The sequence below is a fragment of the Corythoichthys intestinalis genome, chromosome 15 (assembly GCF_030265065.1).
Source record: "Corythoichthys intestinalis isolate RoL2023-P3 chromosome 15, ASM3026506v1, whole genome shotgun sequence".
Classification (NCBI taxonomy): domain Eukaryota; kingdom Metazoa; phylum Chordata; class Actinopteri; order Syngnathiformes; family Syngnathidae; genus Corythoichthys; species Corythoichthys intestinalis.
In genome coordinates, this window is record NC_080409.1 from 30,680,999 (window position 1) to 30,753,087 (window position 72,089).

The 72,089-nt window shown below is 40.8% G+C and overlaps 1 protein-coding gene across 1 annotated transcript; it reads left to right on the forward strand.

Annotated features, from left to right (window-relative positions):
* The first annotated feature begins 46,501 nt into the window (after positions 1-46,501).
* Positions 46,502-54,872, forward strand: LOC130931338 (uncharacterized). The gene has a single exon (XM_057860058.1). The coding sequence runs from the start codon at positions 46,528-46,530 to the stop codon at positions 54,853-54,855; it is 8,328 nt and encodes a 2,775-aa protein (XP_057716041.1). The 5' UTR covers positions 46,502-46,527; the 3' UTR covers positions 54,856-54,872.
* Positions 54,873-72,089: the final 17,217 nt, after the last annotated feature.

Here is a 72,089-nt window from a genome sequence, read left to right on the forward strand (position 1 = left end):
AAAAACCGCGACTTATAGTCATTGACTGAATTGTATTGTCAAAAATAAGACACATTTGCTCCCCTGGCCAGGAAAGGGCCGTGAATGAAATGTCACCATTTTGATAACCTAACATCTCATATGTGTCATGAATAGTCTGACCAATTTTGAGGAGCATTCAACTTACTGCCTCGGCGTAATGGTGTCAAACGTGCATGCTGGTTTTAGACAAAAATGCCATGTTGTGCAAGATTCAATCCCTAATACCCGATTTCCTGTTGGGTTTGGAATATGGGTGCAAGAGACTTTTTGGAGCAGTTTTGCACAACGTATCCACTCCCCAAATTTCATCACTCTACGTCGAAAAAAACTAATAGGACAGGCCTTTTTTAAAAATTGAAGGGGGCGCCACTGAGCCATTTTATTACATCTTTTGGCAATGTTGCTAAATTCATGAAATTTACATGAAGCCGCATGTATGTGCAAATTTAGGTGAGTTTTCGAGCATGTTCAGACCTCGAAATTGGCCATTTTGTGACAAAATGCCGAGGGTCTTTTCACTTTCCTGTTTGGGTACTGCTACATCAACGAAAACTCAATATTTTTCATCATATACCTAAAGACATGTCTTAAGGCTCCCCTGATGCAGGTTTGAGGTCAATTGATGTTTTTCACCAGGAGGAGGAGCCTTTCTCGTAAAAATGGGTGTTTCCTCTTCCCACAAGGGGGCGCCAGGCCTAATGGAAAATATTTCAATGCAGTCGTGTTCAGGTTAAGACACCTTACACGCATGCCAAATATGAAAAAGATTGGACCTTGTATCAGGAAGTTATTAATCATTTACTGAAATTGGCGCGTTGCCAAAAAAACACCCGACTTTGGTACCCCGCCCAGGTTAGGCCCGTGGACGAAAACTCACCATTTTCACAACTTAATATCTCATATGTCTCATGAAGACGTACACCAATTTTGAGGAAGATCCAACGTACTGGCTCGGCGCAATGGTCTGAAACGTGCATGCTGGTTTTCGCCCAAAATGCTATGTTTTTCAACATTCAATCCAAAATATCCGATTTCCTGTTGGGTTTGGAATATGGGTGCTGCAGACTTTTTGAAGCGTCTCTGGACAACGTATCCACTCCCCAAATTTCATCGCTTTACGTTGAAAAACATCAAAGCAAAGGGCATTTTTAAAATTTCAAGGGGGCGCCACTGAGCCATTTTTTGATTTTTTTAAAAAACGTTGCTAAATTTTCGAAATTTTCGCGAAGCAGGATGTATATGCAAAATTTGGTGAGTTTTTGAGCATGTTCAGGCCTTCAAATTGGCCATTTTCATTTGCCATGAAAAAATAATAATAACTAGGCCTGCAAGCAGGACTGAACGGGCCCTCGCAATCTAGCGCAACTCGGACGTCACGCAACTCGGACTGTGTGCAGGTCAGGGTGGTGGCAGATCCTCCTCTCTAATCATCTCATTAGAACCTAACATGCTCGAAAGTCGCCTATTTACATTCCCACACCCAAGAGATAAAAACCCCTATTGGAAAGAGTACTACAAAAAAGGAGCCACTACTGAGCTGTGCAGCCAAGCCCTTATTCAAAACCAAAATTAATCTTCTAACTGGGCCAATTCGACCAAGTGTGCCAACTATTGTGGCTCTATAAGCTCCCTGAGTTTCTGAAAAAAAATATTTCCTTTAAATGGCGAACAAAGGGTCGTCACGGCAACAGACAGAGACACGTGGACATGGGCCGTAAAAAAGTATTTTAATAGGTCTTGAAACTACAATGACCAACATGAAAAGAACTGGACATGTTTTGGAAAAACGAGTGACTTTCTATCGCCACTAGTTGGCGCTGTAGGGTTGATGCAAATGACACCTACAAGGCCCTTCAGGGTATGACTCTCAACAAGCACGGGAAGTTTGGCGCAGATATCTTGTATATCTGCCGAGTTATGACTGTTCAAAGTTTTTGGAGAGAAAAATTGTTGACAGTCATTTTCACTTTCCTGTTTGGACCCCTCCGCTTCAACGAAACTTCAATATTTTTCATCAGGCACCTGAACACAGGTGTTAAGGTTTCCCTTATGCAGGTTTGAGGTAGATTGATTTTTTCCCTTTAGAGGAGGAGTGTGTCCCGTAAAAAAGGGCATTTCCTGTTCCCACTAGGAGGCGCCAGGCACAAATGGTAAATTTTCAATCCAGTCCTGCTCAGGCTGGTATACCTCACACACATGCCAGATTTAAAATAGATTGAACGTTGTATGAGGGAGTTATCAGTCATTTTCCGAATTCGGTGTTTTGGCGAAAAAATGGAAGAATTTGGCGCCCCGCCCAGGTCAGGCCCGTGAATGAAAACACACCATTTTTATAACTTAAGATTTCAAATGCCTCATGAACAGTCTCACCAATTTTGAGAATGATCAAACTAATTCCCTAGGTGCCAAGGTGTAAAATGTGCACACTGTAAATCGATAAAAAGTTCACATTCAATCCAAAATACCCGATTTCCTGTAGGATTTGGAATGTGTGTGCAAGAGACTTTTTGGAGCAGTTTTGCACAAAGTTTTGACTCTCCAAATTTCATCACTCTATGTTAGAAAAACCTAAATGGAGAGGCCTTTTTGAAAATTTCAAGGGGGCGCCAGTGAGCCATTTTGTTACATGTTTTCGTAACGTTGCAAGATTATTGAACGTTATGCAAAGCCGCATGTATGTCGAAATTTTTGTGAGTTTTCGTGCATGTTCAAGCCTCCAAATGTAAACTCCTACTGTGAACCGATAAAAATTTCACATTTGATCCAAAATACCCGATTTCCTGTTGGATTTGGAATACGGGTGCAAGAGACTTTTTGGAGCAGTTTTGCATAAGGTATCTACTCCCCAAATTTCCTCGCTCTATGTTGAAAAAACCCAATAGGAAAGGCCTTTTTTAAAACTTCTTTCTGTCGCCACTAGTTGGCACTGTAGAGTTGATGCAAATGACCCCTACAAGAACCTTCAGGGTATGACTCTCAACAAACACGGAAAGTTTGGCGCAGATATGTTGCATATCTGCCGAGTTATGACTGTTCAAAGTTTTTGGCGAGACAAATTGTTGACGGTCATTTTCACTTCCAGTTTGGACCTCTCCGCTTCAACGAAACCTCAATATTTTTCATCAGGCACCTGAACACATGTCTTGAGGCTCCCCTGAAACAGGTTTGAGGTCAATAGATTTTTTTCCCTTGGAGGAGGATCCTCTCTCGTAAAGAATGCCATTTCCTGTTCCCACGAGGGGGCGCCAGGCCTAATGAGTAATATTTCAATGCAGTCGTGTTCAGGCTGGGATATCTCATATACATGCTAGAAATGAAAAAGATTGAACGTTGTATCACGGAGTTTTTAATCATTTTCTGAATTTGGTATTTTGCCTAAAAATGGCCAACTTTGGGACTACGCCCAGGCCAGACCCTTGGATGAAAACTCACCATTTTGAAAACTTAAGATCTCATATGTCTCCTGAATAGTCTGACCAATTTTGAAGACGATCCAACTATTTTCTTCAGCGACAAGGTCTCAAATGTAAATCGATAAAATTTCGCATTTGATCCAAAATTTCCGACTTCCTGTTGGATTTGGAATATAGGTGCAAGAGACTTTTTGGAGCAGTTTTACACAATGTATCGACTCACCAAATTTCATCATTCTACGTTGAAAAAACCTAATAGGACAGGCCTTTTTGAAAATTTCAAGGGGGCGCCACTGAGCCTTTTTGTTAAATTTTTTTATAGATTATCAAAATTTACGTAAAGTTGAATGTATGTGCAAATTTTGGTGTGTTTTCATGCATGTTCAAGCCTCCAAACGTAAACTCCAACTGTGAACCGAAAAAAATTCACATTCGATCCAAAATACCCGATTTCCTGTTGGATTTGGAATATGGGTGCAAGAGGCTTTTTTGAACAGTTAGGCATAAGGTATCTACTCCCCAAATTTCATTGCTCTACGTTAAAAACCTGAGAGGAGAGGCCTTTTTGAAAATTTTAAGGGTCAAGGGGGCGCCACTGAGCCATTTTTTGACATTTTTTCAAAACGACGCAAGATTATCGAAATTTACGCGAATCTGCACGTACGTGCAAATTTTGGTGACTTTTCGTGCATGTTCAGGCCTCCAAATTGGCCATTTTCATTTGCCCTGAAAAAAGAATAATAATAATAATAATAATAATAATAATAATCCTTTGCATTACAATAGGGCCTTCGCACGCCTAGTGCTCGGGCCCTAACTAGCCCTGCAAGCAGGACTGAACGGGCCCTCGCGTATGGCGCAACTCGGACGTCAAACAAAGTCGAAGGGCAGGCAGGTCGGGGCAGTGGCAGTCGACAACAGACAGATATCCAGGCAGATATATTGCATGTCTGAATGTTCAGAATTAGTGGGGAGAGAAAATGGCGACGGTCATTATGACTTTCCTATGGGACCCCTCTGCTTTAACAAAACAAAATTGTTTATTAGGCACCTGAACACGGTCATTATGACTTTCCTTTTGGACCCCTCTGCTTTAACGAAACAAAATTGTTGATCAGGCACCTGAACACATGTCTTAAGGCTCCCCTGATTCAGGTTTGAGGTCAATTGATTTTTGTCCCTGAGAAGCAGGAGCCTTTCTCTTTAACTAAAAGTGTGTTTCCTGTTCCCACTAGGGGGCGCCAGGCGTAATGAGTAATATTTCAATAAAGTCATGTGCAGGCTGAAATACTTCACATTAATGCCAAATATGAAAAAGATTGCACCTTCAATCTGGAAGTTATTACCGTATTTTTCGGACTATAAGTCGCACCTGAGTATAAGTCGCACAAGCCAGAAAATGCCCAACAAAGAGAAAAAAAACATATATAAGTCTTACCGGAGTATAAGTCGCAATTTTGGGGGAAATTTACTTGATAAAATCCAACACATAGAACAGATATGTCATCTTGAAAGGCAGTTTAATATAAAAATACAATAGAGAACAACATGCTGAATAAATGTACAGTGTACAGTGCATAAACAACGAAATGCGAATATACTGTCCTCACCAGGACGCTACCGCTCGGTCCTGGCTATATACAGCGAACTCCAAAAAGACAATGCTGGATGTCCGCATAATTTGTTGAATCAATTTGGTCCTCGATAGCAAACAGGTTCACATCAACATAAATAAATGATAATTAGGTACTATTGCAGCAATAACGTAACAGATTAGCATGCGTTCGCTAGCATTAGCACACCATTCAAACAACCACACAACTGGCTGTAAGTGTCCGCTCGCGGGTGGAAAACACACAACAACAACAGAAAAGATGATACACGCAGGCGTTGCCTCTGTAGAGATATTTTCAAAGCATAAACAATGAACATAGGTTCGCAGCCGTCTTTCCCTCTCGCTAACTCGCCCACTCACTCACTCACTCACTCACTCACTCACTCACTCACTCACTCACTCACTCACTCACTCACTCACTCACTCACTCACTCACTCACTCACTCACTCACTCACTCACTCACTCAGAGCTACGTAGCTGTCTGTCTTCTTCTGGTGTGCGAGTGCGCTCCCAGGTGGGCATGAAAGCGCCACAAACTAAATGCATCCATTTCAATATAAAAAAGTCAATTATACAATTGAACATACATTGCCAAAGGCAGAATGCGAACGTGGCCATAGCTATTAAGAGTTATTCAGATAACTATAGCATGCTAACAAGTTTACAAAACCATTAGTCCAAAACACCAAAATAACATGGGAAATTTTATCATAATGTGTTAATAATTTCACACATAAGTCGCTGCTGAGTATAAGTCGCACCCCAAAGCAAAATATGAAAAAAACCGCGACTTATAGTCATTTACTGAATTGTATTGTCAAAAATAAGACACATTTGCTCCCCTGGCCAGGAAAGGGCCGTGAATGAAATGTCACCATTTTGATAACCTAACATCTCATATGTGTCATGAATCGTCTGACCAATTTTGAGGAGCATTCAACTTACTGCCTCGGCGTAATGGTGTCAAACGTGCATGCTGGTTTTAGACAAAAATGCCATGTTGTGCAAGATTCAATCCCTAATACCCGATTTCCTGTTGGGTTTGGAATATGGGTGCAAGAGACTTTTTGGAGCAGTTTTGCACAACGTATCCACTCCCCAAATTTCATCACTCTACGTCGAAAAAAACTAATAGGACAGGCCTTTTTTAAAAATTGAAGGGGGCGCCACTGAGCCATTTTATTACATCTTTTGGCAATGTTGCTAAATTCATGAAATTTACATGAAGCCGCATGTATGTGCAAATTTAGGTGAGTTTTCGAGCATGTTCAGACCTCAAAATTGGCCATTTTGTGACAAAATGCCGAGGGTCTTTTCACTTTCCTGTTTGGGTACTGCTACATCAACGAAAACTCAATATTTTTCATCAGATACCTAAAGACATGTCTTAAGGCTCCCCTGATGCAGGTTTGAGGTCAATTGATGTTTTTCACCAGGAGGAGGAGCCTTTCTCGTAAAAAAGGGTGTTTCCTCTTCCCACAAGGGGGCGCCAGGCCTAATGGAAAATATTTCAATGCAGTCGTGTTCAGGTTAAGACACCTTACACGCATGCCAAATATGAAAAAGATTGGACCTTGTATCAGGAAGTTATTAATCATTTACTGAAATTGGCGCGTTGCCAAAAAAGCACCCGACTTTGGTACCCCGCCCAGGTTAGGCCCGTGGACGAAAACTCACCATTTTCACAACTTAATATCTCATATGTCTCATGAAGACGTACACCAATTTTGAGGAAGATCCAACGTACTGGCTCGGCGCAATGGTCTGAAATGTGCATGCTGGTTTTCGCCCAAAATGCTATGTTTTTCAACATTCAATCCAAAATATCAGATTTCCTGTTGGGTTTGGAATATGGGTGCTGCAGACTTTTTGAAGCGTCTCTGGACAACGTATCCACTCCCCAAATTTCATCGCTCTACGTTGAAAAACATCAAAGCAAAGGGCATTTTTAAAATTTCAAGGGGGCGCCACTGAGCCATTTTTTGTTTTTTTTAAAAAACGTTGCTAAATTTTCGAAATTTTCGCGAAGCCGGATGTATGTGCAAATTTTGGTGAGTTTTTGAGCATGTTCAGGCCTTCAAATTGGCCATTTTCATTTGCCATGAAAAAATAATAATAATAATAATAATAACTAGGCCTGCAAGCAGGACTGAACGGGCCCTCGCAATCTAGCGCAACTCGGACGTCACGCAAGTCGGACTGTGTGCAGGTCAGGGTGGTGGCAGATCCTCCTCTCTAATCATCTCATTAGAACCTAACATGCTCGAAAGTCGCCTAATTACATTCCCACACCCAAGAGATAAAAACCCCTATTGGAGAGAGTACTACAAAAAAGGAGCCACTACTGAGCTGTGCAGCCAAGCCCTTATTCAAAACCAAAATTAATCTTCTAACTTGGCCAATTCGACCAAGTGTGCCAAATATTGTGGCTCTATAAGCTGCCTGAGTCTCTGAAAAAAAATATTTCCTTTAAATGGCGAACAAAGGGTCGTCACGGCAACAGACAGAGACACGTGGACATGGGCCGTAAAAAAGTATTTTAATAGGTCTTGAAACTACAATGACCAACATGAAAAGAACTGGACATGTTTTGGAAAAACGAGTGACTTCCTATCGCCACTAGTTGGCGCTGTAGGGTTGATGCAAATGACCCCTACAAGTTCCTTCAGGGTATGACTCTCAACAAGCACGGGAAGTTTGGCGCAGATATGTTCTATATCTGCCGAGTTATGATTGTTCAAAGTTTTTGGAGAGAAAAATTGTTGACAGTCATTTTCACTTTCCTGTTTGGACCCCTCCGCTTCAACGAAACTTCAATATTTTTCATCAGGCACCTGAAGACAGGTCTTAAGGCTTCCCTTATGCAGGTTTGAGGTAGATTGGTTTTTTCCCTTTAGAGGAGGAGTGTGTCCCGTAAAAAAGGGCATTTCCTGTTTCCACTAGGAGGCGCCAGGCACAAATGGTAAATTTTCAATCCAGTCCTGCTCAGGCTGGTATACCTCACACACATGCCAGATTTAAAATAGATTTAACATTGTATGAGGGTGTTATCAGTCATTTTCCGAATTTGGTGTTTTGGCGAAAAAATGGAAGAATTTGGCGCCCCGCCCAGGTCAGGCCCGTGAATGAAAACACACCATTTTTATAACTTAAGATTTCATATGCCTCATGAACAGTCTCGCCAATTTTGAGAATGATCAAACTAATTCCCTAGGTGCCAAGGTGTAAAATGTGCACACTGTAAATCGATAAAAAGTTCACATTCAATCCAAAATACCCGATTTCCTGTAGGATTTGGAATGTGTGTGCAAGAGACTTTTTGGAGCAGTTTTGCACAAAGTTTTGACTCTCCAAATTTCATCACTCTATGTTAGAAAAACCTAAATGGAGAGGCCTTTTTGAAAATTTCAAGGGGGCGCCACTGAGCCATTTTCTTAAATTGTTTCGTAACGTTGCAAGATTATCGAACGTTATCCAAAGCCGCATGTATGTGCAAATTTTGGTGAGTTTTTATGCATATTCAAGCCTCCAAATGTAAACTCTTACTGTGAACCCATGAAAATTTCACATTCGATCCAAAATACCCGATTTCCTGTCTGATCTGGAATATGGGTGCAAGAGACTTTTTGGAGCAGTTTTGCATAAGGTATCTACTCCCCAAATTTCCTTGCTCTATGTTGAAAAAACCCAATAGGAAAGGCCTTTTTTAAAACTTCTTTCTGTCGCCACTAGTTGGCACTGTAGAGTTGATGCAAATGACCCCTACAAGAACCTTCAGGGTATGACTCTCAACAAACACGGAAAGTTTGGCGCAGATATGTTGCATATCTGCCGAGTTATGACTGTTCAAAATTTTTGGCGAGACAAATTGTTGACGGTCATTTTCACTTCCAGTTTGGACCTCTCCGCTTCAACGAAACCTCAATATTTTTCATCAGGGACCTGAACACATGTCTTGAGGCTCCCCTGAAACAGGTTTGAGGTCAATAGATTTTTTTCCCTTGGAGGAGGAGCCTGTCTCGTAAAGAAGGCCATTTCCTGTTCCCACTAGGGGGCGCCAGGCCTAATGGGTAATATTTCAATGCAGTCGTGTTCAGGCTGGGATATCTCATATACATGCTAGAAATGAAAAAGATTGAACGTTGTATCACGGAGTTTTTAATCATTTTCTGAATTTGGTATTTTGCCCAAAAATGGCCGACTTTGGGACCACGCCCAGGTCAGACCCTTGAGTGAAAACTCACCATTTTGAAAACTTAAGATCTCATATGTCTCCTGAATAGTCTGACCAATTTTGAAGACTATCCAACTATTTTCTTCAGCGACAAGGTCTCAAATGTAAATCGATAAAATTTCACATTTGATCCAAAATTTCCGGCTTCCTGTTGGGTTTGGAATATGGGTGCAAGAGACTTTTTGGAGCAGTTTTGCACAATGTATCGACTTGCCAAATTTCATCGTTCTACGTTGAAAAAACCTAATAGGAAAGGCCTTTTTGAAAATTTCAAGGGGGCGCCACTGAGCCATTTTGTTAAATTTTTTTGTAGATTATCAAAATTTACGCAAATTTGCATGTATGTGCAAATTTTGGTGAGTTTTCGTGCATGTTCAGGCCTCCAAATGTAAACTCAAACTGTGAACCGATAAAAATTTCACATTTGATCCAAAATATCCGATTTCCTGTTGGATTTGGAATATGGGTGCAAGAGGCTTTTTTGAACAGTTAGGCATAAGGTATCTACTCCCCAAATTTCATTGCTCTACGTTGAAAACCTGAGAGGAGAGGCCTTTTTGAAAATTTTAAGGGTCAAGGGGGCGCCACTGAGCCATTTTTTGACATTTTTTCAAAACAACACAAGATTATCGAAATTTACGCAAAGCCGCACGTTTGTGCAAATTTTGGTGACTTTTCGTGCATGTTCAGGCCTCCAAATTGGCCATTTTCATTTGCCCTGAAAAAAGAAGAATAATAATAATAACTAGGCCTGCAAGCAGGACTGAACGGGCCCTCGCAATCTAGCGCAACTCGGACGTCACGCAACTCGGACTGTGTGCAGGTCAGGGTGGTGGCAGATCCTCCTCTCTAATCATCTCATTAGAACCTAACATGCTCGAAAGTCGCCTATTTACATTCCCACACCCAAGAGATAAAAACCCCTATTGGAGAGAGTACTACAAAAAAGGAGCCACTACTGAGCTGTGCAGCCAAGCCCTTATTCAAAACCAAAATTAATCTTCTAACTTGGCCATTTCGACCAAGTGTGCCAACTATTGTGGCTCTATAAGCTCCCTGAGTCTCTGAAAAAAAATATTTCCTTTAAATGGCGAACAAAGGGTCGTCACGGCAACAGACAGAGACACGTGGACATGGGCCGTAAAAAAGTATTTTAATAGGTCTTGAAACTACAATGACCAACATGAAAAGAACTGGACATGTTTTGGAAAAACGAGTGACTTTCTATCGCCACTAGTTGGCGCTGTAGGGTTGATGCAAATGACCGCTACAAGGCCCTTCAGGGTATGACTCTCAACAAGCACGGGAAGTTTGGCGCAGATATCTTGTATATCTGCCGAGTTATGACTGTTCAAAGTTTTTGGAGAGAAAAATTGTTGACAGTCATTTTCACTTTCCTGTTTGGACCCCTCCGCTTCAACGAAACTTCAATATTTTTCATCAGGCACCTGAAGACAGGTCTTAAGGTTTCCCTTATGCAAGTTTGAGGTAGATTGATTTTTTCCCTTTAGAGGAGGAGTGTGTCCCGTAAAAAAGGGCATTTCCTGTTCCCACTAGGAGGCGCCAGGCACAAATGGTAAATTTTCAATCCAGTCCTGCTCAGGCTGGTATACCTCACACACATGCCAGATTTAAAATAGATTGAACGTTGTATGAGGGAGTTATCAGTCATTTTCCGAATTCGGTGTTTTGGCGAAAAAATGGAAGAATTTGGCGCCCCGCCCAGGTCAGGCCCGTGAATGAAAACACACCATTTTTATAACTTAAGATTTCATATGCCTCATGAACAGTCTCACCAATTTTGAGAATGATCAAACTAATTCCCTAGGTGCCAAGGTGTAAAATGTGCACACTGTAAATCGATAAAAAGTTCACATTCAATCCAAAATACCTGATTTCCTGTAGGATTTGGAATGTGTGTGCAAGAGACTTTTTGGAGCAGTTTTGCACAAAGTTTTGACTCTCCAAATTTCATCACTCTATGTTAGAAAAACCTAAATGGAGAGGCCTTTTTGAAAATTTCAAGGGGGCGCCACTGAGCCATTTTGTTAAATTGTTTCGTAACGTTGCAAGATTATCGAACGTTATCCAAAGCCGCATGTATGTGCAAATTTTGGTGAGTTTTTATGCATATTCAAGCCTCCAAATGTAAACTCCTACTGTGAACCCATGAAAATTTCACATTCGATCCAAAATACCCGATTTCCTGTTGGATTTGGAATATGGGTGCAAGAGACTTTTTGGAGCAGTTTTGCATAAGGTATCTACTCCCCAAATTTCCTTGCTCTATGTTGAAAAAACCCAATAGGAAAGGCCTTTTTTAAAACTTCTTTCTGTCGCCACTAGTTGGCACTGTAGAGTTGATGCAAATGACCCCTACAAGAACCTTCAGGGTATGACTCTCAACAAACACGGAAAGTTTGGCGCACATATGTTGCATATCTGCCGAGTTATGACTGTTCAAAATTTTTGGCGAGACAAATTGTTGACGGTCATTTTCACTTCCAGTTTGGACCTCTCCGCTTCAACGAAACCTCAATATTTTTCATCAGGGACCTGAACACATGTCTTGAGGCTCCCCTGAAACAGGTTTGAGGTCAATAGATTTTTTTCCCTTGGAGGAGGAGCCTGTCTCGTAAAGAAGGCCATTTCCTGTTCCCACTAGGGGGCGCCAAGCCTAATGGGTAATATTTCAATGCAGTCGTGTTCAGGCTGGGATATCTCATATACTTGCTAGAAATGAAAAAGATTGAACGTTGTATCACGGATTTTTTAATCATTTTCTGAATTTGGTGTTTTGCCCAAAAATGGCCGACTTTGGGACCACGCCCAGGTCAGACCCTTGGATAAAAACTCACCATTTTGAAAACTTAAGATCTCATATGTCTCCTGAATAGTCTGACCAATTTTGAAGACGATCCAACTATTTTCTTCAGCGACAAGGTCTCAAATGTAAATCGATAAAATTTCACATTTGATCCAAAATTTCCGGCTTCCTGTTGGGTTTGGAATATGGGTGCAAGAGACTTTTTGGAGCAGTTTTGCACAATGTATCGACTCACCAAATTTCATTGTTCTACGTTGAAAAAACCTAATAGGAAAGGCCTTTTTGAAAATTTCAAGGGGGCGCCACTGAGCCATTTTGTTAAATTTTTTTGTAGATTATCAAAATTTACGCAAAGTTGCATGTATGTGCAAATTTTGGTGAGTTTTCGTGCATGTTCAGGCCTCCAAATGTAAACTCCAACTGTGAACCGATAAAAATTTCACATTTGATCCAAAATATCCGATTTCCTGTTGGATTTGGAATATGGGTGCAAGAGGCTTTTTTGAACAGTTAGGCATAAGGTATCTACTCCCCAAATTTCATTGCTCTACGTTGAAAACCTGAGAGGAGAGGCCTTTTTGAAAATTTTAAGGGTCAAGGGGGCGCCACTGAGCCATTTTTTGACATTTTTTCAAAACGACACAAGATTATCGAATTTTACGCAAAGCCGCACGTATGTGCAAATTTTGGTGACTTTTCGTGCATGTTCAGGCCTCCAAATTGGCCATTTTCATTTGCCCTGAAAAAAGAATAATAATAATAATAATAATAATAATAATAATAATAATAATAATAATAATAATAATCCTTTGCAAAACAATAGGGCCTTCGCACGCTCAGTGCTCGGGCCCTAATAATAATAATAATAATAATCCTTTGCAAAACAATAGGGCCTTCGCACGCTTAGTGCTCGGGCCCTAATAATAATCCTTCGAAGAACAATAGGGCCTCGCACGCTGAGAGTGCTCGGGCCCTAACTAGCCCTGCAAGCAGGACTGAACGGGCCCTCGCGTATGGCGCAACTCGGACGTCAAACAAAGTCGAAGGGCAGGCAGGTCGGGGCGGTGGCAGTCGACAACAGACAGATATCCAGGCAGATATATTGCATGTCTGAATGTTCAGAATTAGTGGGGAGAGAAAATGGCGACGGTCATTATGACTTTCCTATGGGACCCCTCTGCTTTAACAAAACAAAATTGTTTATTAGGCACCTGAACACGGTCATTATGACTTTCCTTTTGGACCCCTCTGCTTTAACGAAACAAAATTGTTGATCAGGCACCTGAACACATGTCTTAAGGCTCCGCTGATTCAGGTTTGAGGTCAATTGATTTTTGACCCTGAGAAGCAGGAGCCTTTCTATTTAATTAAAAGTGTGTTTCCTGTTCCCACTAGGGGGCGCCAGGCGTAATGAGTAATATTTCAATAAAGTCATGTGCAGGCTGAAATACTTCACATTCATGCCAAATATGAAAAAGATTGCACCTTCAATCAGGAAGTTATTACCGTATTTTTCGGACTACAAGTCGCACCTGAGTATAAGTCGCACAAGCCAGAAAATGCCCAACAAAGAGAAAAAAAACATATATAAGTCTTACCGGAGTATAAGTCGCAATTTTGGGGGAAATGTACTTGATAAAATCCAACACATAGAACAGATATGTCATCTTGAAAGGCAGTTTAATATAAAAATACAATAGAGAACAACATGCTGAATAAATCTACAGTGTACAGTGCATAAACAACGAAATGCGAATATACTGTCCTCACCAGGACGCTACCGCTCGGTCCTGGCTATATACAGCGAACTCCAAAAAGACAATGCTGGACGTCCGCATAATTTGTTGAATCAATTTGGTCCTCGATAGCAAACAGGTTCACATCAACGTAAATAAATGATAATTAGGTACTATTGCAGCAATAACATAACAGATTAGCATGCGTTCGCTAGCATTAGCACACCATTCAAACAACCACACAACTGGCTGTAAGTGTCCGCTCGCGGGTGGAAAACACACAACAACAACAGAAAAGATGATACACGCAGGCGTTGCCTCTGTAGAGATATTTTAAAAGCATAAACAATGAACGTAGCTTCGCAGCCGTCTTTCCCTCTCGCTAACTCGCCCACTCACTCACTCACTCACTCACTCACTCACTCACTCACTCACTCACTCACTCACTCACTCACTCACTCACTCACTCACTCACTCACTCACTCACTCACTCACTCACTCACTCACTCACTCACTCAGAGCTACGTAGCTGTCTGTCTTCTTCTGGTGTGCGAGCGCTCTTCTTCACGTAAACAAGTGCGAGTGCGCTCCCAGGTGGGCGTGAAAGCGCCACAAACTAAATGCATCCATTTCAATTTAAAAAAGTCAATTATACAATTGAACATACATTGCCAAAGGCAGAACGCGAACGTGGCCATAGCTATTAAGAGTTATTCAGATAACTATAGCATGCTAACAAGTTTACAAAACCATTAGTCCAAAACACCAAAATAACATGGGAAATTTTATCATAATGTGTTAATAATTTCACACATAAGTCGCTGCTGAGTATAAGTCGCACCCCAAAGCAAAATATGAAAAAAACCGCGACTTATAGTCATTTACTGAATTGTATTGTCAAAAATAAGACACATTTGCTCCCCTGGCCAGGAAAGGGCCGTGAATGAAATGTCACCATTTTGATAACCTAACATCTCATATGTGTCAATAATAGTCTGACCAATTTTGAGGAGCATTCAACTTACTGCCTCGGCGTAATGGTGTCAAACGTGCATGCTGGTTTTAGACAAAAATGCCATGTTGTGCAAGATTCAATCCCTAATACCCGATTTCCTGTTGGGTTTGGAATATGGGTGCAAGAGACTTTTTGGAGCAGTTTTGCACAACGTATCCACTCCCCAAATTTCATCACTCTACGTCGAAAAAAACTAATAGGACAGGCCTTTTTTAAAAATTGAAGGGGGCGCCACTGAGCCATTTTATGACATCTTTTGGCAATGTTGCTAAATTCATGAAATTTACATGAAGCCGCATGTATGTGCAAATTTAGGTGAGTTTTCGAGCATGTTCAGACCTGGAAATTGGCCATTTTGTGACAAAATGCCGAGGGTCTTTTCACTTTCCTGTTTGGGTACTGCTACATCAACGAAAACTCAATATTTTTCATCATATACCTAAAGACATGTCTTAAGGCTCCCCTGATGCAGGTTTGAGGTCAATTGATGTTTTTCACCAGGAGGAGGAGCCTTTCTCGTAAAAATGGGTGTTTCCTCTTCCCACAAGGGGGCGCCAGGCCTAATGGAAAATATTTCAATGCAGTCGTGTTCAGGTTAAGACACCTTACACGCATGCCAAATATGAAAAAGATTGGACCTTGTATCAGGAAGTTATTAATCATTTACTGAAATTGGCGCGTTGCCAAAAAAACACCCGACTTTGGTACCCCGCCCAGGTTAGGCCCGTGGACGAAAACTCACCATTTTCACAACTTAATATCTCATATGTCTCATGAAGACGTACACCGATTTTGAGGAAGATCCAACGTACTGGCTCGGCGCAATGGTCTGAAACGTGCATGCTGGTTTTCGCCCAAAATGCTATGTTTTTCAACATTCAATGCAAAATATCCGATTTCCTGTTGGGTTTGGAATATGGGTGCTGCAGACTTTTTGAAGCGTCTCTGGACAACGTATCCACTCCCCAAATTTCATCGCTCTACGTTGAAAAACATCAAAGCAAAGGGCATTTTTAAAATTTCAAGGGGGCGCCACTGAGCCATTTTTTGATTTTTTTAAAAAACGTTGCTAAATTTTCGAAATTTTCGCGAAGCCGGATGTATATGCAAAATTTGGTGAGTTTTTGAGCATGTTCAGGCCTTCAAATTGGCCATTTTCATTTGCCATGAAAAAATAATAATAATAATAATAATAACTAGCCCTGCAAGCAGGACTGAACGGGCCCTCGCGTATGGCGCAACTCGGACGTCAAACAAAGTCGAAGGGCAGGCAGGTCGGGGCGGTGGCAGTCGACAACAGACAGATATCCAGGCAGATATATTGCATGTCTGAATGTTCAGAATTAGTGGGGAGAGAAAATGGCGACGGTCATTATGACTTTCCTATGGGACCCCTCTGCTTTAACAAAACAAAATTGTTTATTAGGCACCTGAACACGGTCATTATGACTTTCCTTTTGGACCCCTCTGCTTTAACGAAACAAAATTGTTGATCAGGCACCTGAACACATGTCTTAAGGCTCCGCTGATTCAGGTTTGAGGTCAATTGATTTTTGACCCTGAGAAGCAGGAGCCTTTCTATTTAATTAAAAGTGTGTTTCCTGTTCCCACTAGGGGGCGCCAGGCGTAATGAGTAATATTTCAATAAAGTCATGTGCAGGCTGAAATACTTCACATTCATGCCAAATATGAAAAAGATTGCACCTTCAATCAGGAAGTTATTACCGTATTTTTCGGACTACAAGTCGCACCTGAGTATAAGTCGCACAAGCCAGAAAATGCCCAACAAAGAGAAAAAAAACATATATAAGTCTTACCGGAGTATAAGTCGCAATTTTGGGGGAAATTTACTTGATAAAATCCAACACATAGAACAGATATGTCATCTTGAAAGGCAGTTTAATATAAAAATACAATAGAGAACAACATGCTGAATAAATCTACAGTGTACAGTGCATAAACAACGAAATGCGAATATACTGTCCTCACCAGGACGCTACCGCTCGGTCCTGGCTATATACAGCGAACTCCAAAAAGACAATGCTGGACGTCCGCATAATTTGTTGAATCAATTTGGTCCTCGATAGCAAACAGGTTCACATCAACGTAAATAAATGATAATTAGGTACTATTGCAGCAATAACATAACAGATTAGCATGCGTTCGCTAGCATTAGCACACCATTCAAACAACCACACAACTGGCTGTAAGTGTCCGCTCGCGGGTGGAAAACACACAACAACAACAGAATAGATGATACACGCAGGCGTTGCCTCTGTAGAGATATTTTAAAAGCATAAACAATGAACGTAGCTTCGCAGCCGTCTTTCCCTCTCGCTAACTCGCCCACTCACTCACTCACTCACTCACTCACTCACTCACTCACTCACTCACTCACTCAAAGCTACGTAGCTGTCTGTCTTCTTCTGGTGTGCGAGCGCTCTTCTTCACGTAAACAAGTGCGAGTGCGCTCCCAGGTGGGCGTGAAAGCGCCACAAACTAAATGCATCCATTTCAATTTAAAAAAGTCAATTATACAATTGAACATACATTGCCAAAGGCAGAACGCGAACGTGGCCATAGCTATTAAGAGTTATTCAGATAACTATAGCATGCTAACAAGTTGACAAAACCATTAGTCCAAAACACCAAAATAACATGGGAAATTTTATCATAATGTGTTAATAATTTCACACATAAGTCGCTGCTGAGTATAAGTCGCACCCCAAAGCAAAATATGAAAAAAAACGCGACTTATAGTCATTTACTGAATTGTATTGTCAAAAATAAGACACATTTGCTCCCCTGGCCAGGAAAGGGCCGTGAATGAAATGTCACCATTTTGATAACCTAACATCTCATATGTGTCAATAATAGTCTGACCAATTTTGAGGAGCATTCAACTTACTGCCTCGGCGTAATGGTGTCAAACGTGCATGCTGGTTTTAGACAAAAATGCCATGTTGTGCAAGATTCAATCCCTAATACCCGATTTCCTGTTGGGTTTGGAATATGGGTGCAAGAGACTTTTTGGAGCAGTTTTGCACAACGTATCCACTCCCCAAATTTCATCACTCTACGTCGAAAAAAACTAATAGGACAGGCCTTTTTTAAAAATTGAAGGGGGCGCCACTGAGCCATTTTATTACATCTTTTGGCAATGTTGCTAAATTCATGAAATTTACATGAAGCCGCATGTATGTGCAAATTTAGGTGAGTTTTCGAGCATGTTCAGACCTGGAAATTGGCCATTTTGTGACAAAATGCCGAGGGTCTTTTCACTTTCCTGTTTGGGTACTGCTACATCAACGAAAACTCAATATTTTTCATCATATACCTAAAGACATGTCTTAAGGCTCCCCTGATGCAGGTTTGAGGTCAATTGATGTTTTTCACCAGGAGGAGGAGCCTTTCTCGTAAAAATGGGTGTTTCCTCTTCCCACAAGGGGGCGCCAGGCCTAATGGAAAATATTTCAATGCAGTCGTGTTCAGGTTAAGACACCTTACACGCATGCCAAATATGAAAAAGATTGGACCTTGTATCAGGAAGTTATTAATCATTTACTGAAATTGGCGCGTTGCCAAAAAAACACCCGACTTTGGTACCCCGCCCAGGTTAGGCCCGTGGACGAAAACTCACCATTTTCACAACTTAATATCTCATATGTCTCATGAAGACGTACACCAATTTTGAGGAAGATCCAACGTACTGGCTCGGCGCAATGGTCTGAAACGTGCATGCTGGTTTTCGCCCAAAATGCTATGTTTTTCAACATTCAATCCAAAATATCCGATTTCCTGTTGGGTTTGGAATATGGGTGCTGCAGACTTTTTGAAGCGTCTCTGGACAACGTATCCACTCCCCAAATTTCATCGCTCTACGTTGAAAAACATCAAAGCAAAGGGCATTTTTAAAATTTCAAGGGGGCGCCACTGAGCCATTTTTTGATTTTTTTAAAAAACGTTGCTAAATTTTCGAAATTTTCGCGAAGCCGGATGTATATGCAAAATTTGGTGAGTTTTTGAGCATGTTCAGGCCTTCAAATTGGCCATTTTCATTTGCCATGAAAAAATAATAATAATAATAATAATAATAATAATAATAATAATCCTTCGAAGAACAATAGGGCCTCGCACGCTGAGAGTGCTCGGGCCCTAATAATAATAACTAGGCCTGCAAGCAGGACTGAACGGGCCCTCGCAATCTAACGCAACTCGGACGTCACGCAACTCGGACTGTGTGCAGGTCAGGGCGGTGGCAGATCCTCCTCTCTAATCATCTCATTAGAACCTAACATGCTCGAAAGTCGCCTATTTAAATTCCCACACCCAAGAGATAAAAACCCCTATTGGAGAGAGTACTACAAAAAAGGAGCCACTACTGAGCTGTGCAGCCAAGCCCTTATTCAATACTAAAATTAATCTTCTAACTGGGCCAATTCGACCAAGTGTGCCAACTATTGTGGCTCCATAAGTTCCCTGAGTCTCTGAAAAAAAAATTTTCCTTTAAATGGCGAACAAAGGGTCGTCACGGCAACAGACAGAGACACGTGGACATGGGCCGTAAAAAAGTATTTTAATAGGTCTTGAAACTACAGTGACCAACATGAAAAGAACTGGACATGTTTTGGAAAAACGAGTGACTTTCTATCGCCACTAGTTGGCGCTGTAGGGTTGATGCAAATGACCCCTACAAGGCCCTTCAGGGTATGACTCTCAACAAGCACGGGAAGTTTGGCGCAGATATGTTGTATATCTGCCGAGTTATGACTGTTCAAAGTTTTTGGAGAGAAAAATTGTTGACAGTCATTTTCACTTTCCTGTTTGGACCCCTCCGCTTCAACGAAACTTCAATATTTTTCATCAGGCACCTGAAGACAGGTCTTAAGGTTTCCCTTATGCAGGTTTGAGGTAGATTGATTTTTTCCCTTTAGAGGAGGAGTGTGTCCCGTAAAAAAGGGCATTTCCTGTTCCCACTAGGAGGCGCCAGGCACAAATGATAAATTTTCAATCCAGTCCTGCTCAGGCTGGTATACCTCACACACATGCCAGATTTCAAATAGATTGAACGTTGTATGAGGGAGTTATCAGTCATTTTCCGAATTCGGTGTTTTGGCGAAAAAATGGAAGAATTTGGCGCCCCGCCCAGGTGAGGCCCGTGAATGAAAACACGCCATTTTTATAACTTAAGATTTCATATGCCTCATGAACAGTCTCACCAATTTTGAGAATGATCAAACTAATTCCCTAGGTGCCAAGGTGTAAAATGTGCACACTGTAAATCGATAAAAAGTTCACATTCAATCTAAAATACCCGATTTCCTGTAGGATTTGGAATGTGTGTGCAAGAGACTTTTTGGAGCAGTTTTGCACAAAGTTTTGATTCTCCAAATTTCATCACTCTATGTTAGAAAAACCTAAATGGAGAGGCCTTTTTGAAAATTTCAAGGGGGCGCCACTGAGCCATTTTGTTAAATTGTTTCGTAACGTTGCAAGATTATCGAACGTTATCCAAAGCCGCATGTATGTGCAAATTTTGGTGAGTTTTTATGCATATTCAAGCCTCCAAATGTAAACTCTTACTGTGAACCCATGAAAATTTCACATTCGATCCAAAATACCCGATTTCCTGTTGGATTTGGAATATGGGTGCAAGAGACTTTTTGGAGCAGTTTTGCATAAGGTATCTACTCCCCAAATTTCCTTGCTCTATGTTGAAAAAACCCAATAGGAAAGGCCTTTTTTAAAACTTCTTTCTGTCGCCACTAGTGGGCACTGTAGAGTTGATGCAAATGACCCCTACAAGAACCTTCAGGGTATGACTCTCAACAAACACGGAAAGTTTGGCGCAGATATGTTGCATATCTGCCGAGTTATGACTGTTCAAAATTTTTGGCGAGACAAATTGTTGACGGTCATTTTCACTTCCAGTTTGGACCTCTCCGCTTCAACGAAACCTCAATATTTTTCATCAGGGACCTGAACACATGTCTTGAGGCTCCCCTGAAACAGGTTTGAGGTCAATAGATTTTTTTCCCTTGGAGGAGGAGCCTGTCTCGTAAAGAAGGCCATTTCCTGTTTCCACTAGGGGGCGCCAGGCCTAATGGGTAATATTTCAATGCAGTCGTGTTCAGGCTGGGATATCTCATATACATGCTAGAAATGAAAAAGATTGAACGTTGTATCACCGAGTTTTTAATCATATTCTGAATTTGGTATTTTGCCCAAAAATGGCTGACTTTGGGACCACGCCCAGGTCAGACCCTTGAGTGAAAACTCACCATTTTGAAAACTTAAGATCTCATATGTCTCCTGAATAGTCTGACCAATTTTGAAGATGATCCAACTATTTTCTTCAGCGACAAGGTCTCAAATGTAAATCGATAAAATTTCACATTTGATCCAAAATTTCAGGCTTCCTGTTGGGTTTGGAATATGGGTGCAAGAGACTTTTTGGAGCAGTTTTACACAATGTATCGACTCACCAAATTTCATCATTCTACGTTGAAAAAACCTAATAGGACAGGCCTTTTTGAAAATTTCAAGGGGGCGCCACTGAGCGATTTTGTTAAATTTTTTTGTAGATTATCAAAATTTACGCAAAGTTGCATGTATGTGCAAATTTTGGTGAGTTTTCGTGCATGTTCAGGCCTCCAAACGTAAACTCCAACTGTGAACCGAAAAAATTTCACATTTGATCCAAAATATCCGATTTCCTGTCGGATTTGGAATATGGGTGCAAGAGGCTTTTTTGAACAGTTAGGCATAAGGTATCTACTCCCCAAATTTCATCGCTCTACGTTGAAAACCTGAGAGGAGAGGCCTTTTTGAAAATTTTAAGGGTCAAGGGGGCGCCACTGAGCCATTTTTTGAAATTTTTTCAAAACGACGCTAGATTATCAAATTTTACGCGAATCTGCACGTATGTGCAAATTTTGGTGACTTTTCGTGCATGTTCAGGCCTCCAAATTGGCCATTTTCATTTGCCATGAAGAAAGAAGAATAATAATAATAATAATAACTAGGCCTGCAAGCAGGACTGAACGGGCCCTCGCAATCTAGCGCAACTCGGACGTCACGCAACTCGGACTGTGTGCAGGTCAGGGTGGTGGCAGATCCTCCTCTCTAATCATCTCATTAGAACCTAACATGCTCGAAAGTCGCCTATTTACATTCCCACACCCAAGAGATAAAAACCCCTATTGGAGAGAGTACTACAAAAAAGGAGCCACTACTGAGCTGTGCAGCCAAGCCCTTATTCAAAACCAAAATTAATCTTCTAACTGGGCCAATTCGACCAAGTGTGCCAACTATTGTGGCTCTATAAGCTCCCTGAGTCTCTGAAAAAAAATATTTCCTTTAAATGGCGAACAAAGGGTCGTCACGGCAACAGACAGAGACACGTGGACATGGGCCGTAAAAAAGTATTTTAATAGGTCTTGAAACTACAATGACCAACATGAAAAGAACTGGACATGTTTTGTAAAAACGAGTGACTTTATATCGCCACTAGTTGGCGCTGTAGGGTTGATGCAAATGACCCCTACAAGGCCCTTCAGGGTATGACTCTCAACAAGCACGGGAAGTTTGGCGCAGATATCTTGTATATCTGCCGAGTTATGACTGTTCAAAGTTTTTGGAGAGAAAAATTGTTGACAGTCATTTTCACTTTCCTGTTTGGACCCCTCCGCTTCAACGAAACTTCAATATTTTTCATCAGGCACCTGAAGACAGGTCTTAAGGTTTCCCTTATGCAGGTTTGAAGTAGATTGATTTTTTCCCTTTAGAGGAGGAGTGTGTCCCGTAAAAAAGGGCATTTCCTGTTCCCACTAGGAGGCGCCAGGCACAAATGGTAAATTTTCAATCCAGTCCTGCTCAGGCTGGTATACCTCACACACATGCCAGATTTAAAATAGATTGAACGTTGTATGAGGGAGTTATCAGTCATTTTCCGAATTCGGTGTTTTGGCGAAAAAATGGAAGAATTTGGCGCCCCGCCCAGGTCAGGCCCGTGAATGAAAACACACCATTTTTATAACTTAAGATTTCATATGCCTCATGAACAGTCTCACCAATTTTGAGAATGATCAAACTAATTCCCTAGGTGCCAAGGTGTAAAATGTGCACACTGTAAATCGATAAAACGTTCACATTCAATCCAAAATACCCGATTTCCTGTAGGATTTGGAATGTGTGTGCAAGAGACTTTTTGGAGCAGTTTTGTACAAAGTTTTGACTCTCCAAATTTCATCACTCTATGTTAGAAAAACCTAAATGGAGAGGCCTTTTTGAAAATTTCAAGGGGGCGCCACTGAGCCATTTTGTTAAATTGTTTCGTAACGTTGCAAGATTATCGAACGTTATCCAAAGCCGCATGTATGTGCAAATTTTGGTGAGTTTTTATGCATATTCAAGCCTCCAAATGTAAACTCTTACTGTGAACCCATGAAAATTTCACATTCGACCCAAAATACCCGATTTCCTGTTGGATTTGGAATATGGGTGCAAGAGACGTTTTGGAGCAGTTTTGCATAAGGTATCTACTCCCCAAATTTCCTTGCTCTATGTTGAAAAAACCCAATAGGAAAGGCCTTTTTTAAAACTTCTTTCTGTCGCCACTAGTTGGCACTGTAGAGTTGATGCAAATGACCCCTACAAGAACCTTCAGGGTATGACTCTCAACAAACACGGAAAGTTTGGCGCAGATATGTTGCATATCTGCCGAGTTATGACTGTTCAAAATTTTTGGCGAGACAAATTGTTGACGGTCATTTTCACTTCCAGTTTGGACCTCTCCGCTTCAACGAAACCTCAATATTTTTCATCAGGGACCTGAACACATGTCTTGAGGCTCCCCTGAAACAGGTTTGAGGTCAATAGATTTTTTTCCCTTGGAGGAGGAGCCTGTCTCGTAAAGAAGGCCATTTCCTGTTCCCACTAGGGGGCGCCAGGCCTAATGGGTAATATTTCAATGCAGTCGTGTTCAGGCTGGGATATCTCATATACATGCTAGAAATGAAAAAGATTGAACGTTGTATCACGGAGTTTTTAATCATTTTCTGAATTTGGTATTTTGCCCAAAAATGGCCGACTTTGGGACCACGCCCAGGTCAGACCCTTGAGTGAAAACTCACCATTTTGAAAACTTAAGATCTCATATGTCTCCTGAATAGTCTGACCAATTTTGAAGACGATCCAACTATTTTCTTCAGCGACAAGGTCTCAAATGTAAATCGATAAAATTTCACATTTGATCCAAAATTTCTGGCTTCCAGTTGGGTTTGGAATATGGGTGCAAGAGACTTTTTGGAGCAGTTTTGCACAATGTATCGACTCGCCAAATTTCATCGTTCTACGTTGAAAAAACCTAATAGGAAAGGCCTTTTTTAAAATTTCAAGGGGGCGCCACTGAGCCATTTTGTTAAATTTTTTTGTAGATTATCAAAATTTATGCAAAGTTGCATGTATGTGCAAATTTTGGTGAGTTTTCGTGCATGTTCAGGCCTCCAAATGTAAACTCAAACTGTGAACCGATAAAAATTTCACATTTGATCCAAAATATCCGATTTCCTGTTGGATTTGGAATATGGGTGCAAGAGGCTTTTTTGAACAGTTAGGCATAAGGTATCTACTCCCCAAATTTCATTGCTCTACGTTGAAAACCTGAGAGGAGAGGCCTTTTTGAAAATTTTAAGGGTCAAGGGGGCGCCACTGAGCCATTTTTTGACATTTTTTCAAAACGACACAAGATTATCGAAATTTACGCAAAGCCGCACGTTTGTGCAAATTTTGGTGACTTTTCGTGCATGTTCAGGCCTCCAAATTGGCCATTTTCATTTGCCCTGAAAAAAGAAGAATAATAATAATAATAATAACTAGGCCTGCAAGCAGGACTGAACGGGCCCTCGCAATCTAGCGCAACTCGGACGTCACGCAAGTCGGACTGTGTGCAGGTCAGGGTGGTGGCAGATCCTCCTCTCTAATCATCTCATTAGAACCTAACATGCTCGAAAGTCGCCTAATTACATTCCCACACCCAAGAGATAAAAACCCCTATTGGAGAGAGTACTACAAAAAAGGAGCCACTACTGAGCTGTGCAGCCAAGCCCTTATTCAAAACCAAAATTAATCTTCTAACTTGGCCAATTCGACCAAGTGTGCCAAATATTGTGGCTCTATAAGCTGCCTGAGTCTCTGAAAAAAAATATTTCCTTTAAATGGCGAACAAAGGGTCGTCACGGCAACAGACAGAGACACGTGGACATGGGCCGTAAAAAAGTATTTTAATAGGTCTTGAAACTACAATGACCAACATGAAAAGAACTGGACATGTTTTGGAAAAACGAGTGACTTCCTATCGCCACTAGTTGGCGCTGTAGGGTTGATGCAAATGACCCCTACAAGTTCCTTCAGGGTATGACTCTCAACAAGCACGGGAAGTTTGGCGCAGATATGTTCTATATCTGCCGAGTTATGATTGTTCAAAGTTTTTGGAGAGAAAAATTGTTGACAGTCATTTTCACTTTCCTGTTTGGACCCCTCCGCTTCAACGAAACTTCAATATTTTTCATCAGGCACCTGAAGACAGGTCTTAAGGCTTCCCTTATGCAGGTTTGAGGTAGATTGGTTTTTTCCCTTTAGAGGAGGAGTGTGTCCCGTAAAAAAGGGCATTTCCTGTTTCCACTAGGAGGCGCCAGGCACAAATGGTAAATTTTCAATCCAGTCCTGCTCAGGCTGGTATACCTCACACACATGCCAGATTTAAAATAGATTTAACATTGTATGAGGGTGTTATCAGTCATTTTCCGAATTTGGTGTTTTGGCGAAAAAATGGAAGAATTTGGCGCCCCGCCCAGGTCAGGCCCGTGAATGAAAACACACCATTTTTATAACTTAAGATTTCATATGCCTCATGAACAGTCTCGCCAATTTTGAGAATGATCAAACTAATTCCCTAGGTGTCAAGGTGTAAAATGTGCACACTGTAAATCGATAAAAAGTTCACATTCAATCCAAAATACCCGATTTCCTGTAGGATTTGGAATGTGTGTGCAAGAGACTTTTTGGAGCAGTTTTGCACAAAGTTTTGACTCTCCAAATTTCATCACTCTATGTTAGAAAAACCTAAATGGAGAGGCCTTTTTGAAAATTTCAAGGGGGCGCCACTGAGCCATTTTCTTAAATTGTTTCGTAACGTTGCAAGATTATCGAACGTTATCCAAAGCCGCATGTATGTGCAAATTTTGGTGAGTTTTTATGCATATTCAAGCCTCCAAATGTAAACTCTTACTGTGAACCCATGAAAATTTCACATTCGATCCAAAATACCCGATTTCCTGTTGGATCTGGAATATGGGTGCAAGAGACTTTTTGGAGCAGTTTTGCATAAGGTATCTACTCCCCAAATTTCCTTGCTCTATGTTGAAAAAACCCAATAGGAAAGGCCTTTTTTAAAACTTCTTTCTGTCGCCACTAGTTGGCACTGTAGAGTTGATGCAAATGACCCCTACAAGAACCTTCAGGGTATGACTCTCAACAAACACGGAAAGTTTGGCGCAGATATGTTGCATATCTGCCGAGTTATGACTGTTCAAAATTTTTGGCGAGACAAATTGTTGACGGTCATTTTCACTTCCAGTTTGGACCTCTCCGCTTCAACGAAACCTCAATATTTTTCATCAGGGACCTGAACACATGTCTTGAGGCTCCCCTGAAACATGTTTGAGGTCAATAGATTTTTTTCCCTTGGAGGAGGAGCCTGTCTCGTAAAGAAGGCCATTTCCTGTTCCCACTAGGGGGCGCCAGGCCTAATGGGTAATATTTCAATGCAGTCGTGTTCAGGCTGGGATATCTCATATACATGCTAGAAATGAAAAAGATTGAACGTTGTATCACGGAGTTTTTAATCATTTTCTGAATTTGGTATTTTGCCCAAAAATGGCCGACTTTGGGACCACGCCCAGGTCAGACCCTTGAGTGAAAACTCACCATTTTGAAAACTTAAGATCTCATATGTCTCCTGAATAGTCTGACCAATTTTGAAGACTATCCAACTATTTTCTTCAGCGACAAGGTCTCAAATGTAAATCGATAAAATTTCACATTTGATCCAAAATTTCCGGCTTCCTGTTGGGTTTGGAATATGGGTGCAAGAGACTTTTTGGAGCAGTTTTGCACAATGTATCGACTTGCCAAATTTCATCGTTCTACGTTGAAAAAACCTAATAGGAAAGGCCTTTTTGAAAATTTCAAGGGGGCGCCACTGAGCCATTTTGTTAAATTTTTTTGTAGATTATCAAAATTTACGCAAATTTGCATGTATGTGCAAATTTTGGTGAGTTTTCGTGCATGTTCAGGCCTCCAAATGTAAACTCAAACTGTGAACCGATAAAAATTTCACATTTGATCCAAAATATCCGATTTCCTGTTGGATTTGGAATATGGATGCAAGAGGCTTTTTTGAACAGTTAGGCATAAGGTATCTACTCCCCAAATTTCATTGCTCTACGTTGAAAACCTGAGAGGAGAGGCCTTTTTGAAAATTTTAAGGGTCAAGGGGGCGCCACTGAGCCATTTTTTGACATTTTTTCAAAACGACACAAGATTATCGAAATTTACGCAAAGCCGCACGTTTGTGCAAATTTTGGTGACTTTTCGTGCATGTTCAGGCCTCCAAATTGGCCATTTTCATTTGCCCTGAAAAAAGAATAATAATAATAATAATAATAATAATAATAATAATAATAATAATAATAATAATAATAATAATAATCCTTTGCAAAACAATAGGGCCTTCGCACGCTTAGTGCTCGGGCCCTAATAATAATAATAATAATAATAATAATAATAATAATAATAATAATCCTTTGCAAAACAATAGGGCCTTCGCACGCTTAGTGCTCGGGCCCTAATAATAATAATCCTTTGCATTACAATAGGGCCTTCGCACGCCTAGTGCTCGGGCCCTAATAATAATAATCCTTCGAAGAACAATAGGGCCTCGCACGCTGAGAGTGCTCGGGCCCTAATAACTAGCCCTGCAAGCAGGACTGAACGGGCCCTCGCGTATGGCGCAACTCGGACGTCAAACAAAGTCGGAGGGCAGGCAGGTCGGGGCGGTGGCAGTTGACAACAGAAAGATATCCAGGCAGATATATTGCATGTCTGAATGTTCAGAATTAGTGGGGAGAGAAAATGGCGATGGTCATTATGACTTTCCTATCGGACTCCTCTGCTTTAACAAAACAAAATTGTTTATTAGGCACCTGAACACGGTCATTATGACTTTCCTATTGGACCCCTCTGCTTTAACGAAACAAAATTGTTGATCAGGCACCTGAACACATGTCTTAAGGCTCCGCTGATTCAGGTTTGAGGTCAATTGATTTTTGTCCCTGAGAAGCAGGAGCCTTTCTATTTAATTAAAAGGGTGTTTCCTGTTCCCACTAGGGGGCGCCAGGCGTAATGGGTAATATTTCAATAAAGTCATGTGCAGGCTGAAATACTTCACATTCATGCCAAATATGAAAAAGAGCGCACCTTCAATCAGGAAGTTATTACCGTATTTTTGGGACTACAAGTCGCACCTGAGTATAAGTCGCACAAGCCATAAAATGCCCAACAAAGAGAAAAAAAACATATATAGGTCGCACCGGAGTATAAGTCGCATTTTTGGGGGAAATTTACTTGATAAAATCCAACACATAGAACAGATATGTCATCTTGAAAGGCAATTTAATATAAAAATACAATAGAGAACAACATGCTGAATAAATGTACAGTGTACAGTGCATAAACAACAAAATGCGAATGTACTGTCCTCACCAGGACGCTACCGCTCGGTCCTAGCTATATACAGCGAACTCCAAAAAGACAATGCTGGACGTCCGCATAATTTGTTGAATCGATTTGGTCCTCGATAGCAAACAGGTTGACATTAACGTAAATAAATGATAATTAGGTACTATTACAGCAATAACGTAACAGATTAGCATGCGTTCACTAGCATTAGCACACCATTCAAACAACCACACAACTGGCTGTAAGTGTCCGCTCGCGGGTGGAAAACACACAACAACAACAGAAAAGATGATACACGCAGGCGTTGCCTCTGTAGAGATATTTTGAAAGCATAAACAATGAACTTAGGTTCGCAGCCGTCTTTCCCTCTCGCTAACTCGCCCACTCACTCACTCACTCACTCACTCACTCACTCACTCACTCACTCACTCACTCACTCACTCACTCACTCACTCACTCACTCACTCACTCACTCAGAGCTACGTAGCTGTCTGTCTTCTTCTGGTGTGCAAGCGCTCTTCTTCACGTAAACAAGTGCGAGTGCGCTTCCAGGTGGCCGTGAAAGCTCCACAAACTAAATGCATCCATTTCAATATAAAAAAGTCAATTATACAATTGAACATACATTGCCAAAGGCAGAACGCGAACGTGGCCATAGCTATTAAGAGTTATTCAGATAACTATAGCATGCTAACAAGTTTACAAAACCATTAGTCCAAAACACCAAAATAACATGGGAAATTTTATCATAATGTGTTAATAATTTCACACATAAGTCGCTGCTGAGTATAAGTCGCACCCCAAACCAAAATATGAAAACAACCGCGACTTATAGTCCGAAAAATACAGTAGTCATTTACTGAATTGTATTGTCAAAAATAAGACACATTTGCTCCCCTGCCCAGGAAAGGGTCGTGAATGAAATGTCACCATTTTGATAACCTAACATCTCATATGTGTCATGAACAATCTGACTAATTTTGAGGAGCATTCAACTTACTGCTTCGGCGTAATGGTCTCAAACGTGCACGCAGGTTTTTGACAAAAAATGCCATGTTCTGCAAGATTCAATCCATAATACCTGATTTCCTGTTGGGTATGGAATATGGGTGCAAGAGACTTTTTGGAGCAGTTTTGCACAACGTATCCACTCCCCAAATTTCATCACTCTACGTCGAAAAAAACTAATAGGACAGGCCTTTTTTAAAAATTGAAGGGGGCGCCACTGAGCCATTTTATTACATCTTTTGGCAATGTTGCTAAATTCATGAAATTTACATGAAGCCGCATGTATGTGCACATTTTGGTGAGTTTTCGAGCATGTTCAGACCTTGAAATTGGCCATTTTGAGACAAAATGCCGAGGGTCTTTTCACTTTCCTGTTTGGGTACTGCTACATCAACGAAAACTCAATATTTTTTGTCAGATACCTAAAGACATGTCTTAATGCTCCCCTGATGCAGGTTTGAGGTCAATTGATGTTTTTCACCAGGAGGAGGAGCCTTTCTCATTAAAAAGGGTGTTTCCTCTTCCCACAAGGGGGCGCCAGGCCTAATGGAAAATATTTCAATGCAGTCGTGTTCAGGTTAAGACACCTTACACGCATGCCAAATATGAAAAAGATTGGACCTTGTATCAGGAAGTTATTAATCATTAATGAAATTGGCGCGTTGCCAAAAAAACACCCGACTTTGGTACCCCGCCCAGCTCAGGCCCGTGGACGAAAACTCACCATTTTCACAACTTAGTATCTCATATGTCTCATCAACACTTTCACCAATTTTGAGGAAGATCCAACGTACTGGCTCGGCGCAATGGTCTGAAACGTGCATGCTGGTTTTCGCCCAAAATGCTATGTTTTTCAACATTCAATCCAAAATATCCCATTTCCTGTTGGGTTTGGAATATGGGTGCTGCAGACTTTTTGAAGCGTCTCTGGACAATGTATCCACTCCCCAAATTTCATCGCTCTACGTTGAAAAACATCAAAGCAAAGAGCATTTTTAAAATTGAAAGGGGGCGCCACTGAGCCATTTGTTGCTTTTTTTTTAAAACGTTGCTAAATTTTCGAAATTTTCGCGAAGCCGGATGTATGTGCAAATTTTGGTGAGTTTTTGAGCATGTTCAGGCCTTCAAATTGCCCATTTTCATTTGCCATGAAAAAATAATAATAATAATAATAATAATAACTAGGCCTGCAAGCAGGACTGAACGGGCCCTCGCAATCTAGCGCAACTCGGACGTCACGCAACTCGGACTGTGTGCAGGTCAGGGTGGTGGCAGATCCTCCTCTCTAATCATCTCATTAGAACCTAACATTCTCGAAAGTCGCCTATTTACATTCCCACACCCAAGAGATAAAAACCCCTATTGGAGAGAGTACTACAAAAAAGGAGCCACTACTGAGCTGTGCAGCCAAGCCCTTATTCAAAACCAAAATTAATCTTCTAACTGGGCCAATTCGACCATGTGTGCCAACTATTGTGGCTCTATAAGCTCCCTGAGTCTCTGAAAAAAAAAAAATTTCCTTTAAATGGCGAACAAAGGGTCGTCACGGCAACAGACAGAGACACGTGGACATGGGCCGTAAAAAAGTATTTTAATAGGTCTTGAAACTACAATGACCAACATGAAAAGAACTGGACATGTTTTGGAAAAACGAGTGACTTTCTATCGCCACTAGTTGGCGCTGTAGGGTTGATGCAAATGACCCCTACAAGGCCCTTCAGGGTATGACTCTCAACAAGCACGGGAAGTTTGGCGCAGATATCTTGTATATCTGCCGAGTTATGACTGTTCAAAGTTTTTGGAGAGAAAAATTGTTGACAGTCATTTTCACTTTCCTGTTTGGACCCCTCCGCTTCAACGAAACTTCAATATTTTTCATCAGGCACCTGAAGACAGGTCTTAAGGTTTCCCTTATGCAGGTTTGAGGTAGATTGATTTTTTCCCTTTAGAGGAGGAGTGTGTCCCGTATAAAAGGGCATTTCCTGTTCCCACTAGGAGGCGCCAGGCACAAATGGTAAATTTTCAATCCAGTCCTGCTCAGGCTGGTATACCTCACACACATGCCAGATTTAAAATAGATTGAACGTTGTATGAGGGAGTTATCAGTCATTTTCCGAATTTGGTGTTTTGGCGAAAAAATGGAAGAATTTGGCGACCCGCCCAGGTCAGGCCCGTGAATGAAAACACACCATTTTTATAACTTAAGATTTCATATGCCTCATGAACAGTCTCACCAATTTTGAGAATGATCAAACTAATTCCCTAGGTGCCAAGGTGTAAAATGTGCACACTGTAAATCGATAAAAAGTTCACATTCAATCCAAAATACCCGATTTCCTGTAGGATTTGGAATGTGTGTGCAAGAGACTTTTTGGAGCAGTTTTGCACAAAGTTTTGACTCTCCAAATTTCATTACTCTATGTTAGAAAAACCTAAATGGAGAGGCCTTTTTGAAAATTTCAAGGGGGCGCCACTGAGCCATTTTGTTAAATTGTTTCGTAACGTTGCAAGATTATCGAACGTTATCCAAAGCCGCATGTATGTGCAAATTTTGGTGAGTTTTTATGCATATTCAAGCCTCCAAATGTAAACTCTTACTGTGAACCCATGAAAATTTCACATTCGATCCAAAATACCCGATTTCCTGTTGGATTTGGAATATGGGTGCAAGAGACTTTTTGGAGCAGTTTTGCATAAGGTATCTACTCCCCAAATTTCCTTGCTCTATGTTGAAAAAACCCAATAGGAAAGGCCTTTTTTAAAACTTCTTTCTGTCGCCACTAGTTGGCACTGTAGAGTTGATGCAAATGACCCCTACAAGAACCTTCAGGGTATGACTCTCAACAAACACGGAAAGTTTGGCGCAGATATGTTGCATATCTGCCGAGTTATGACTGTTCAAAATTTTTGGCGAGACAAATTGTTGACGGTCATTTTCACTTCCAGTTTGGACCTCTCCGCTTCAACGAAACCTCAATATTTTTCATCAGGGACCTGAACACATGTCTTGAGGCTCCCCTGAAACAGGTTTGAGGTCAATAGATTTTATTCCCTTGGAGGAGGAGCCTGTCTCGTAAAGAAGGCCATTTCCTGTTCCCACTAGGGGGCGCCAGGCCTAATGGGTAATATTTCAATGCAGTCGTGTTCAGGCTGGGATATCTCATATACATGCTAGAAATGAAAAAGATTGAACGTTGTATCACGGAGTTTTTAATCATTTTCTGAATTTGGTATTTTGCCCAAAAATGGCCGACTTTGGGACCACGCCCAGGTCAGACCCTTGAGTGAAAACTCACCATTTTGAAAACTTAAGATCTCATATGTCTCCTGAATAGTCTGACCAATTTTGAAGACGATCCAACTATTTTCTTCAGCGACAAGGTCTCAAATGTAAATCGATAAAATTTCACATTTGATCCAAAATTTCCGGCTTCCTGTTGGGTTTGGAATATGGGTGCAAGAGACTTTTTGGAGCAGTTTTACACAATGTATCGACTCGCCAAATTTCATTGTTCTACGTTGAAAAAACCTAATAGGAAAGGCCTTTTTGAAAATTTCAAGGGGGCGCCACTGAGCCATTTTGTTAAATTTTTTTGTAGATTATCAAAATTTACGCAAAGTTGCATGTATGTGCAAATTTTGGTGAGTTTTCGTGCATGTTCAGGCCTCCAAATGTAAACTCCAACTGTGAACCGATAAAAATTTCACATTTGATCCAAAATATCCGATTTCCTGTTGGATTTGGAATATGGGTGCAAGAGGCTTTTTTGAACAGTTAGGCATAAGGTATCTACTCCCCAAATTTCATTGCTCTACGTTGAAAACCTGAGAGGAGAGGCCTTTTTGAAAATTTTAAGGGTCAAGGGGGCGCCACTGAGCCATTTTTTGACATTTTTTCAAAACGACACAAGATTATCGAATTTTACGCAAAGCCGCACGTATGTGCAAATTTTGGTGACTTTTCGTGCATGTTCAGGCCTCCAAATTGGCCATTTTCATTTGCCCTGAAAAAAGAATAATAATAACTAGGCCTGCAAGCAGGACTGAACGGGCCCTCGCAATCTAGCGCAACTCGGACGTCACGCAACTCGGACTGTGTGCAGGTCAGGGTGGTGGCAGATCCTCCTCTCTAATCATCTCATTAGAACCTAACATGCTCGAAAGTCGCCTATTTACATTCCCACACCCAAGAGATAAAAACCCCTATTGGAGAGAGTACTACAAAAAAGGAGCCACTACTGAGCTGTGCAGCCAAGCCCTTATTCAAAACCAAAATTAATCTTCTAACTGGGCCAATTCGACCAAGTGTGCCAACTATTGTGGCTCTATAAGCTCCCTGAGTCTCTGAAAAAAAATATTTCCTTTAAATGGCGAACAAAGGGTCGTCACGGCAACAGACAGAGACACGTGGACATGGGCCGTAAAAAAGTATTTTAATAGGTCTTGAAACTACAATGACCAACATGAAAAGAACTGGACATGTTTTGGAAAAACGAGTGACTTTCTATCGCCACTAGTTGGCGCTGTAGGGTTGATGCAAATGACCCCTACAAGGCCCTTCAGGGTATGACTCTCAACAAGCACGGGAAGTTTGGCGCAGATATCTTGTATATCTGCCGAGTTATGACTGTTCAAAGTTTTTGGAGAGAAAAATTGTTGACAGTCATTTTCACTTTCCTGTTTGGACCCCTCCGCTTCAACGAAACTTCAATATTTTTCATCAGGCACCTGAAGACAGGTCTTAAGGTTTCCCTTATACAGGTTTGAGGTAGATTGATTTTTTCCCTTTAGAGGAGGAGTGTGTCCCGTAAAAAAGGGCATTTCCTGTTCCCACTAGGAGGCGCCAGGCACAAATGGTAAATTTTCAATCCAGTCCTGCTCAGGCTGGTATACCTCACACACATGCCAGATTTAAAATAGATTGAAGGTTGTATGAGGGAGTTATCAGTCATTTTCCGAATTCGGTGTTTTGCCGAAAAAATGGAAGAATTTGGCGCCCCGCCCAGGTCAGGCCCGTGAATGAAAACACACCATTTTTATAACTCAAGATTTCATATGCCTCATGAACAGTCTCACCAATTTTGAGAATGATCAAACTAATTCCCTAGGTGCCAAGGTGTAAAATGTGCACACTGTAAATCGATAAAAAGTTCACATTCAATCCAAAATACCCGATTTCCTGTAGGATTTGGAATGTGTGTGCAAGAGACTTTTTGGAGCAGTTTTGCACAAAGTTTTGACTCTCCAAATTTCATCACTCTATGTTAGAAAAACCTAAATGGAGAGGCCTTTTTGAAAATTTCAAGGGGGCGCCACTGAGCCATTTTGTTAAATTGTTTCGTAACGTTGCAAGATTATCGAACGTTATCCAAAGCCGCATGTATGTGCAAATTTTGGTGAGTTTTTATGCATATTCAAGCCTCCAAATGTAAACTCTTACTGTGAACCCATGAAAATTTCACATTCGATCCAAAATACCCGATTTCCTGTTGGATTTGGAATATGGGTGCAAGAGACTTTTTGGAGCAGTTTTGCATAAGGTATCTACTCCCCAAATTTCCTTGCTCTATGTTGAAAAAACCCAATAGGAAAGGCCTTTTTTAAAACTTCTTTCTGTCGCCACTAGTTGGCACTGTAGAGTTGATGCAAATGACCCCTACAAGACCCTTCAGGGTATGACTCTCAACAAACACGGAAAGTTTGGCGCAGATATGTTGCATATCTGCCGAGTTATGACTGTTCAAAATTTTTGGCGAGACAAATTGTTGACGGTCATTTTCACTTCCAGTTTGGACCTCTCCGCTTCAACGAAACCTCAATATTTTTCATCAGGGACCTGAACACATGTCTTGAGGCTCCCCTGAAACAGGTTTGAGGTCAATAGATTTTTTTCCCTTGGAGGAGGAGCCTGTCTCGTAAAGAAGGCCATTTCCTGTTCCCACTAGGGGGCGCCAGGCCTAATGGGTAATATTTCAATGCAGTCGTGTTCAGGCTGGGATATCTCATATACATGCTAGAAATGAAAAAGATTGAACGTTGTATCACGGAGTTTTTAATCATTTTCTGAATTTGGTATTTTGCCCAAAAATGGCCGACTTTGGGACCACGCCCAGGTCAGACCCTTGAGTGAAAACTCACCATTTTGAAAACTTAAGATCTCATATGTCTCCTGAATAGTCTGACCAATTTTGAAGACGATCCAACTATTTTCTTCAGCGACAAGGTCTCAAATGTAAATCGATAAAATTTCACATTTGATCCAAAATTTCCGGCTTCCTGTTGGGTTTGGAATATGGGTGCAAGAGACTTTTTGGAGCAGTTTTGCACAATGTATCGACTCGCCAAATTTCATTGTTCTACGTTGAAAAAACCTAATAGGAAAGGCCTTTTTGAAAATTTCAAGGGGGCGCCACTGAGCCATTTTGTTAAATTTTTTTGTAGATTATCAAAATTTACGCAAAGTTACATGTATGTGCAAATTTTGGTGAGTTTTCGTGCATGTTCAGGCCTCCAAATGTAAACTCCAACTGTGAACCGATAAAAATTTCACATTTGATCCAAAATATCCGATTTCCTGTTGGATTTGGAATATGGGTGCAAGAGGCTTTTTTGAACAGCTAGGCATAAGGTATCTACTCCCCAAATTTCATTGCTCTACGTTGAAAACCTGAGAGGAGAGGCCTTTTTGAAAATTTTAAGGGTCAAGGGGGCGCCACTGAGCCATTTTTTGACATTTTTTCAAAACGACACAAGATTATCGAATTTTACGCAAAGCCGCACGTATGTGCAAATTTTGGTGACTTTTCGTGCATGTTCAGGCCTCCAAATTGGCCATTTTCATTTGCCCTGAAAAAAGAAGAATAATAATAATAATAACTAGGCCTGCAAGCAGGACTGAACGGGCCCTCGCAATCTAGCGCAACTCGGACTGTGTGCAGGTCAGGGTGGTGGCAGATCCTCCTCTCTAATCATCTCATTAGAACCTAACAAGCTCGAAAGTCGCCTCTTTACATTCACACACCTAACAGATAAAAAAAAACCTAGTGGAGAGAGTACTACAAAAAAGGAGGTACTACTGAGCTGTGCAGCCAAGCCCTTATTCAAAACCAAAATTAATATTCTAACTGGGCCAATTCGACCAAGTGTGCCAAATATTGTGGCTCTATAAGCTGCCTGAGTCTCTGAAAAAAAGTATTTCCTTTAAATGGCGAATAAAGGGTCGTCACGGCAACAGACAGAGACACGTGGACATGGGCCGTAAATAAGTATTTTAATAGGTCTTGAAACTACAATGACCAACCTGAAAAGAACTGGACATGTATTGGAAAAACGAGTGACTTTCTATTGCCACTAGTTGGCGCTGTAGGGTTGATGCAAATGACCCCTACAAGGCCCTTCAGGGTATGACTCTCAACAAGCACGGGAAGTTTGGCGCAGATATGTTGTATATCTGCCGAGTTATGACTGTTCAAAGTTTTTGGAGAGAAAAATTGTTGACAGTCATTTTCACTTTCCTGTTTGGACCCCTCCGCTTCAACGAAACTTCAATATTTTTTATCAGGCACCTGAAGACAGGTCTTAAGGCTTCCCTTATGCAGCTTTGAGGTAGATTGATTTTTTCCCTTTAGAGGAGGAGTGTGTCCCGTAAAAAAAGGGCATTTCCTGTTCCCACTAGGAGGCGCCAAGCACAAATGGTAAATTTTCAATCCAGTCCTGCTCAGGCTGGTATACCTCACACACATGCCAGATTTAAAATAGATTGAACGTTGTATGAGGGAGTTATCAGTCATTTTCCGAATTCGGTGTTTTGGCGAAAAAATGGCCGACTTTGGCACCCCGCCCAGGTCAGGCCCGTGAATGAAAACACACCATTTTGATAACTTAAGATTTCATATGCCTCATGAACAGTCTCGCCAATTTTGAGAATGATCAAACTAATTCCCTAGGTGCCAAGGTGTAAAATGTGCACACTGTAAATCGATAAAAATTTCACATTCAATCCAAAATACCCGATTTCCTGTTGGGTTTGGAATACGCATGCAAGAGACTTTTTGGAGCAGTTTTGTACAAGGTATCGACTCTCCGAATTTCATCCTTCTACGTTGAAAAAACCTAAATAGAGAGGCCTTTTTGAAAATTTCAAGGGGGCGCCACTGAGCCATTTTTTTACATGTTTTTGTAACGTTGCAAGATTATTGAACGTTATCCAAAGCCACATGTATGTCCAAATTTTTGTGAGTTTTCGTGCATGTTCAAGCCTCCAAATGTAAACTCCTACTGTGAACCGATAAAAATTTCACATTCGATCCAAAATACCCGATTTCCTGTTGGATTTGGAATACGGGTGCAAGAGACTTTTTGGAGCAGTTTTGCACAAGGTATCGACTCCCCAAATTTCATCACTCTATGTTAAAAAAACCTAATAGGAAACGCCTTTTTGAAAAATTCAAGGGGGCGCCACTGAGGCATTTTGTTACATTTTTTCGTAACATTGCAAGATTATCGAACGTTATCCAAAGCCGCATGTATGTGCAAATTTTTACGAGTTTTTGTGCATATTCAAGCCTCCAAATGTAAACTCCTACTGTGAACCCATGAAAATTTCACATTCGATCCAAAATACCCGATTTCCTGTTGGATTTGGAATACGGGTGCAAGAGACTTTTTGGAGCAGTTTTGCATAAGGTATGTACTCCCCAAATTTCCTTGCTCTATGTTGAAAAAACCCAATAGGAAAGGCCTTTTTTAAAACTTCTTTCTGTCGCCACTAGTTGGCACTGTAGAGTTGATGCAAATGACCCCTACAAGAACCTTCAGGGTATGACTCTCAACAAACACGGGAAGTTTGGCGCAGATATGTTGTATATCTGCCGAGTTATGACTGTTCAAAGTTTTTTGCGTGACAAATTGTTGACGTTCATTTTCACTTTCCTGTTTGGACCCCTCCGCCTCAACGAAACCTCAATATTTTTCATCAGGCACCTGAACACAGGTCTTAAGGCTCCCCTGATGCAGGTTTGAGGTCAACAGATTTTTTTCCCTTGGAGGAGGAACCTGTCTCGTAAAAAAAGGCATTTCCTGTTCTCACTAGGGGGCGCTAGACCTAATGGGTAATATTTCAATGCACTCGTGTTAAGGGTGGGATACCACACATACATGCCAAATATGAAAAAGATTGAACGTTGTGTCAAGGAACTATTAGTCATTTACTGAATTTGTCATTTTGCCGAAAAAATGGTCGACTTTGGCACCACGCCCAGGTCAGACCCGTGAATGAAAACGCACCATTTTCAAAACTTAAGATTTCATATGTCTCCTGAACAGTCTCACCAATTTTGAAGATGATCCAACTAACTCCCTCTGCGAAAAGGTCTCAAATGTGCACCCTGTGAATCGATAAAAATTTCATATTTGATCCAAAATAACCAATTTCCTGTTGGGTTTGGAATATGCGTGTAAATGCTTTTTTGGAGCGGTTTTGGACAAGGTATAGACCCCCCAAATTTCATTGCTCTACGCTGACATACCCTAATGTTATAGGCCAATTTTAAAATTTCAAGGGGGCGCCACTGAGCCATTTTGTTATATTTTTTTGCAACGTTGCAAAATTATCGAAATTTACAATTTTCCGGACGTATGTGCAAATTTTGGTGACTTTTCGTGCATGTTCAGGCCTCCAAATTGGCCGTTTTCATTTGCCCTGAAAAAAAAAAAAAAAAAAAAAAAAAAAAATAATCCTTTGCAAAACAATAGGGCCTTCGCACGCTTAGTGCTCGGGCCCTAATAATAATAATAATAATAATAATAATAATAATAATAATAATCCTTTGCAAAACAATAGGGCCTTCGCACGCTCAGTGCTCGGGCCCTAATAATAATCCTTCGAAGAACAATAGGGCCTCGCACGCTGAGAGTGCTCGGGCCCTAATAATAATAATAATAACTAGCCCTGCAAGCAGGACTGACGGGCCCTCGCGTATGGCGCAACTCGGACGTCAAACAAAGTCGGAGGGCAGGCAGGTCGGGGCGGTGGCAGTCGACAACAGACAGATATCCAGGCAGATATATTGCATGTCTGAATGTTCAGAATTAGTGGGGAGAGAAAATGGCGACGGTCATGATGACTTTCTTATCGGACCCCTCTGCTTTAACAAAACAAAAGTGTTTATTAGGCACCTGAACACGGTCATTATGACTTTCCTATTGGACCCCTCTGCTTTAAGGAAAAAAAAGTCTTACCGGAGTATAAGTCGCATTTGTGGGTGAAATTTACTTGATAAAATCCAACACATAGAACAGATATGTGATCTTGAAAGGCAATTTAATATAAAGATACAATAGAGAACAACATGCTGAATAAATGTACAGTGTACAGTGCATAAACAACGAAATGCGAATATACTGTCCTCACCAGGACGCTACCGCTCGGTCCTGGCTATAGACAGCGAACTCCAAAAAGACAATTCTGGATGTCCGCATAATTTGTTGAATCAATTTGGTCCTCGATAGCAAACAGGTTCACATCACCGTAAATAAATGATAATTACGTACTATTACAGCAATAATGTAACAGATTAGCATGCGTTCGCTAGCATTAGCACACCATTCAAACAACCACACAACTGGCTGTAAGTGTCCGCTCGCGGGTGGAAAACACACAACAACAGAAAAGATGATACACGCAGGCGTTGCCTCTGTAGAGATATTTTAAAGGCATAAACAATGAACGTAGGTTCGCAGCCGTCTTTCTCTCTCGCTAACTAGTCCACTCACTCACTCTCACTCACTCACTCACTCACTCACTCACTCACTCACTCACTCACTCACTCACTCACTCACTCACTCACTCACTCACTCACTCACTCACTCACTCACTCACTCACTCACTCAGAGCTACGTGGCTGTCTGTCTTCTTCTGGTGTGCGAGCGCTTATTCACGTAAACAAGTGCGAGTGCGCTCCCAGGTGGGCGTGAAAGCGCCACAAACTAAATGCATCCATTTCAATATAAAAAAGTCAATTATACAATTGAACATACATTGCCAAAGGCAGAACGCGAACGTGGCCATAGCTATTAACAGTTATTCAGATAACTATAGCATGCTAACAAGTTTACAAAACCATCAGTCCAAAACACCAAAATAACACGGGAAATTATATCATAATGTGTTAATAATTTCACTCACCAGGGGGCACCAGGCCTAATGGTTTTGTAAACCTGTTAGCATGCTATAGTAATCTGAATAACTGTTAATAGCTATGGCCACGTTCGCGTTCTGCCTTTGGCAATGTATGTTCAATTGTATAATTGACTTTTTTATATTGAAATGGATGCATTTAGTTTGTGGCGCTTTCACGCCCAACTGGGAGCGCACTCATTATTATTTTTTCATGGCAAATGAAAATGGCCATAGCTATTAAGAGTTATTCAGATAACTATAGCATGCTAACAAGTTTACAAAACCATTAGTCCAAAACACCTAAATAACATGGGAAATGTTATCATAATGTGTTAATAATTTCACACATAAGTCACTGCTGAGTATAAGTCGCACCCCAAACCAAAATATGAAGAAAAAAAAACACGACTTATAGTCGGAAAAATACAGTAGTCTTTTACTGAATTGTATTGTCAAAAATAAGACACATTTGCTCCCCTGCCCAGGAAAGGGCCGTGAATGAAATGTCACCATTTTGATAACCTAACATCTCATATGTGTCATGAACATTCATTCATTCTTTCATTTTCCATGCCGCTTTTCCTCACGAGGGTCGCGGAGGTGCTGGAGCCTATCCCAGCTAACTCGGGGCAGTAGGCAGGGGACACCCTGAACTGGTTGCCAGCCAATTGCAGGGCACAAGGAGACATACAACCATTCACGCGCACACTCATAGCTACGGACAATTTAGAGTGCTCAATCAGCCTACCATGCATGTTTTTGGGATGTCTGACCAATTTTGAGAAGCATTCAACTTACTGCTTCGGCGTAATGGTCTCAAACGTGCATGCAGGTTTTTGACAAAAATGCAAGATTCAATCCATAATACCCGATTTCCTGTTGGGTTTGGAATATGGGTGCAAGAGACTTTTTGGAGCAGTTTTGCACAACGTATCCACTCCCCAAATTTCATCACTCTACGTCGAAAAAAACTAATAGGACAGGCCTTTTTTAAAAATTGAAGGGGGCGCCACTGAGCCATTTTATTACATCTTTTGGCAATGTTGCTAAATTCATGAAATCTACATGAAGCCACATGTATGTGCACATTTTGGTGAGTTTTCGAGCATGTTCAGACCTTGAAATTTGCCATTTTGAGAGAAAATGCCGAGGGTCTTTTCACTTTCCTGTTTGGATACTGCAACATCAACGAAAACTCAATATTTTTCATCAGATACCTAAAGACATGTCTTAAGGCTCCCCTGATGCAGGTTTGAGATCAATTGATGTTTTTCACCAGGAGGAGGAGCCTTTTTCGTAAAAAAGGGTGTTTCCTCTTCCCACAAGGGGGCGCCAGGCCTAATGGAAAATATTTCAATGCAGTCGTGTTCAGGTTAAGACACCTTACATGCATGCCAAATATGAAAAAGATTGGACCTTGTATCAGGAAGTTATTAATCATTTACTGAAATTGGCGCGTTGCCAAAAAAACACCCGACTTTGGTACCCCGCCCAGGTCAGGCCCGTGGACGAAAACTCACCATTTTCACAACTTAGTATCTCATATGTCTCATGAACACTTACACCAATTTTGAGGAAGATCCAACGTACTGGCTCGGCGCAACGGTCTGAAACGTGCATGCTGGTTTTCGCCCAAAATGCTATGTTTTTCAACATTCAATCCAGAATATCCCATTTCCTGTTGGGTTTCGAATATGGGTGCTTTAGACTTTTTGAAGCGGTTCTGGACAACGTATCCACTCCCCAAATTTCATCGCCCTACGTTGAAATACATCAAAGCAAAGGGCATTTTGAAAATTGCAAGGGGGCGCCACTGAGCCATTTTTTTATTTTTTTTGTAAACGTTGCCAAATTGTCGAAATTTTCGCGAAGCCGGATGTATGTGCAAATTTTGGTGAGTTTTTGAGCATGTTCAGGCCTTCAAATTGGCCATTTTCATTTGCCATGAAAAAAAAATAATAATAATAACTAGCCCTGCAAGCAGGACTGAACGGGCCCTCGCGTATGGCGCAACTCGGACGTCAAACAAAGTCGAAGGGCAGGCAGGTCGGGGCGGTGGCAGTCGACAACAGACAGATATCCAGGCAGATATATTGCATGTCTGAATGTTCAGAATTAGTGGGGAGAGAAAATGGCGACGGTCATTATGACTTTCCTATGGGACCCCTCTGCTTTAACAAAACAAAATTGTTTATTAGGCACCTGAACACGGTCATTATGACTTTCCTTTTGGACCCCTCTGCTTTAACGAAACAAAATTGTTGATCAGGCACCTGAACACATGTCTTAAGGCTCCGCTGATTCAGGTTTGAGGTCAATTGATTTTTGACCCTGAGAAGCAGGAGCCTTTCTATTTAATTAAAAGTGTGTTTCCTGTTCCCACTAGGGGGCGCCAGGCGTAATGAGTAATATTTCAATAAAGTCATGTGCAGGCTGAAATACTATCTGTAAAAGCAAAAGAAAGTTATGAGGAAAGAGAAAAGTATATGCAATATAAAAAGAGTAACAAAGTACATTGAATATAGGTATTATAAAGTACAAAAGACACAAAGATATTGATGGTTATTGAAGGTATAGAGAAGTGAAAAGAAACTCACCCTGATGCTTGTGGTCGGTCAGGCTGTGTAGATAGCAATAATTGAAATGAAATGAGAAGTAGATGTCATGGATGGTGTAATGCAAAGTAGTGGCTGTGATGTTTGAATGTAGTGTGCTGTGATGTTTGAATGTAGTGTGTAGGCAAATCCACATTGGTGGTTTGGGTAGATAATAGGCGTAGGCCAACTTTGTGTTGTATGTGATTGGCTGAAAATGTTGTGTGGTTGGTATAAAACTGTTTGCAGGCATTGAAAGTGTTGTTTCTGGATGTAGCATGTTGAAGACTTGTTCAGAAACTTTGTGAGATCGATAAAATCTTAGCGGCTTACGCAGAAACGAATTATTGGAATTTGACAGGTTCTCTTCAGGATTAGAAGTTTCAACATCTGTGTTTTATTACAAGGTAAGTACAATAGTCAATAGATAAATTGATTTGTAGCAGGTAAGCGTCGTTTGGACAGGCAGCTTTCTTTGGAGCTGATGATGTGGAAAGACAAAGTCAGCATGTTGAAGCGTAAGTTATTGTGGAAATGTTACGAATTGGAATGGTGTAAGGAAGTGTGTTGTTGGTAATGTATTGTTTGGCTGTTTCTAGGGTCGGGTACGGGATATCGTCATCGTGTTGGCCAGTGGCCAGTTTCTAATCTCACAGGAAAATGTCACAAACTGGTCATTCCCAAGGAGTGTGGTGATAAAAAGGTAGCATGGTGAATGCAGTCATGCTAGACAGATGTGAAATGCAAAAAAAGTGGTAATGTAATGTTAATGTCTGACTTGTTTCAGTTTGCACTTCTTGTGGGAGATTCCCATCTGCGAGCCATAGCTGATGGTTTAGTAAAGATGCCAGAGGGAGATGTTTCCTTTGGCATAATGTCAACTCCGGGTGGTACTGCAAAGGACGAGAGGATCGAGCTTGCTAATGTGAAGTTGTCTGAAGCGCCTGATGTAGTGTGTGTCCTTGCGCCCAGCAATGATGTGACACAGACAAAGAGCCATGAAAGAGCAGGTGTTGAATTTCGGAAGCTGTTGGCTGTTGCACTTCGTCTGTGCTCAATTGTGAGTGTGTAGTTATATGACATAGTGATGATCTGACTTATATGAGTTGCTGTAACATAGATGTTTCTATGTAATGTAGTTGTAAGAAGTACTTTTGTGTGTCATGTCACAAATGAAGTATGTAGAATGACAGCTGTTGTATTTTGTGTGGAATAGGTTGTGGTTGTGGATTTTCCTCCACGTTACAACATGGAGATGTATCCTCAGGAGATGCTGCGTCAGGAGTACAGACGTGTGGCTGCTGATATGGCAGTAAAGTACTTGTCTGCAGTAGAGCACTTTTCTTTGGATAAATCAGAATTGTGGGCCAAAGATGGTGTAAGTTATTAGATGTAAGGTAAAGTGGGTGGAAATGAACCAAGACTTTGAGAGCTTTCTTTAGACAAATGTGTTGGTTGATGTGAAAGTATTAAGAAGTGTTTCTGTGTGTAAAAGAATGAATAAAGAAATGAATTTTTGAGTGAGAAAATGTAAATGGAAACATGCAAGATATGTGTTGGACAGATACTGTAAGTAGTTAGAATGAATGAATGTGTGGTCAACAACGATCCTATAGCATAAGGTGCAGACAGTCAAGATAAAGTCGAAAATGTAGACAAATGAGTGATAGTATAAAATGGATGTAAGAAATAAAATATTTAGGAGAAATAATAGGACTAGTATGTTTGATGTATGAAATGATAATATAAAGAATATGTGTGATTTTTGTACAGGTTCATTTGTCAGACACTGATGGAATGCCTATTCTTGTAGAACTGCTGTGGAAGGCATCATATACAGTGAGTTGGACCTGCATTATGAGACTTAAAAAAGCTATTTTTAGGTGGGTTAAGGGTTCTCACAATACAGGTACTATCTGTAGGTAATAATGAATAGGATGTGTATATTGTTGTATGTTAATGGGTAACTTGTATATCCTCATGTATTACCATGTTTGTGCTATCAGGCAACACGTGAGGTGGTTGTAGTACCTAGGCCTGTGGGAGTTCCTGTTAAATCAGCATTGAAGCATGTTCCTGCTACAGTAGCACTAGAAAGAAGTCCTCCTATTGTGAGGAGAGTGGATGTTATAGCACCTCCTGCAGTGAATGTTGATGAGTGGACAACGGTTGGCTCAAAGGTACCAGAAAAAAACAAGGATGTTGAATGTAATGATGTATGTTAATAATAGAAAAGTACAGATGTGGTATTAAAAATAGTATATATATATATTACAGTAGGGAAATGTGTGTATTTAAATATATTAACAATGGAGTCCTCCATCATAGCGGTGCACAATGGAATCAAGGTCGTATGTTGTCCCTGGCAAGAGAAAAAAGCTTCAGCAGCAGGTATGTAATGTGTGTTTTCCACAAATGTAAAAGAGTTTTTTTGAATAAGAACAGTTTCATGTGAATTGTATCTGTATTTAGCCTGTGGTGAGAGACTGCTTTATCCCACTGAACCCTGTTTGGTTCAGCTATGGTCTGCTTGAGGAGATGGACAAATGTACTCCATTAGCTTTTCAGCAACCAGAATTGTCAGTTGTTGGAAGACCTAATACGGTAATGTTGTAGACATGATTGAAGAAGAATTGTGACAGCAGTAATGTAAATAGTTGTCAAATAATCTGAAAGGTAATGGATGTATTCGTTTCATGTAGTTACCATGTAAGAAGCAGGGATCCAGGTTGCCTGAAGTGAAGCAGAGTGGCGATGAAGAAGAGGTTAGTAATATACACTGGAGTACCAGCAGGGATATGGCGTTGGTGCTGGTATTGTGAGTGAGCAATAAGCTATAATTGTAATAGTCATAGCCTTCTGTGAAGGCTTTTCCAATGTGATGTGTTAGAATGATCATGAAGTAACACTGCGTGTGGAGGTAAAGAATTACTGTATATTTTTTCAAACAGACAGGGGCAGTGGATCTGCGGTCCAAACGTGATGAGACAGTGGAGGTGTGTGTTACAGGATATTTATCCAAGAGGAAATGCTAAGTGATAAGTTCAGGTTATTTTAGATATAATATAGTATTATGTATATATTATGTATCTTTTGCAGAGGGCCGCATCCAGTGCTATTGTTAAGTTACCTGGGCTGTGTGGTGTGAAGGTGCAGTGTGTTGAGGATTGTAGTTCGCAAAGAGACAAGAAAGGTAAGACAAAGTCTGTTCTTCCTGTTAGGTTTTGTGGTAAAGAGAGGTCAGTTAGGGGGAGTTTTCACCAGGGAGACTCTCGCTTTGAATATGGAGGTGTTCAGTGTATGGCTATTAGTCTAGTAGCTGTTGCCAAACACACCACCCACAGTGTGTTGTCATGGCAGTCAGGTGACCTTGATGAGGTAGTAACTTTGGGTGATGAGTTGTATTCTTTCCTGAGAAAGAATAATAAGATCAGTGGAGGATCAGAGTTTCTATGTGTTCCAGATTTACCCAAGCAGCAGGTGATTAATGGAAAGAGTCTTGAGTTTGAATTTGGTGATTTTGTGACTGGTGATGTAAATGTGGTTAGTGGAGAGCTTGTTGATGCAGGAGTGTTGACTCCTTTAAAGGATGGTTTGGCACAGATTTGTGGAAAGTATGACACTTGCTTTATGACACTGAATAGCAATACTTGTGCAATAATTAAACAAAATGGAATGTATGCAGTGGTAGATAGTCATGCTCGTAATGCAGATGGGATGGTTGATGGAAATGGATTTAGTGTTGTAGTGGTGTACAGGTGTCTTGATGTTGTGTGGGAGCATTTTGTGAAATGTGCAAATATGATGAACAAAAGGGAGAACCTTTTTGAGATTGCAGGTGTGCGTGTTATTTCCACAACTCCCTCTGTCAATTCTCCATTGGTGTTTGGATCTTCAGTAACACACAATGAGAAAGGAACATCTTCCACTATTGATCTTCCAGAGGATGTGTATATCAGTAATGTTACAGAAAAAGAACAACAATTTCTTCCTTTGAGGGAGAATGTAGCACAATTGTTGTGTAGACAGTTAAATATTGAATTCGAAAAGGTTGATGCACTATCAACTGAAGTTGGCCTTTTAGGTAAGCCTTGTAAAAATGAGAAAGTAGTTGATGATGGGAATAGTTTGTTCAGAGCAGTCAGTCAGGCTGTCAGTGGTACTCAGAAGTATCACAGGAAGATTAGACTTGCAGTTGTGAAGCAGATAGAAAGAAATGCAGTGTTGTATAAGGGTCTTCTGAGAAGTGAGTATTCCTCAGTTGCAGAATATTTGACAAAAGCAAGAATGCGTTATGTTGGTAGTTGGACAACGGAAGTTGAGATTCAAGCAGCTGCAGATTGTTTAGAAATGAGTATATTTATATATCATCATGATCGCTGGATTGAATATAGTTGCAGTGCGAGGCAGTGTTTCAATCAGGCACTGTATTTAGAATATGTTAATGGAAAGCATTATGAAAATGTAACATGTGTTCATATGCCACAGACTCAGAAGTGTTATGGCTATTGTGTAGTATACAGAACTTTATCAGGGTACAATATCAGACGACAGAGTACGGCAGAGCGCAGTGTGGTTGATTCAAAGTGTTTGAGTTCAGTTGTCAATAGTGTGCGCGTCATTCCCACAGTTCCCTGGGATAACTCCACAGTGCTGTTTGGATCTTCTGTAAAACAGACAGAGCAAAGAGCATTGTCCTGTAATGATGTTCCAGATGTTGTCTTTGTCAGTGATCTTAGAGAAAAAGAACAAGAATTTCATCCTTTGAGGGAGAATGTTGCACAAGTGCTGTGTAAAGAGTTAAGTATAGAATTAGAAAAGGGTGATGCAATGTCTACCCAAGTTGGACTTTTAGGTAAGCCTTGTAAAAATGAGAAAGTAGTTGATGATGGGAATTGTTTCTTCAGAGCAGTTAGTCAAGCCGTCAGTGGTACGCAGAAGTATCACAGGAAGATTAGACTTGCTGTCGTAAAGCAGATAGAAAGAAATATAGTGTTGTATCAGAGTCTTCTGAGAAGTGAGTATTCCTCAGTAGGTGAATACTTGAGCACTTCAAAAATGCATTATGTTGGTAGTTGGGCTACAGAAGTGGAGATTCAAGCTGCTGCAGACTTTTTAAGAATGAGTATATTTACATATTATCAGGATCGCTGGATTGAATATACGTGTAGTGGGAAGCAGTTGTGTAATGAAGCATTGTATTTAGAAAATGTAAATGGCAACCATTATGAAAATGTAGTGTGCGTTCATCTGCCACACACTCAGAAGTGTTATGGCTATTGTGAAGTACATACAAGTGCATCAGGGTACAATATGAGACGACAGAGTATGGGAGAGAGCAGTGTAGTAGATTCAAAGGGTGTGACTTTAGTTGTAAGTAGTGAAGTAGATGTTGAAGGTGTGGACAGAGGAACGCGGAGTGATGGTGTTTGTTTGTCCAGTTATTTAAAAAGTAAGTATAAGAAGCATAAAAGAATCAATTATCAGGAAGATGTATTGTTGAAGCAGAAATGTAGTAAAAAAAACAAAATGTCCTATCTTTTAAATCAAGACAGTGTGCAGACTAAGAATAAGAATAAATATCATGTAGATAGAATTTATCAGGAAAAACAGAAAGAAAGGAGTAATGCAAGAGTTATTAGGAAATATAAGGAAGATGTTTTGCATCGAGAGGACGTACAGAAACGGAGTATAAGGAAATATAAGGAAGATGTTTTGCATCGAGAGGACGTACAGAAACGGAGTATAAGGAAATATAAGGAAGATGTTTTGCATCGAGAGGACGTACAGAAACGGAGTATAAGGAAATATAAGGAAGATGTTTTGCATCGAGAGGACGTACAGAAACGGAGTATAAGGAAATATAAGGAAGATGTTTTGCATCGAGAGGACGTACAGAAACGGAGTATAAGGAAATACAAAGGAAACGTTTTTCACAGAGAGGATGTACAGAAACGGAGTATAAGGAAATATAATAAAGATGTTTTGCATCGAGAGAAAGTGAAGAAGATGAGTAAAAGTAAATATAAATCTCAGCTTCTGCACAGGCAGAACGTGAAGGCTTACAGCAAAGCTAAGTATAAAGGCAGTTTGGAGCATCGAAAACGTGTTGGTGATGCAAACAGGTTGAAAAGGCAAGAAAAGAAAGAAAAATCTAAACAGTTGGAGTTTGTCATGAAAGGTTTTTTAGAGAAGGTCAAGGACGGGCCAGAATTTGTTTGCTGTGTTTGTCAAAGATTGTTGTTTAAAAATCAAGTGTTAGGTGGAAAAGTAGATGATTACTTGAAAAGAAAAGCATTTGCTTCAGTAGTACAGAAGTGTATTAGTGAGAAGTATTTACACAAATGTAGTGGAAAGTGTGAAGTGGCGTGTAAGTATATAGAAACAGGAAGAGGTGAACTTAGGATTTGTTATAGTTGTCATAGTAAAATGAATAAAGGTGAGGTTCCACCTGAGAGTATAATGAATAATCTAGAACTGGAGCCTATTCCAGCAGAATTAGCTTGTTTGAATAGTTTAGAACAGCATTTGATCGCGTTACATATTCCATTCATGAAGATGTTAGCATTGCCTAAAGGTGGGCAAAATGGAGTTCATGGTCCTGTTACTTGTGTTCCTGCTAATATTGTGCAGACTGATAACTTACTTCCTCGTAGTCAAATGGAAGGTTCTTTGATAGGAGTTAAGTTGAAGCGAAAATTGACATATAAAGGACATTATGAATATAAATTTGTTGATAGTGTGCGTGTTAGGCACGCATTGCAGTATCTTAAACATAATAATAAGTATTACAAAGACATAGAATTTAATAAGGAATGGGTTAATACACTTTGTAAGGAAACAGAAGTGAAAACTGCAGGGGATGAAGGTGATGGGCGTTTAGAAAGTGAAGAAGCATCTTCAGATTTGGTTGAAGATGAGCTGTTACATGACAGGCAACAACACTGTATGTTTCAAGACACTTGTCTCATGCCAGTAGACATTGGTCAGGAAGTGCTAGATCAGTATGTTGATAATGTTTTAAATGTAGCTCCAGGTGAGGGAAACAACCCAGTGAAATTGCTGTCAGACATGACAAATGAAGCAAAGTGCTTCCCAGTATTATTTCCTCGGGGAATGAACACATTTCATGAATGTAGGCATCAGAGATTAACATTGGCACGTTATTTTAACAACAGAATTTTGCACGCTGATGGTAGATTTGCACGTAATGTAGAATACATATTCTATGCTCAGTACATGTCAGAGTTACAGCAAGTGATTTCAAATGTGTCAATAGCATTAAGAAAAGGAAAGGGGAGGTCAGATTTCCAAAGAGTTGATGTTAACATTGTAAATGATGATGCATTTTTCCAAAATCTGTTAGAGTTTGACAATGGATATCGTTTTCTGAAACCTATTAGAGGGACTCCAGCATTCTGGCAGGCAGCACAGAGTGATTTGTTGGCGTGTGTTCGACAGCTGGGCATTCCTACTTGGTTTTGTTCTTTTTCCTCTGCTGACATGCGTTGGCAAAATCTTCTTGGTAGCATTTTAATGCAGGAAGGTCGAACAGAAACACTGGAACAGTTAGAGTGGGCTGAAAGGTGTGAGCTTTTGCGTGACAATCCTGTGACTGCAGCAAGAATGTTTGATTTCCGTTGGCATTGTTTCTTAAGGGAGGTTCTCATGTCTCCAGCAGAACCAATAGGGAAAATCAAAGACTACTTTTACCGCATAGAATTTCAACAGCGTGGTTCTCCTCATGTTCATTGTTTGTTCTGGATAGAGAATGCCCCAATGATTGATAAAAACACAGATGAAGAGGTTGTGGCATTTATTGACAAGTATGTCACTTGTGAGCTGCCAACAGATGACAAAGAGTTATTTGACATTGTGACAAGTGTACAGCAACATTCAAAACGACATTCAAAAACTTGTCGAAAGAAAAACACAGTGTGTCGTTTTAATTTTCCCAGACCACCATCATGTAGAACATTTATATGCCATGACAAAAGAGTAGAAAAGAAGGAAATGTGCAGGTGTGACATGAAAAAGATAGATGAGAAGACACCCTGTGAGTGTAAAAAAGACAAAGTTTCCAAAGATAAAGCAGCAACAATCCTGGGCTCGGTAAAAAAGGCGCTTTCCGATGAGACCAAAATGTTTGAAAGTGTGGAGCATTTGTTTCAGAGTGTAGGTGTCAGTCAGAAAGGTTTTGAGGAGGCCTATAAATCCTGTGCTCGAGGTACACAAATAGTAATGAAAAGACAGATGAAAGAAGTTTGGATCAATCAGTACAGTAAGGCACTTTTAAAATGCTGGAATGCTAATATGGACATTCAGTTTGTTGCAGATGCATATGCATGTGTGGTTTACATCATTTCTTATATCTCAAAAGCAGAGAGAGAAATGGGATTGTTGTTGGGGAATGCACAAAGAGAAGCAGCTGGAGGCAATGTGAGTGCAAAAGAAGCCTTAAAGAACCTCGGCAGTGTTTACCTGCACAACAGAGATGTGTGTGCTCAGGAGGCGGTTTACAGGTTGACACCAAATTTGCATCTCAAGGAATGTTCAAGGAAGGTTGTGTTTGTTCCGACAGGGGAGAATGTGGTCAAAATGAGTCTGCCTTTAAGTGTATTAAAGAAAAAGGCTGCATCACATGATCTTACCTCTCAAAACATGTGGATGACTAGTTTGGTTGACCGTTATAAGAATAGGCCAGATGATGCTGTCTTTACTGACATGTGTCTGGCAACTTTTGTTTCCGAATATCGTATTCTGAGCAAGAACGAGAAATCGCAAATACAGATAAGATTGAAAAATGATGGTGGATTTGTGACGAAAAGAAATAGAACGCAGCCTGCTGTTGTTCGGTACATGCGCGTTTCAGAAACCAAAAATCCAGAAATATTTTATCGTAGTATCATGCAGTTGTTCCTTCCTTATCGTGCAGATGTGGAGTTGAAACCATCCAAATGTGAAACTTTTGAACAGTTTTACAAGAATGGGCAGGTAAGGTTTTTTGATGGGTCCAGACACACAGTGAAGTTAGTTGTCGACAGCAATAGAAGCAAATTTGAATTTGAAGCAGAGAAGCTGGATGACATTCAAAATTCCATTGAAAACAACGGTGCATTGGAAGATGCCTGGTGTGAGTTGTGTCCTGAGCAGGAATTAGAGCGTTTAGAGACTCTGCAGATGAGGACTGAAGAGGAACACCCAGATGTGGAACATGTAGAATGCATTCCTGATTTAGCAGTCAATTATGGACAAGTTTCCTATTTAGAAAAGAGAAACATTTTGTCGAGAAAAGAGGGTATGGCTTTGATTAGATGTTTGAATGATACACAACGTTGTATTTTTTATCATATTCGACAATGGTGCATTCAAACAGTATTAGGGGAAAAACCGGCGCCATTGCATGTGTTTATTACGGGTGGTGCTGGTACTGGAAAAAGCCATTTAATCAAGGCCATCCAGTATGAGGCAACAATATTGTTGTGTACTATTTGTACCCAGCCTGATAGTTTGTGTGTTTTATTGACAGCTCCGACAGGTATTGCTGCTTTTAATATTCAGGCATCAACAATCCATACGACCTTCCACATTGGAAAGGATGTACGCTTACCGTATACTCCTTTGGGTGAAGAGAAATTAAATTCTCTCCGTGCAAAATACAAAGATCTGAAAATGCTAATCATTGATGAGATCTCCATGGTTGATCACAGGTTGTTAACATATATTCATGGGAGACTGAGACAAATTAAACAAACAGGTGATTTTGCCCCATTTGGAAATGTTAGTGTCCTTGCTGTAGGGGACTTTTACCAGCTGTCTCCTGTTCAAGGTAAACCCCTGTATGTTACCGATGCAGGTGTGAACTTATGGTCCAATTTATTTAAGGTTGTGGAACTGAACACTGTTGTCAGGCAGCAAGATCAGTTGTTTGCGGAGTTATTGAACAGAATCAGAACTCGGTCCAAAGGAAGTCCTATGCTAGTCAGTGATATTGAGAGCCTTAAGCATTGTGAAAGTGGTGAAGACAGTTCAGCGTTGCATATCTTTGCAACGAATAAACAAGTTAATGAACACAATATTCAAGTGTTACTCAAGACTTGCCCTGAATATGTTAAAATAGAAGCACAAGATTTTGTTCATAACAAGAAAACCGGGAGGCTTGAGTTGATTAGTGGACATCATGCAAAGGTATATAAGACATGTTTGGAGGACAGTCTACTATTGGGAATAAATGCACGTGTTATGTTGTGCAAGAATGTGGATGTGGTGGATGGTCTGGTAAATGGGGTGTGTGGCACTGTGACACATATTGTGTCCTCTGAAAATAAGTTTCCTCAAAGGGTGTATGTGAAGTTTGATAAAGATGAGGTTGGCTCACAGAGGAGGAAACAATCATCTACGGCTTCTGTTGATTTGAGGACTTCTACATACATTGAGCCAGAAGAGGAAAAGGTCACCAATAAAGGTGGATTACGTCGACAATTTCCATTGAAACTAGCTTGGGCGTGTACAGTCCATAAAGTACAGGGCCTCACAGTAGACAGTGCTGTGGTGTCTTTGAAGAAGATATTTTCAGCAGGACAAGCATATGTAGCTTTAAGCCGCGTGAGAACTGTGTCAGGATTAATTATTCAAGACTTTGCAGAGGAACGCATTTACTGTAAAGACAATATTAAGGAGGCAATTCAGAGGATGGCTCCTTTATTTGTGGAACCAGCACCAAGCCAACCACATAGTTTCTCGGTGTTTTTGATGAATGTGCAAGGCCTGACTGAGCATGTGGCAGATTTAAGTATGTGCACACAGCACTTACAGCCTAACTGTCTTGCTGTAACAGAAACATGGCTGCCAGACCTTCCAGCATCTGAGAGCATAAAGATTGATGGCTATAGTTTTCACAGCTGTCCACGAAGTTCATCATACTCTGGCAATAATTCAGTGTCAAAAAAATTGCAATCCCAACAACATGGAGGTGTTGGCGTATTTAGTGCAAATAATGTGACCTTTTCCATAATTGAAGTACCACATTTCAATTTGGAGTGTGCAGTTAGCAAATATGTTCATCATGATATATTAGTTGCTGTCATTTATCGGCCTCCCTCTTATCCCTTGTGTTTGTTTAAAGAGCATCTGAGCAAGTTATTGGATTGGTTGGATCCACAATGTAACACCATTGCTGTCATGGGAGATTTTAATGAAGACATTCTAAAGTCCTCGAGTGTGTGTAAATGTGTTGAAGATAGGGGTTATGTTCAACTAGTGACAGAGGCCACAACAGAAAGAGGCACATTGATTGACCATGTGTATGTCAAAACAACGCGGTATGAGGTTGAATCATCAGTAGTGCCTACCTACTTTGGTGACCATGAGGGCATTGTTTGTCATTTTAGGGACAAAAAAGAAAAGAAGTAATGAAATATAGAACTAAGAAAGTGAAAATACAGAACATATATATTAGTTGGATAACAGAAGGTTGTTTTTACTACATTACATCAGCAAAGATCAATGCTGTTGTATTGTAGGTTTTGCTTTCCCTTCAGTGTAATGTCAAAAAGCAAAAGACACTGGTAATGGTACTCCTGCTTGATTGGGATGGGGTTCGATTCCCTGCAGTGTCCTGCTGACTATGTCATTTTCCTGGAGGTGAAAATAAGAGATATACAAATATACTTGTAACTAACAAATGAAAATGGGAAATAACAAGGACACGGTGTTTTTGTTTGTAGTGGCCAGGTCAGGCCCGTGAATGAAAAGTCATCATTTTGACAACCTGACATCTCATATGTGTCATGAACAGTCTGACCGATTTTGAGGAGGATTGAACTTACTGCGTCAGCGTAATGGTTTCAAACGTGCATGCTGGTTTTTGACAAAAATGGCATATGGTGCAGCATTCAATCCAAAATAGCCGATTTCAATAATAACGAGCGCTCTTCTTCACGTAAACAAGTGCGAGTGCGCTCCCAGGTGGGCGTGAAAGTGCCACAAACTAAATGCATCCATTTCAATATAAAAAAGGCAATTATACAATTGAACATACATTGCCAAAGGCAGAACACGAACGTGGCCATTGCTATTAAGAGTTATTCAGATAACTATAGCATGCTAACAAGTTTACAAAACCATTAGTCCAAAACACCAAAATAACATGGGAAATTTTATCATAATGTGAACGTAAATAAATGATAATTAGGTACTATTACAGCAATAACGTAACAGATTAGCATGCGTTCGCTAGCATTAGCACACCATTCAAACAACCACACAACTGGCTGTAAGTGTCCGCTCGCGGGTGGAAAACACACAACAACAACAGAAAAGATGATACACGCAGGCGTTGCCTCTGTAGAGATATTTTAAAAGCATAAACAATAACGTAGGTTCGCAGCCGTCTTTCCCTCTCGCTAACTCGCCCAGTCACTCACTCACTCACTCACTCACTCACTCACTCACTCACTCACTCACTCACTCACTCACTCACTCACTCACTCACTCACTCACTCACTCACTCACTCACTCACTCACTCACTCACTCACTCACTCAGAGCTACGTAGCTGTCTGTCTTCTTCTGGTGTGCGAGTGCTCTTCTTCACGTAAACAAGTGCGAGTGCGCTCCCAGGTGGGCGTAAAAGCGCCACAAACTAAATGCATCCATTTCAATATAAAAAAAGTCAATTATACAATTGAACATACATTGCCAAAGGCAGAACGCGAACGTGGCCATAGCTATTAAGAGTTATTCAGATAACTATAGCATGCTAACAAGTTTACAAAACCATTAGTCCAAAACACCAAAATAACATGGGAAATTTTATCATAATGTGTTAATAATTTCACACATAAGTCGCTGCTGAGTATAAGTCGCACCCCAAACCAAAATATGAAAAAAAAACGCGACTTATAGTCTGAAAAATACAGTAGTCATTTACTGAATTGTATTGTCAAAAATAAGACACATTTGCTCCCCTGCCCAGGAAAGGGCCGTGAATGAAATGTCACCATTTTGATAACCTAACATCTCATATGTGTCATGAACAGTCTGACCAATTTTGAGGAGCGTTCAACTTACTGCATCGGCGTATGGTCTCAAACGTGCACGCAGGTTTTTGACAAAAAATGCCATGTTCTGCAAGATTCAATCCATAATACCTGATTTCCTGTTGGGTTTGGAATATGGGTGCAAGAGACTTTTTGGAGCAGTTTTGCACAACGTATCCACTCCCCAAATTTCATCACTCCACGTCGAAAAAAACTAATAGGACAGGCCTTTTTTAAAAATTGAAGGGGGCGCCACTGAGCCATTTTATTACATCTTTTGGCAATGTTGCTAAATTCATGAAAGTTACATGAAGCCGCATGTATGTGCACATTTTGGTGCGTTTTTGACCATGTTCAGACCTTGAAATTGGCCATTTTGAGACAAAATGCCAAGGGTGTTTTCACTTTCCTGTTTGGGTACTGCTACATCAACGAAAACTCAATATTTTTCATCAGATACCTAAAGACATGTCTTAATGCTCCCCTGATGCAGGTTTGAGGTCAATTGATGTTTTTCACCAGGAGGAGGAGCCTTTCTCATAAAAAAGGGTGTTTCCTCTTCCCACAAGGGGGCGCCAGGCCTAATGGAAAATATTTCAATGCAGTCGTGTTTAGGTTAAGACACCTTACATGCATGCCAAATATAAAAAAGATTGGACCTTGTATTAGGAAGTTATTAATCATTTACTCAAATTGGCGCGTTGCCAAAAAAACACCCGACTTTGGTATCCCGCCCAGGTCAGGCCCGTGGACGAAAACTCACCATTTTCACAACTTAGTATCTCATATGTCTCATGAACACTTACACCAATTTTGAGGAAGATCCTACGTACTGGCTCGGCGCAACGGTCTGAAACGTGCATGCTGGTTTTCGCCCAAAATGCTATGTTTTTCAACATTCAATCCAGAATATCCGATTTCCTGTTGGGTTTGGAATATGGGTTCTTTATATTTTTTGAAGCGGTTCTGGACAACGTATCCACTCGCCAAATTTCATCGCTCTCCGTTGAAATACATCAAAGCAAAGGGCATTTTGAAAATTGCAAGAGGGCGCCACTGAGCCATTTTTAAAATTTTTTTGTAAACGTTGCCAAATTGTCGAAATTTTCGCAAAGCCGGATGTATGTGCAAATTTTGGTGAGTTTTTGAGCATGTTCAGGCCTTCAAATTGTCCATTTTCATTTGCCATGAAAAAATAATAATAATAACTAGGCCTGCAAGCAGGACTGAACGGGCCCTCGCAATCTAGCGCAACTCGGACGTCACGCAACTCGGACTGTGTGCAGGTCAGGGTGGTGGCAGATCCTCCTCTCTAATCATCTCATTAGAACCTAACATGCTCGAAAGTCGCCTAATTACATTCCCACACCCAAGAGATAAAAACCCCTATTGGAGAGAGTACTACAAAAAAGGAGCCACTACTGAGCTGTGCAGCCAAGCCCTTATTCAAAACCAAAATTAATCTTCTAACTTGGCCAATTCGACCAAGTGTGCCAAATATTGTGGCTCTATAAGCTGCCTGAGTCTCTGAAAAAAAAAATTTCCTTTAAATGGCGAACAAAGGGTCGTCATGGCAACAGACAGAGACACGTGGACATGGGCCGTAAAAAAGTATTTTAATAGGTCTTGAAACTACAATGACCAACATGAAAAGAACTGGACATGTTTTGGAAAAACGAGTGACTTCCTATCGCCACTAGTTGGCGCTGTAGGGTTGATGCAAATGACCCCTACAAGTTCCTTCAGGGTATGACTCTCAACAAGCACGGGAAGTTTGGCGCAGATATGTTCTATATCTGCCGAGTTATGATTGTTCAAAGTTTTTGGAGAGAAAAATTGTTGACAGTCATTTTCACTTTCCTGTTTGGACCCCTCCGCTTCAACGAAACTTCAATATTTTTCATCAGGCACCTGAAGACAGGTCTTAAGGCTTCCCTTATGCAGGTTTGAGGTAGATTGGTTTTTTCCCTTTAGAGGAGGAGTGTGTCCCGTAAAAAAGGGCATTTCCTGTTTCCACTAGGAGGCGCCAGGCACAAATGGTAAATTTTCAATCCAGTCCTGCTCAGGCTGGTATACCTCACACACATGCCAGATTTAAAATAGATTTAACATTGTATGAGGGTGTTATCAGTCATTTTCCGAATTTGGTGTTTTGGCGAAAAAATGGAAGAATTTGGCGCCCCGCCCAGGTCAGGCCCGTGAATGAAAACACACCATTTTTATAACTTAAGATTTCATATGCCTCATGAACAGTCTCGCCAATTTTGAGAATGATCAAACTAATTCCCTAGGTGCCAAGGTGTAAAATGTGCACACTGTAAATCGATAAAAAGTTCACATTCAATCCAAAATACCCGATTTCCTGTAGGATTTGGAATGTGTGTGCAAGAGACTTTTTGGAGCAGTTTTGCACAAAGTTTTGACTCTCCAAATTTCATCACTCTATGTTAGAAAAACCTAAATGGAGAGGCCTTTTTGAAAATTTCAAGGGGGCGCCACTGAGCCATTTTCTTAAATTGTTTCGTAACGTTGCAAGATTATCGAACGTTATCCAAAGCCGCATGTATGTGCAAATTTTGGTGAGTTTTTATGCATATTCAAGCCTCCAAATGTAAACTCTTACTGTGAACCCATGAAAATTTCACATTCGATCCAAAATACCCGATTTCCTGTTGGATTTGGAATATGGGTGCAAGAGACTTTTTGGAGCAGTTTTGCATAAGGTATCTACTCCCCAAATTTCCTTGCTCTATGTTGAAAAAACCCAATAGGAAAGGCCTTTTTTAAAACTTCTTTCTGTCGCCACTAGTTGGCACTGTAGAGTTGATGCAAATGACCCCTACAAGAACCTTCAGGGTATGACTCTCAACAAACACGGAAAGTTTGGCGCAGATATGTTGCATATCTGCCGAGTTATGACTGTTCAAAATTTTTGGCGAGACAAATTGTTGACGGTCATTTTCACTTCCAGTTTGGACCTCTCCGCTTCAACGAAACCTCAATATTTTTCATCAGGGACCTGAACACATGTCTTGAGGCTCCCCTGAAACAGGTTTCAGGTCAATAGATTTTTTGCCCTTGGAGGAGGAGCCTGTCTCGTAAAGAAGGCCATTTCCTGTTCCCACTAGGGGGCGCCAGGCCTAATGGGTAATATTTCAATGCAGTCGTGTTCAGGCTGGGATATCTCATATACATGCTAGAAATGAAAAAGATTGAACGTTGTATCACGGAGTTTTTAATCATTTTCTGAATTTGGTATTTTGCCCAAAAATGGCCGACTTTGGGACCACGCCCAGGTCAGACCCTTGAGTGAAAACTCCCCATTTTGAAAACTTAAGATCTCATATGTCTCCTGAATAGTCTGACCAATTTTGAAGACTATCCAACTATTTTCTTCAGCGACAAGGTCTCAAATGTAAATCGATAAAATTTCACATTTGATCCAAAATTTCCGGCTTCCTGTTGGGTTTGGAATATGGGTGCAAGAGACTTTTTGGAGCAGTTTTGCACAATGTATCGACTTGCCAAATTTCATCGTTCTACGTTGAAAAAACCTAATAGGAAAGGCCTTTTTGAAAATTTCAAGGGGGCGCCACTGAGCCATTTTGTTAAATTTTTTTGTAGATTATCAAAATTTACGCAAAGTTGCATGTATGTGCAAATTTTGGTGAGTTTTCGTGCATGTTCAGGCCTCCAAATGTAAACTCAAACTGTGAACCGATAAAAATTTCACATTTGATCCAAAATATCCGATTTCCTGTTGGATTTGGAATATGGGTGCAAGAGGCTTTTTTGAACAGTTAGGCATAAGGTATCTACTCCCCAAATTTCATTGCTCTACGTTGAAAACCTGAGAGGAGAGGCCTTTTTGAAAATTTTAAGGGTCAAGGGGGCGCCACTGAGCCATTTTTTGACATTTTTTCAAAACGACACAAGATTATCGAAATTTACGCAAAGCCGCACGTTTGTGCAAATTTTGGTGACTTTTCGTGCATGTTCAGGCCTCCAAATTGGCCATTTTCATTTGCCCTGAAAAAAGAATAATAATAACTAGGCCTGCAAGCAGGACTGAACGGGCCCTCGCGATCTAGCGCAACTCGGACGTCACGCAACTCGGACTGTGTGCAGGTCAGGGCGGTGGCAGATCCTCCTCTCTAATCATCTCATTAGAACCTAACATGCTCGAAAGTCGCCTATTTACATTCCCACACCCAAGAGATAAAAACCCCTATTGGAGAGAGTACTACAAAAAAGGAGCCACTACTGAGCTGTGCAGCCAAGCCCTTATTCAAAACTAAAATTAATCTTCTAACTGGGCCAATTCGACCAAGTGTGCCAACTATTGTGGCTCTATAAGCTGCCTGAGTCTCTGAAAAAAAATATTTCCTTTAAATGGCGAACAAAGGGTCGTCACGGCAACAGACAGAGACACGTGGACATGGGCCGTAAATAAGTATTTTAATAGGTCTTGAAACTACAATGACCAACCTGAAAAGAACTGGACATGTATTGGAAAAACGAGTGACTTTCTATTGCCACTAGTTGGCGCTGTAGGGTTGATGCAAATGACCCCTACAAGGCCCTTCAGGGTATGACTCTCAACAAGCACGGGAAGTTTGGCGCAGATATGTTGTATATCTGCCGAGTTATGACTGTTCAAAGTTTTTGGAGAGAAAAATTGTTGACAGTCATTTTCACTTTCCTGTTTGGACCCCTCCGCTTCAACGAAACTTCAATATTTTTCATCAGGCACCTGAACACAGGTCTTAAGGCTTCCCTTTTGCAGGTTTGAGGTAGATTGATTTTTTCCCTTTAGAGGAGGAGTGTGTCCCGTAAAAAAGGGCATTTCCTGTTCCCACTAGGAGGCGCCAGGCACAAATGGTAAATTTTCAATCCAGTCCTGCTCAGGCTAGTATACCTCACACACATGCCAGATTTAAAATAGATTGAACGTTGTATGAGGGAGTTATCAGTCATTTTCCGAATTCGGTGTTTTGGCGAAAAAATGGCCGACTTTGGCACCCCGCCCAGGTCAGGCCCGTGAATGAAAACACACCATTTTTATAACTTAAGATTTCATATGCCTCATGAACAGGCTCGCCAATTTTGAGAATGATCAAACTAATTCCCTAGGTGCCAAGGTGTAAAATGTGCACACTGTAAATCGATAAAAATTTCACATTCAATCCAAAATACCCGATTTCCTGTAGGATTTGGAATGTGTGTGCAAGAGACTTTTTGGAGCAGTTTTGCACAAAGTTTTGACTCTCCAAATTTCATCACTCTATGTTAGAAAAACCTAAATGGAGAGGCCTTTTTGAAAATTTCAAGGGGGCGCCACTGAGCCATTTTGTTAAATTTTTTCGTAACGTTGCAAGATTATCGAACGTTATCCAAAGCCGCATGTATGTGCAAATTTTGGTGAGTTTTTATGCATATTCAAGCCTCCAAATGTAAACTCTTACTGTGAACCCATGAAAATTTCACATTCGATCCAAAATACCCAATTTCCTGTTGGATTTGGAATATGGGTGCAAGAGACTTTTTGGAGCAGTTTTGCATAAGGTATCTACTCCCCAAATTTCCTTGCTCTATGTTGAAAAAACCCAATAGGAAAGGCCTTTTTTAAAACTTCTTTCTTTCGCCACTAGTTGGCACTGTAGAGTTGATGCAAATGACCCCTACAAGAACCTTCAGGGTATGACTCTCAACAAACACGGAAAGTTTGGCGCAGATATGTTGCATATCTGCCGAGTTATGACTGTTCAAAATTTTTGGCGAGACAAATTGTTGACGGTCATTTTCACTTCCAGTTTGGACCTCTCCGCTTCAACGAAACCTCAATATTTTTTATCAGGGACCTGAACACATGTCTTGAGGCTCCCCTGAAACAGGTTTGAGGTCAATAGTTTTTTTTCCCTTGGAGGAGGAGCCTGTCTCGTAAAGAAGGCCATTTCCTGTTCCCACTAGGGGGCGCCAGGCCTAATGGGTAATATTTCAATGCAGTCGTGTTCAGGCTGGGATATCTCATATACATGCTAGAAATGAAAAAGATTGAACGTTGTATCACGGAGTTTTTAATCATTTTCTGAATTTGGTATTTTGCCCAAAAATGGCCGACTTTGGGACCACGCCCAGGCCCGACCCTTGAGTGAAAACACACCATTTTGAAAACTTAAGATCTCATATGTCTCCTGAATACTCTGACCAATTTTGAAGACGATCCAACTATTTTCTTCAGCGACAAGGTCTCAAATGTAAATCGATAAAATTTCACATTTGATCCAAAATTTCCGACTTCCTGTTGGATTTGGAATATGGGTGCAAGAGACTTTTTGGAGCAGTTTTGCACAATGTATCGACTCGCCAAATTTCATCGTTCTACGTTGAAAAAACCTAATAGGAAAGGCCTTTTTGAAAATTTCAAGGGGGCGCCACTGAGCGATTTTGTTAAATTTTTTTGTAGATTATCAAAATTTACGCAAAGTTGCATGTATGTGCAAATTTTGGTGAGTTTTCGTGCATGTTCAGGCCTCCAAATGTAAACCCCAACTGTGAACCGATAAAAATTTCACATTTGATCCAAAATATCCGATTTCCTGTTGGATTTGGAATATGGGTGCAAGAGGCTTTTTTGAACAGTTAGGCATAAGGTATCTACTCCCCAAATTTCATTGCTCTACGTTGAAAACCTGAGAGGAGAGGCCTTTTTGAAAATTTTAAGGGTAAAGGGGGCGCCACTGAGCCATTTTTTGACATTTTTTCAAAACGACACAAGATTATCGAAATTTACGCGAAGCGGCACGTATGTGCAAATTTTGGTGACTTTTCGTGCATGTTCAGGCCTCCAAATTGGCCATTTTCATTTGCCCTGAAAAAAGAAGAATAATAATAATAATAACTAGGCCTGCAAGCAGGACTGAACGGGCCCTCGCAATCTAGCGCAACTCGGACGTCACGCAACTCGGACTGTGTGCAGGTCAGGGTGTTGGCAGATGCTCCTCTCTAATCATCTCATTAGAACATAACATGCTCGAAAGTCGCCTATTTACATTCCCACACCCAAGAGATAAAAACCCCTATTGGAGAGAGTACTACAAAAAAGGAGCCACTACTGAGCTGTGCAGCCAAGCCCTTATTCAAAACCAAAATTAATCTTCTAACTGGGCCAATTCGACGAAGTGTGCCAAATATTGTGGCTATATAAGCTGCCTGAGTCTTTGAAAAAAAATATTTCCTTTAAATGGCGAATAAAGGGTCGTCACGGCAACAGACAGAGACACGTGGACATGGGCTGTAAATAAGTATTACAATAGGTCTTCAAATTACAATGACCAACCTGAAAAGAACTGGACATGTATTGGAAAAACGAGTGACTTTCTATTGCCACTAGTTGGCGCTGTAGGGTTGATGCAAATGATCTCTACAAGGCCCTTCAGGGTATGACTCTCAACAAGCACGGGAAGTTTGGCGCAGATATGTTGTATATCTGCCGAGTTATGACTGTTCAAAGTTTTTGGAGAGAAAAATTGTTGACAGTCATTTTCACTTTCCTGTTTGGACCCCTCCGCTTCAACGAAACTTCAATATTTTTCATCAGGCACCTGAAGACAGGTCTTAAGCCTTCCCTTATGCAGGTTTGAGGTCAACAGATTTTTTTTCCTTGGAGGAGGAACCTGTCTCGTAAAAAAAGGCATTTCCTGTTCTCACTAGGGGGCGCTAGGCCTAATGGGTAATATTTCAATGCACTCGTGTTAAGGGTGGGATGTCGCACATACATGCCAGATATGAAAAAGATGGAACGTTGTGTGAAGGAACTATTAGTCATTTACTGAATTTGTCATTTTGCCGAAAAAATGGCCGACTTTGGCACCCCGCCCAGGTCAGGCCCGTGAATGAATACACACCATTTTGATAACTTAAGATTTCATATGCCTCATGAACAGTCTCGCCAATTTTGAGAATGATCAAACTAATTCCCTAGGTGCCAAGGTGTAAAATGTGCACACTGTAAATCGATAAAAATTTCACATTCAATCCAAAATACCCGATTTCCTGTTGGGTTTGGAATATGCATGCAAGAGACTTTTTGGAGCAGTTTTGTACAAGGTATCGACTCTCCGAATTTCATCCCTCTACGTTGAAAAAACCTAAATGGAGAGGCCTTTTTGAAAATTTCAAGGGGGCGCCACTGAGCCATTTTGTTACATGTTTTCGTAACGTTGCAAGATTATTGAACGTTATGCAAAGCCACATGTATGTCCAAATTTTTGTGAGTTTTCGTGCATGTTCAAGCCTCCAAATGTAAACTCCTACTGTGAACCGATAAAAATTTCACATTCGATCCAAAATACCCGATTTCCTGTTGGATTTGGAATACGGGTGCAAGAGACTTTTTGGAGCAGTTTTGCACAAGGTATCGACTCCCCAAATTTCATCACTCTCTGTTAAAAAAACCTAATAGGAAACGCCTTTTTGAAAAATTCAAGGGGGCGCCACTGAGGCATTTTGCTACATTTTTTCGTAACATTGCAAGATTATCGAACGTTATCTAAAGCCGCATGTATGTGCAAATTTGTACAAGTTTTTGTGCATATTCAAGCCTCCAAATGTAAACTCCTACTGTGAACCCATGAAAATTTCACATTCGATCCAAAATACCCGATTTCCTGTTGGATTTGGAATATGGGTGCAAGAGACTTTTTGGATCAGTTTTGCATAAGGTATCTACTCCCCAAATTTCCTTGCTCTATGTTGAAAAAACCCAATAGGAAAGGCCTTTTTTAAAACTTCTTTCTGTCGCCACTAGTTGGCACTGTAGAGTTGATGCAAATGACCCCTACAAGAACCTTCAGGGTATGACTCTCAACAAACACGGGAAGTTTGGCGCAGATATGTTGTATATCTGCCGAGTTATGACTGTTCAAAGTTTTTTGCGTGACAAATTGTTGACGTTCATTTTCACTTTCCTGTTTGGACCCCTCCGCCTCAACGAAACCTCAATATTTTTCATCAGGCACCTGAACACAGGTCTTAAGGCTCCCCTGATGCAGGTTTGAGGTCAACAGATTTTTTTCCCTTGGAGGAGGAACCTGTCTCGTAAAAAAAGGCATTTCCTGTTCTCACTAGGGGGCGCTAGACCTAATGGGTAATATTTCAATGCACTCGTGTTAAGGGTGGGATACCACACATACATGCCAAATATGAAAAAGATTGAACGTTGTGTCAAGGAACTATAAGTCATTTACTGAATTTGTCATTTTGCCGAAAAAATGGTCGACTTTGGCACCACGCCCAGGTCAGACCCGTGAATGAAAACGCACCATTTTCAAAACTTAAGATTTCATATGTCTCCTGAACAGTCTCACCAATTTTGAAGATGATCCAACTAACTCCCTCGGCGAAAAGGTCTCAAATGTGCACCCTGTAAATCGATAAAAATTTCATATTTGATCCAAAATAACCGATTTCCTGTTGGGTTTGGAATATGCGTGTAAATGCTTTTTTGGAGCGGTTTTGGACAAGGTATAGACCCCCCAAATTTCATTGCTCTACGCTGACAGACCCTAATGTTATAGGCCAATTTTAAAATTTCAAGGGGGCGCCACTGAGCCATTTTGTTATATTTTTTTGCAACGTTGCAAAATTATCGAAATTTACAATTTTCCGGACGTATGTGCAAATTTTGGTGACTTTTCGTGCATGTTCAGGCCTCCAAATTGGCCGTTTTCATTTGCCCTGAAAAAAAAAAAAAAAAAAAAAAATAAAAAAAAAAATAATCCTTTGCAAAACAATAGGGCCTTCGCACGCTTAGTGCTCGGGCCCTAATAATAATAATAATAATAATAATAATAATAATAATAATCCTTTGCAAAACAATAGGGCCTTCGCACGTCTAGTGCTCGGGCCCTAATAATAATAATAACTAGCCCTGCAAGCAGGACTGACGGGCCCTCGCGTATGGCGCAACTCGGACGTCAAACAAAGTCGGAGGGCAGGCAGGTCGGGGCGGTGGCAGTCGACAACAGACAGATATCCAGGCAGATATATTGCATGTCTGAATGTTCAGAATTAGTGGGGAGAGAAAATGGCGACGGTCATGATGACTTTCTTATCGGACCCCTCTGCTTTAACAAAACAAAAGTGTTTATTAGGCACCTGAACACGGTCATTATGACTTTCCTATTGGACCCCTCTGCTTTAAGGAAACAAAAGTCTTACCGGAGTATAAGTCGCATTTGTGGGTGAAATTTACTTGATAAAATCCAACAAATAGAACAGATATGTCATCTTGAAAGGCAATTTAATATAAAGATACAATAGAGAACAACATGCTGAATAAATGTACAGTGTACAGTGCATAAACAACGAAATGCGAATATACTGTCCTCACCAGGACGCTACCGCTCGGTCCTGGCTATAGACAGCGAACTCCAAAAAGACAATTCTGGATGTCCGCATAATTTGTTGAATCAATTTGGTCCTCGATAGCAAACAGGTTCACATCACCGTAAATAAATGATAATTACGTACTATTACAGCAATAATGTAACAGATTAGCATGCGTTCGCTAGCATTAGCACACCATTCAAACAACCACACAACTGGCTGTAAGTGTCCGCTCGCGGGTGGAAAACACACAACAACAGAAAAGATGATACACGCAGGCGTTGCCTCTGTAGAGATATTTTAAAGGCATAAACAATGAACGTAGGTTCGCAGCCGTCTTTCTCTCTCGCTAACTAGTCCACTCACTCACTCACTCACTCACTCACTCACTCACTCACTCACTCACTCACTCACTCACTCACTCACTCACTCACTCACTCACTCACTCACTCACTCACTCACTCACTCACTCACTCACTCACTCACTCACTCACTCACTCACTCAGAGCTACGTGGCTGTCTGTCTTCTTCTGGTGTGCGAGCGCTTATTCACGTAAACAAGTGCGAGTGCGCTCCCAGGTGGGCGTGAAAGCGCCACAAACTAAATGCATCCATTTCAATATAAAAAAGTCAATTATACAATTGAACATACATTGCCAAAGGCAGAACGCGAACATGGCCATAGCTATTCACAGTTATTCAGATAACTATAGCATGCTAACAAGTTTACAAAACCATCAGTCCAAAACACTAAAATAACACGGGAAATTATATCATAATGTGTTAATAATTTCACTCACCAGGGGGCACCAGGCCTAATGGTTTTGTAAACCTGTTAGCATGCTATAGTAATCTGAATAACTGTTAATAGCTATGGCCACGTTCGCGTTCTGCCTTTGGCAATGTATGTTCAATTGTATAATTGACTTTTTTATATTGAAATGGATGCATTTAGTTTGTGGCGCTTTCACGCCCAACTGGGAGCGCACTCGTTATTATTATTTTTTCATGGCAAATGAAAATGGCCATAGCTATTAAGAGTTATTCAGATAACTATAGCATGCTAACAAGTTTACAAAACCATTAGTCCAAAACACCTAAATAACATGGGAAATGTTATCATAATGTGTTAATAATTTCACACATAAGTCACTGCTGAGTATAAGTCGCACCCCAAACCAAAATATGAAGAAAAAAAAACACGTCTTATAGTCGGAAAAATACAGTAGTCTTTTACTGAATTGTATTGTCAAAAATAAGACACATTTGCTCCCCTGCCCAGGAAAGGGCCGTGAATGAAATGTCACCATTTTGATAACCTAACATCTCATATGTGTCATGAACATTCATTCATTCATTCATTTTCCATGCCGCTTTTCCTCACGAGGGTCGCGGAGGTGCTGGAGCCTATCCCAGCTAACTCGGGGCAGTAGGCAGGGGACACCCTGAACTGGTTGCCAGCCAATTGCAGGGCACAAGGAGACATACAACCATTCACGCGCACACTCATACCTACGGATAATTTAGAGTGCTCAATCAGCCTACCATGCATGTTTTTGGGATGTCTGACCAATTTTGAGAAGCATTCAACTTACTGCTTCGGCGTAATGGTCTCAAACGAGCATGCAGGTTTTTGACAAAAATGCAAGATTCAATCCATAATACCCGATTTCCTGTTGGGTTTGGAATATGGGTGCAAGAGACTTTTTGGAACAGTTTTGCACAACGTATCCACTCCCCAAATTTCATCACTCTACGTGGAAAAAAACTAATAGGACAGGCCTTTTTTAAAAATTGAAGGGGGCGCCACTGAGCCATTTTATTACATCTTTTGGCAATGTTGCTAAATTCATGAAATCTACATGAAGCCACATGTATGTGCACATTTTGGTGAGTTTTCGAGCATGTTCAGACCTTGAAATTTGCCATTTTGAGAGAAAATGCCGAGGGTCTTTTCACTTTCCTGTTTGGATACTGCAACATCAACGAAAACTCAATATTTTTCATCAGATACCTAAAGACATGTCTTAAGGCTCCCCTGATGCAGGTTTGAGATCAATTGATGTTTTTCACCAGGAGGAGGAGCCTTTTTCGTAAAAAAAGGTGTTTCCTCTTCCCACAAGGGGGCGCCAGGCCTAATGGAAAATATTTCAATGCAGTCGTGTTCAGGTTAAGACACCTTACATGCATGCCAAATATGAAAAAGATTGGACCTTGTATCAGGAAGTTATTAATCATTTACTGAAATTGGCGCGTTGCCAAAAAAACACCCGACTTTGGTACCCCGCCCAGGTCAGGCCCGTGGACGAAAACTCACCATTTTCACAACTTAGTATCTCATATGTCTCATGAACACTTACACCAATTTTGAGGAAGATCCAACGTACTGGCTCGGCGCAACGGTCTGAAACGTGCATGCTGGTTTTCGCCCAAAATGCTATGTTTTTCAACATTCAATCCAGAATATCCCATTTCCTGTTGGGTTTGGAATATGGGTGCTTTAGACTTTTTGAAGCGGTTCTGGACAACGTATCCACTCCCCAAATTTCATCGCCCTACGTTGAAATACATCAAAGCAAAGGGCATTTTGAAAATTGCAAGGGGGCGCCACTGAGCCATTTTTCTATTTTTTTTGTAAACGTTGCCAAATTGTCGAAATTTTCGCGAAGCCGGATGTATGTGCAAATTTTGGTGAGTTTTTGAGCATGTTCAGGCCTTCAAATTGGCCATTTTCATTTGCCATGAAAAAAAAATAATAAATATTGCATGTCTGAATGTTCAGAATTAGTGGGGAGAGAAAATGGCGACGGTCATTATGACTTTCCTATGGGACCCCTCTGCTTTAACAAAACAAAATTGTTTATTAGGCACTTGAACACGGTCATTATGACTTTCCTTTTGGACCCCTCTGCTTTAACGAAACAAAATTGTTGATCAGGCACCTGAACACATGTCTTAAGGCTCCGCTGATTCAGGTTTGAGGTCAATTGATTTTTGACCCTGAGAAGCAGGAGCCTTTCTATTTAATTAAAAGTGTGTTTCCTGTTCCCACTAGGGGGCGCCAGGCGTAATGAGTAATATTTCAATAAAGTCATGTGCAGGCTGAAATACTTCACATTCATGCCAAATATGAAAAAGATTGCACCTTCAATCAGGAAGTTATTACCGTATTTTTCGGACTACAAGTCGCACCTGAGTATAAGTCGCACAAGCCAGAAAATGCCCAACAAAGAGAAAAAAAACATATATAAGTCTTACCGGAGTATAAGTCGCAATTTTGGGGGAAATTTACTTGATAAAATCCAACACATAGAACAGATATGTCATCTTGAAAGGCAGTTTAATATAAAAATACAATAGAGAACAACATGCTGAATAAATCTACAGTGTACAGTGCATAAACAACGAAATGCGAATATACTGTCCTCACCAGGACGCTACCGCTCGGTCGTGGCTATATACAGCGAACTCCAAAAAGACAATGCTGGACGTCCGCATAATTTGTTGAATCAATTTGGTCCTCGATAGCAAACAGGTTCACATCAACGTAAATAAATGATAATTAGGTACTATTGCAGCAATAACATAACAGATTAGCATGCGTTCGCTAGCATTAGCACACCATTCAAACAACCACACAACTGGCTGTAAGTGTCCGCTCGCGGGTGGAAAACACACAACAACAACAGAATAGATGATACACGCAGGCGTTGCCTCTGTAGAGATATTTTAAAAGCATAAACAATGAACGTAGCTTCGCAGCCGTCTTTCCCTCTCGCTAACTCGCCCACTCACTCACTCACTCACTCACTCACTCACTCACTCACTCACTCACTCACTCACTCACTCACTCACTCACTCACTCACTCACTCACTCACTCACTCACTCACTCAAAGCTACGTAGCTGTCTGTCTTCTTCTGGTGTGCGAGCGCTCTTCTTCACGTAAACAAGTGCGAGTGCGCTCCCAGGTGGGCGTGAAAGCGCCACAAACTAAATGCATCCATTTCAATTTAAAAAAGTCAATTATACAATTGAACATACATTGCCAAAGGCAGAACGCGAACGTGGCCATAGCTATTAAGAGTTATTCAGATAACTATAGCATGCTAACAAGTTTACAAAACCATTAGTCCAAAACACCAAAATAACATGGGAAATTTTATCATAATGTGTTAATAATTTCACACATAAGTCGCTGCTGAGTATAAGTCGCACCCCAAAGCAAAATATGAAAAAAACCGCGACTTATAGTCATTTACTGAATTGTATTGTCAAAAATAAGACACATTTGCTCCCCTGGCCAGGAAAGGGCCGTGAATGAAATGTCACCATTTTGATAACCTAACATCTCATATGTGTCAATAATAGTCTGACCAATTTTGAGGAGCATTCAACTTACTGCCTCGGCGTAATGGTGTCAAACGTGCATGCTGGTTTTAGACAAAAATGCCATGTTGTGCAAGATTCAATCCCTAATACCCGATTTCCTGTTGGGTTTGGAATATGGGTGCAAGAGACTTTTTGGAGCAGTTTTGCACAACGTATCCACTCCCCAAATTTCATCACTCTACGTCGAAAAAAACTAATAGGACAGGCCTTTTTTAAAAATTGAAGGGGGCGCCACTGAGCCATTTTATTACATCTTTTGGCAATGTTGCTAAATTCATGAAATTTACATGAAGCCGCATGTATGTGCAAATTTAGGTGAGTTTTCGAGCATGTTCAGACCTGGAAATTGGCCATTTTGTGACAAAATGCCGAGGGTCTTTTCACTTTCCTGTTTGGGTACTGCTACATCAACGAAAACTCAATATTTTTCATCATATACCTAAAGACATGTCTTAAGGCTCCCCTGATGCAGGTTTGAGGTCAATTGATGTTTTTCACCAGGAGGAGGAGCCTTTCTCGTAAAAATGGGTGTTTCCTCTTCCCACAAGGGGGCGCCAGGCCTAATGGAAAATATTTCAATGCAGTCGTGTTCAGGTTAAGACACCTTACACGCATGCCAAATATGAAAAAGATTGGACCTTGTATCAGGAAGTTATTAATCATTTACTGAAATTGGCGCGTTGCCAAAAAAACACCCGACTTTGGTACCCCGCCCAGGTTAGGCCCGTGGACGAAAACTCACCATTTTCACAACTTAATATCTCATATGTCTCATGAAGACGTACACCAATTTTGAGGAAGATCCAACGTACTGGCTCGGCGCAATG

Bases quoted from the DNA above. Each gene is read 5' to 3' on its own strand.
- LOC130931338 (XM_057860058.1), top strand. From the start codon at position 46,528: ATGTATCTTTTGCAGAGGGCCGCATCCAGTGCTATTGTTAAGTTACCT.